Source organism: Melospiza georgiana, unplaced genomic scaffold (assembly GCF_028018845.1).
Source record: "Melospiza georgiana isolate bMelGeo1 unplaced genomic scaffold, bMelGeo1.pri scaffold_29, whole genome shotgun sequence".
NCBI lineage: Eukaryota > Metazoa > Chordata > Aves > Passeriformes > Passerellidae > Melospiza > Melospiza georgiana.
Genome location: NW_026652215.1, coordinates 8,145,112 through 8,215,010, shown reverse-complemented (window position 1 = coordinate 8,215,010; position 69,899 = coordinate 8,145,112). Strand labels below are relative to the sequence as shown.

Below are 69,899 nucleotides of genomic sequence, written 5' to 3'. Positions count from 1 at the left end.
GGGAACTTTGCAGCGCTGAGCCCGGATGCAGAGCCCTGATTCCTGCACACTGGCACAGCGATCCCCTGGCTCGCTGCTGTGCATTGTCCTTGCTGAGGGGCAAACACTGTCGGGGCACCTTCCCTTGGGGTAGGATTCCTACCTGAGCCCAGCACTGCACTGCACTTACATCTCCAGTGTTGCTTTCCTGTAAAAACAGGGGAAGGAAAATTCTGTGTGGCTCATGGTATTTTAGTGCCTAAAAATCACTAAGTCACCGATCTTAGAGGTGCTGTGCATCTGGAATTACTGGGATGCAACATAGAAAAGGGGAACATAGAAATAAATAGAGGAAAAGATCTTGGATTGTTTCTTTTATTTTCATTTCACTTCTGGAAAGCTGTTTCAGTTTTCCAGGAATCTTCTCCTGTCTGCTCTTCCCAAGAATCTCTCATGGAGAACAAGGTCAAGCTTCTGTCACAAGATTTGCCTCCGGGAAATTATGCCACTGGTGAAATTTTCATTGTGACTGTTTGTGCTGGCTTAGGGCAAATTTTGGGAGGAAATCTCCAGAAGGGGTCCGTCTAGAAAGCAAGTTCAAATGGCCCCTCCCCCTACTAGTTCAGGAAAAGACTTCCCTTGAGAAAAGTGAAAAAAAACCCAGTTTTTTTAACGAGTAAAGTATTCACAAACATGAAAAATGAATAATATTAAATCAAACCTCTGACAGTGGTGAAGAGATGGCAAATTCAGGAAGTCCTTTTTGTGGGTTGTAGTTGGCTCACTCGGTCTCTTCTAAGTCCCTCTGGCGCTGGAATGCAGCATCCCAGAGCTTGGTGGACCACAGGTGTGAGCTGCTGCCGGTGTTTGTCTGGGCTTTCAGTCCAGAACAGGTTTAAACAGTTCCAAGAAAAAGGAAAGCCACAGTCCAAGGAACTTCGCTTCCTAAGCTACCTAAAACCAAATTGCTAGACCTGGGCTGTGAAGGCATCGGGAAATTTCCAAATCTGGGCACTGGCGGTCCCAGCAAACACCAGAGCTGGATGATGCTGGTGCCAGAACCTGCAGATTTCCAAATTTTGGCTTTCTGTGCCAGCAAATCCCCGGACTTGGGCTGTGCCAGCACCAGGAAGTTTTCAGATCTGGGCGCTGGCACTGCCAGCCAACACCAGATCTGGGTGGTGTCATTGCCAACGACAGAAATCTGCCAGATGTGGGCTCTGCTGGCACTGAGAAATTTCCAAATCTGGGTTCTGGTTACATGAAACACAAGATGTGGGGGCAGTGCCAGACCTAGTAGCAGGAAGCTGCCACAGGTTTTGGATTTCTGTGCCAGCAAATTGCTGCACTTGGGCTGTGTCAGAATAGGGAAATTTCCAGATCTGGGCACTGGCAGTGGCAGCAAACACCAGGTCTGGGCACCTGTATTGGCATCAGGAAATTGCCAGATTTTGGCTTTCTGTGCCAGCAAATTGCTGGACTTGGGCTGTGCCAGCACTGGGAAATTTCCAGATCTGGGCACTTGCCCAGCAAACACCAGACCTGGGCGGTGCTGGTGGCAGTGCCGGGAAGCTGCTGGGTTCTGGCTTTCTTTCCAGAAAATTGCTGCATTTTTTTCAGCCAGGTTTTGCTGGCACTGAGAAATTGCCAGATTCTAATTTCCTGTGCCAGCAAACTGCTGGAATTAGGCTGTGCAGGCATCTGAAACATTCCCGATCTGGGTACTGGCAGTGTCACCAAACATGAGATCGGGTTGCTGTAGGTACCAGGTCTTTGCTTGGTTTTGACTTTCTTTGCCAGCAAGTTGCTACACTTGGGCTGTGCCAGAATAGGGAAATATCAAAATCTGGGAACTGGCAGTGCCAGCAAACACCACATTTCAGGAAGGACTGGATCTGGACCTGTTCCCTCCCTGCCCACCTCCCTCAACAAGGTGCCAGAGGGGCTGGAGAGCAGCCAGGCAGAAAGGGACCTGCAGGGACTGATGGACAGCAGGCTGGGCATGAGCCAGCAGTGTGCCCAGGTGGCCAAGGAGGCCAGTGGCTCCTGGCCTGGCTCAGGAATGGTGTGGCCAGCAGGAGCAGGGCAGGGATTCTTCCCCTGCACTCAGCACTGCTTGGGCAGCACCTCGATTGCTGTTTGTAGTTCTGGTGCCCCCAATTTAGGAAGGACATGGAAGGGCTGGAGCATGTCCAGAGAAGGGTAACAAGGCTGGAGAGGGGTCTGGAGCACAAGGGCTTTGAGGAGTGGCTGAGGGAGCTGCTGAGGTTGTTTATCCTGGAGGAGAGGAGGCTCAGGGGAGACAAGGTGGTGTCAGGGCACAGGTTGGACTTGATGATCTCCATGGCCTGTTCCACCCTTGCTGATTCTGGGATTCTCTGAAACCACCCTTGGAGCAGTTGCAGGAGGAGCCCTGGGCCTCCTCTTCAGAAGCTCCAGCAGCCCAGGTCCCTCAGCTTCTCCTGCCAGCCCCAAAGCCCCTCCTGTCAGTCCTGCAGAGCCTCTGCAGCTCCTCCTCACTGCCCAGAACAGGGAGCCCCAGAGCCAGACACAGCAGCCCAGATGTGCCCCCCTGGCCTGGGGTGCCGCTGGCAAGGGAGCAGCACCAGGCACTGCAGGAGCCTGCAGACAATTGATCTGAAGGCCAAACCTCCTTAGCTCCTTCTGAAAGAGCAGGAACAGTTCCTCATTCCAATGTGGTGGAATGCTGGGCACCACAGCTCCAGGTGAGGACTGGACACAAGTTTGCTCCCACTGAGTGCTGTGATGGGTTCTGCAGGAGCTCTGGGCTCCTGTGCTTGCCAGGCACAATGAGGAGAGAAGGAGCTAAGTGCACTGATGTGGGAAATGGATACCTAGAAATCTTTTAGGGCCTAGTAGAATGCCCACAGAGTATGAATCTGTATATAAACCTTGAGACAAGAAATGCTAACTTAAAAATGCCATGGAATAGGACAGATATTGTTGAGAGAGAAATGGAGCTAGATAAAAGTTTCTAAAGATGGCCTTGCAAATAAGACTTTGGAAAAACAGAGCTATGAAAGATGCATTGTAGTGGGACCCATGAGGGGCAGTTTTAATAATTGGCTTTAAGGCATCTACAACATGGCATGGCAAAAAGGCTGATAGACCAAGAAACGCTTATAATGTATTATAATTAGGAAGTAGTTGGCCTCTGATTGTGATGGCATGAATTATAACATCTGTATTGTCTCACCCTTCTCATGAGACTAAAAATGGAATAAAAGTTTTTAAAACACCTCTCAGTTGCCCCATCTCTAGGTCAAGAAAAGAGTATTATCCAACACACTGACACGCCTTTGCCTCGAGCATAACCCAGCCTAGACCAAACACACTGAAAGGTTTCCCCTTTGGCCCATGTCTCGAAACATCAGGTCTGCTGTTTGACAGCTCAGGTTGGTTTGGTGTCAAGGAGTTTCCCTCAGAAATACTGGGTTTGTCTTCCTCTGTGCCTTCCCCTCAGCAGCCTTGGGGATGCTCCTGTGTGAAGCCATCTGTCTCACACAGTTTCAGACAACTTCAAACAGGATATCGTGCAATAAGTCGTCTCCTCTAAAGGGTTCCAACAACCCCTTACCAGCAATAGGAAATTATTACTAAGAGATGAAAGTGGAAAACCCCCAACAGTTTATTAACAAACAGAATCCCCCCATGACACGCGTTACAAGAAGGAGCCGGGGTCTCTCTCGGAAGAACAGGAGCTGTCACGGAGCAGTTCCAGCAGCTGATGGAAGCTCGGGGGCTCGTCCGGCGTCGGCTTTCTCCCGTGGCAGAGCTCCATGGGGCGGGCAGGGCAGTGAAGCAGCTGGGCTGGAGCCCCTCGCTGCCTTTTCTCCCTGGCGTGGCTCAGCTCACAGACTCTCGGGCTGGGAGCGGGGCCGCTCCGCTCCTGCCGGCACCGTGTCCCTGGGCTTGGACAAACAGTTTCCTGCCAGGAGAGCCCTGCACGCTGCTCCACAGATCTTTCATAAAGGCCCAAACCAACTCCAAACACTCTGTCTGCAGCAGCTTTGCACAAAGGGCTGCAGCAATCCAGGACAGCTGCAGGTGAGTGTCGCAAGGCTCTTGTCTTGTTCCTGACAGCAGAATTCTTGATGATCTTGTGCAGTTTTCTTCAGATGTAAAATGAGAGCTGACAGACATTAGAAATATCAGGTCTAAAACAGAAATGAAGGCACACCCTGAGCACACATGGAGATGAGCAAGCACATACCTACTCTACACACTGTGTATGAAGTATGGGGGACAATTCAGAACAATGTTCTCACCTCGCTGGTAACTGCCAAGCAAACCTCACCAAGTCTGCAAAGCAGGACCTGTGAATGGGACCCAGCCAGGTGTTTGATGGTGAAGAGTCCCTTCTCCTTCAGCTCCCGGAAAGGCAGAAGATTGATTTTTCTCTCCACCAAGGCAGCACCCTCTGAAATGACCAGGCTGGCAGCTCAGTTGAACAATGGGAGGTGCTTTCAAGGAGTGCTTAATGAAATCATGGAATGCGTTGCCCCAGGATGCTGTGGCTGTCAAAAGCACACACAAACCCAAGAGGCAAAGAGAGGGGTTTCAGAGTGGCCATTTGAGAAGACAGCCTTTCTGAAATCTCTGGCACATGAGGCCCCTGTGTCACTGCTTCCTAGGAGCTGTGCGACCGAGCCATGCTGCTGTTTGCTGTCACCTCCCTGTACCTGTCCCTGAGACACAGTGCCACCGGGCTGTTATTGGGGCATTTTCCTTCTTTGCCAGCCCCAGCAGGCATTAATCAGGGAGAGTCTGCACTGCCACTCTGGAGCTGAGTTTCCACTCTAGGATCTCGGGCTCTCTGTCACCCCCTCCACTCCCCCTCACACATTCCCCAAAAAAGCAGCAGGATGTCTGCTGGGACCCCCTCAGCCTGCAGGAAGGACAAGTGGGTCCTGGCCTCTCCTGACCCACAGCACAGCTTTCTTTCATCCCAGCATGGAAATATAAAAACTGTATTATCACATCACACAAAGGGCCAGGAGCTTTTTATTTTGGCCGCAAGTGTCCACAGGGCATTGGGGAAGAGGATAAAAAGAGTGTTTTGCAGCAAGCAACCAGGCTACTCAGGCAGGATGGTAGGAAAAGTGTCTGGGAGCTGCTTTTTAGGAATTTGGTGGTTCTGCTGAAGCTTCTGACAGAGCTGATGGGCAGATCCCAGAGCTGTGGAGAGTTCCTGGGAAATTTGTCCTTGGATATGCCTACGAATGCTCTCCCAGTCATGAACTGCCATCTGTGTCCTGTCCACATGTTACTGCCTTGACTGTTGAGTGTCTGAGGTGCCTCTTGAGGCTGCTATGGACCTCCTTCACCAAGGAATGGATTGTGATACAACATCCCTTTCTGCTTATGTTTGGGCACTGACAGAGCCTGGACCACTCTGCCTCGAGCTTGGGCTCTGGCCAAGCAGGATTGCCAATGAGAGCAGCTCATGGTCCTCAGCTCTTCCCTGCTGCTGGGACACACAGACATGGCCATGGGGACAGAATGGAGCTGCCCCATCTGCCAGGGCACTAAGAAGGATGTGAATTTTTCTCTGCCCTGTCACCACCAGTTCTGCCTGGGCTGCATCCTGCAGTGGGCAAAGAGAAATCCAGCGTGCCAACTCTGCAGAAGAATGATAGAAGCTGTCATGTTTTCTGAGTAGGATGAACAGGACTACATACAATTTTCCACCAGCTCCCCCAAACAATTGCTAGAGTCCAGCAGGGAGAGAGCCTGGCCACCTTGCTGAAAGCAGCCCCCCTGACCCTGTGATGGCTGCTCCATCTTCCCCACAGGGAACACTGTCCTCAGCTGAGCAGGGGCTGCAGGACCAGAGCCTGTGGATGGGCTCCTGCCCAAGGAGTGGGCCGAATTTTTCAAATAACAATGTCATCTGCTGGACCAAAGGTGGCCCTGGCTGCACCAGAAGCTGGAGGGAATATGCCAGCACCAGAGATGGCTGGTTAAGGAATTCATAGAGCAGCATCCTGCACACCCTCTGTGCCTAGGGTCAAGTTGCCAAACTCTTGGTGCCAGTACTGCAGCTTCTCCTCTGTAGCAGTCTGAATTGCTGCTAGCATAGTCCAGGGTAAAGAAGCAAAAAGGACCTTTGCATAATCTCCACAGATGTTTTATTCAGCCATGCAGGGAGATGTTCAGCTCCCAGCACCCACACACAGAGGGTCTCACTTTGTTTCCACAGGGGCCCGGGGGCTGACCCTGATCTCGGGGCAGTACAAAGATAAGGGGGCCAATCAGGGAATAGGGAAGGTGTGGCTCAGGAACACAGGAACAGACATAGGAACAGGGGAAGGAGCCAATGGGGTCTAACAGCTTTTTGGGGGAAGCTTCTGGTATCTCCCTAGACAAGGGAATGCCCCCCCCAGGGTCTCCACAGTTCACCATGTTTTATATTATTAGGAAAGCTTCCCTGAAGGATCAACTGAATCAACACAAAATGACAAAAACCATCAAAAGCGCTCATAGGAAAATTGTTCAAAATGCAAACAATTCTGAGCTCCCAAAGTGCCAACAGATTTCTTGGAGTGTCTTAGATCTGGCAGGACGGATGCAGGGTTTTCTTAGCACAGTTTATCAGGAAACTGAGTCACACATACTGAACCTCTGGTCCATGGCCTGCTCACTGCCATCGTGCAGCAAGGAGGCCCAGAGGCTGCTGTGCTCTGGGCCTGTCAGGGATGAACACAGCGGCTCTGTGGCCAGTGCCAGCTCCAGCTCCAGCAGCTCACAAGAGGAGACTCCTTCCAGAAGCTCTGCTGGCTCCAGTGTGGCAGACCAGCAGAGCCCACTGGAAGCCACCCTCCATTGCAGCCATCCCCAGCTGCGCCCATCATCACTGCAGAGCAGGAGCTGCCCCAGAGGAGCCGCGGCAGGAGCTCATGGCAGTGGCAGGTCCCTGTGCCCAGGGCAGAGCCACAGAGCCTCTGCTCCTGGCTGGGACAGGGGCTGCTCACCCTGGTGTCCCACCGAGAGGAGGGATCCTGGGCCCCAAACTCTGCCCAACCCTGCCAAAGGCCACCCCGCCAGCAGTGCCAGCAAGGTTCCTGCAGCCATTCAGTCAAATCAGAGTAAACAAATGTTTCTTTAGCTGACACAGTCTCTGCACACAGCTTTTTCCCCCTTCTCCTGGTGCCTTTCCCTGACTCCAGCAAGAGCTGCAGGAAATGCTGTGTGAGCCATGATGATGGAAGAGCTACTGATAAAAACACAGCGGTGATGCTTTCAGAGAAGTCATGAATGGAAGACTGACCAACCTTCCAGCCAATGGCATGCCAGAAGTTTCCATTCTTTAAATAATTGATTGTAATTAAAGAGTAAAAAGAAAGATACGGAAACAAATTAAATCTCCCACAGCTGCTGGCTTTCCTCAGGCTCCATGGTCTATGTATTGCTAGACTCACTTCATTTAGGCAGAATATTAACTGCCCTGACTTGTTGGAGACTGACCACAAGGTCTCATCTGTGGTGGGCAGTCACTAAAAATAGCTCAACAGAGGCATCTTCAGCTGTCCAAGTGTAGCAGAAATACATATTCTCTGCTTCATGGTGTGTGGCAACAGCTGCTGGTGTGCATTTGTCAGCATTGCTTCATGGATTACTCCTGGGAAGGAATTGTGTGCACAGGCACAGTATGATGGCTTCAATCTCCTCTAATTACTCCAATTGGATGATGGCCAGAACTTTTAGGCAAAAAGCATAATGACAGAATAATTTACAATATTCTCCAAACTACTCCTGTGGTTTGGATTTTCTTACTGATTAGGTTCAGTGTCTGGCCTCAAAAAATCAGTCCAGAAAGAACAGGCAAACCTCAGCTTGCAAGTTAGAGTGCAAGTCTTTAATCTGCTGGTTTTGCAGCATGTACAAACAACTCTTCAACATATTTGCAAATAAATCTCTTAGTTTTTGCTATACCTATCCAGAACCTGACTCTCTCCTCATTTTATTTTGATTTGAGATCCAAGCATTATTTTTTTTCTGGACAGGAAAGCAAGAACCAGCTGCAAATACAGACTGCAAGTGTGAATCTATACTGCAGGAACTGAGCTGTAGCTTGGAATTAAAGGCAAGAAGTGATGCCATGGTAAATGTGAACATTTAGTGCTGACATAGGAGCCTTCTGCAATGCTCCACCAACCCATGATTCACATTGCTACAGACTCTCATTCTGGTGTTACAGAGTGTTGAAGAGCTGACTGTAAGTAAAAATATAGCCAGAATGTTAATTTTTGTTAATATAGCAGACAATGACTATCTAATAATTCACAGCTCATGGAAGTGAGTATTCAGATTTCCACTTAGTATGTGCTGGCAGTTTTAATTTGAAATCAACAGGTTTATCCAAATCAAGTTATCCATAGGAATTAATTTGCTCTATGATCTACCTAAAAATGCCTCATTGTCTGCTAAGTTTAGTAGAAATTTGCAAAGTCAACAGTCCACAGATTTTCATTTCTTGTTTAGTGGCTATTCTGCAGGAAAGCTTTTACAGACTAATCAGTTTGGATGTAATTAAAATGCCAGTACATTTCATCTAGCCATTTTGGTATTAGAACAAAACCATATGACTGCACAGCCTTTTAAAAACTATTTTAAAATAAATTTTCAAATCAACAGTCTGAGTAGGACTCAGAATAAAAACTCTACCAAACTTCAACTCCATTGGAAGATTCCCTTGTCACCCTGTGAATCAACTCTACATTCAGAAGATTAAAAGTCCCAATGATGGTGGTTTTGGTATGGTTAGGAATTGGGGAAGGGTCTTCTTCCTTCTCAGCTCCATGCTGCAGTGCCTTTGGGATGTGGCCTGCTGGCCGTTGTTTGTGCAGCCCTGGTGTTTCTCCATGGGGCAGAAAGTGCAATTGCATTTCCAGCCCAGAGCCCATGAGGAGTGGGGCGTGCAGAGCTGTGCCAGACCCAGGCCAGCAGCTGTGCCGCCAGAGGGTTTTGGTTCCTGCCCAGGGCAGCTGGTGCATCTCTGCCGTGAGTGCCTCCCCTTGCCAGGTGCCCATGGACAGCAGGTGCAGGGTTCTGCAAGGGGCATGGAGCAGGGTGGGGATGTCTGCTGGCAACAGAGTGCAGCGGAGAGCAAACAGTCCAGGATGGTCCTGGAGTGTGTGACAGAGAACTCCTGACACAGCTGGGGACTGAGCCAGTGAGGGAAGGCACTGCTGGGCCTGCTGTTTGTGAGGAGAGAAGGGCTGCTGGGTGACAGGAGGGCTGGAGGCGGCCTTGGGCTCAGTGATCACAAAATGCTTGTGTTTGATTCCCAGAGAAGGAACGAGATATGTTGGGGAAGTGTTGACCTGCAACAAATTGTGAATTTGTTAAGCTTTACCAGGCAGTGCTTAGTCATACCTTCCCTCACAGCAGTGGTTAATGTGTGCAAGTGGATGTCTTAGCCTTGAGAATAAAGACAGTGGGCCTGCTGAGGAGGTAGCTGCAATGCATTCAAGCAGAAGAAGGCTCTTAACCATGGAAGGAGAATTTGAGGAACGGGATGTTCACCCCATGACCACCAGAGACCCTCAAGAGACCCCTACTCTAAATGACAGTAATTTTGGGGAAGTGATTTAAACATGTCAAATACTTTGTGAGAATGTTTAGCCTGCGAGTTTGAGCAAAGTAATGAATAAAAGTAATGAAAGTAATGTCTTAGTTCCGTGGATACTAACACGTGGGTGTGCATGTTTCAGGACAGTGATTCCCATCGCACCCAGCACTGAAATAAAGTAATGCCCCTTTTCTCACACTGAGCTGGCAGTGTGGATTGGTCCCTGCTCGGTAACTTTCATTTTGGTCATTTCTATTGAAGCATAAAGAATGGTTGAAATGAAATCTTTTTCAGCTGTTTCCCTTTGGTTTACCTGTTTGAGGGTTAAAACTCTGTGCTGCAGGTGTGCTGGGTGTGTGCAGAGCAGTGCAGCCCCAGAAACCCCTTGGCTTGCCCACAGGTTGTCATGCCTTGTTGCCAGGTGTGCCCAGCTGTGGCAGGAGAAGGAGCCCGCAGCGCAGTGGGCACCGTGCCCTGCCCAGCCGGGGCTCTCTGGCACAGAGCAGCAGCAGCGCCAGCACCGTTCAACCCGCTCCTGCCTTGGCTTCCCCTGGAACACAGAAGCCTCTGGAAATCAGCACCGCCAGTGGCGTTCCCAGCTGGGAGCAGCTGCTGCTGGCGGGCAGATGCTGCCAGTTCGACTGCTGCAAAAGGGGAAGAAAGAGCAGAGGAAGAGATGTACATACACAGCAGCCATGGAAACATCCTGTAAACATGCAGATATATGGGGTGATTTGTTAGGAATTACTTCAGCTGCTATGCCAATAGTGCTTTCTCTCCTGGTTCTGTACAATGCTTTGGGCCATTTTCTTGGTCTGGTTTCCTTTTCTTGTGTCCCATCTGAGTGCTCAGCTGGGGTACAGGCTGTAGGTACTTGGGGCACTCTTGGAGTTCCTCTTGGATCCCTGAACAACAGGGTTTGGCCCATGGGGGGAGTTTGTGCTGCTTTGTGTCAGAGGAGAACTTCCGAGGCCATTTTGTGTTTGCTGTAGGAAAGGCTGGTGATTGCTTTGCATAAATTCACAGACTAACATGCTTTGTGATGCTTTGCTTTGTCATACTTTGCTTTGTGATATCAGGGCATGGTTGCCACGTCGTCGTGGTGACATCAGAAGGTTGCCTTGGTGCACGGAAGGCCTCAGTGCCAGAGCAGTCCTAGGGGTTGCTCAGATCAGGAGCATCCTCCTGATTGTGGCATTTGTCAGCGTGCAGCTGCACACTGACGGAGTCTTGGTTGGAGTAAACTTGAAGCACAGTGCTACCATGATTGAGCAACTTGCTGCTGCAGTTTGCACCATGTATGGCACTGTTTATTCCACCTATTTCATTACCAGCCTGGCAAGTAAGTAGAGGTTTCAACTCTATTTAGGCTAGGGTGTAACCTAACCTGACATGCTTTTGCCTGCCTTCTTGCTCTTTCTTAGTGACTGAGTTGATTTTGAAAGAGAAAGAGCATTAGGATGCCACTGGTTTGGTAAATCTCCTGTCAAGAGGTTCAGCTAAAAAGGGTGTGTCTGTAGCCACAGGGGCAGCATTTGCAGGGGAACCTGCAGGGCTCCGTTCCCTCCACGGGAGAGTCTATGGCAGCAGAGTCTGCCATTTCCTCAGGTTGCTGGGACAAGCAGGACAACTTCCAAAATGCAGCCTGGGAGGCCTTCTCAGAAGGCCTTCTAAAGACTTTGTAGTTCTCCCCAGAACTCAGGGAAAGCTTCTTTTATTCTAAATTTTGTAATGAAAGGATTTGACTGTCCGTTTTGACCCTTGACTGAGTGCTAAAAGAGTGATTCCCTTTGCAGTGAAGTGCAAGTGCCAAAGCAGTGAGTGTCTGCTCCTGAGCCTGGAGCTGCTGCTGTGCTCTTTCACAGCAGAACTGCCACATCTCAGGGGGATTTGGGGCAAGCTTTTCTGGGTGACTGTTTTCAGCAACTTAATGGGAATTAGTGCATGCAACTTCTTTTTTGAAAAAAGTACCTGAAAGACAAGAGAACAAAAGCTGCTTTATCTGTTGGACAGAACAGAAGTATTGAGTGTTGAAGAAGAATTTGCATTTTCTTGATCATGTTTGTATTCATTTACTGACTAGACAGGCCAAAGAGTAGGCACAACCAAGATTATTGTCCTGATCTCTTGCTGGCTGTGTGAAGGAACTATGTCATGTGGAGGGATGCTGATAAAGAAAACTACTCTCTGTTTGGGTTGACCTCTTCTGTGGGATTCAGCAGCCCAGGCAGTTTTCTCACAGCCCTTGTTCATTTTCCGTTGCCCACTCCAGGTCACCTGAAGCGTGTGTTCAGAGGTGCTGATCCTGAGGTGAGTGAGAAAGGAGCATTTCATGTTCCTGGTGCTTAGGAATTGTAGAGCAAGCTGTGAGCTTGGCCTGTGGCAGTAGAGTGTAGAGGGCCAGCTGGGTAGGCTGAAAGAAAATCCATTTCCATGTCTGCAGCAGCAATAACAAAGGCATCACTGGCTATTTCCTAATTTTCCATTTCAGAACTTTCAAGGAATGAAAAGCTCATTTTGCAGAGAGAATGTTGCTTCTTGATAGTAGTCAGGGCGGAATGTCTAATTCAGACTATTAGCAATTCTGTTGAATTAGCCCATTTAAATTTAGTTGCAGTGACTCAGAATCCCATTGTTACCAAAGTTTCTGATTTGTCCTTAGCAGAGCTGGTTGTAGAAATAGAGCTGAAGAGATTAAAATGCTGAATAGAAATAAGGGTATAAATTATAGGTAACTTTGTGTCCCTCACACTGCCATCTGTCCACAGATCACAGAACCAACAGCAGTCTCTCCCCTGGCTCCCTCTGCTCATGGAGAGGAGGCCGAAGAGGAGGCAAATGAGGTGGATGAGCGCCAGCCTCCAGCTGTGCTCACATCACAGCCTGAACATTCTGAGCCAGTAAGTGCCAGCTGTGTGTGCTGCTGTCTTCAGTGCAGGGCAGAGCTGCAAGTTTCTGACCAGTCAGCACTTGCTGTGTCTGGCTGAGGATGCTGAGTGCTGGAGTCCTGCCAGGACCCAGTGATTGCCCCCAGCCTGTGAGAGATGGACAATGGGCTTTGGTCTGTCATGTTTAGGGACCAGCTTCCTGGCATTTTGATAGGGGCCAGCCTGAAGCACAAAGGCTCCCTGTTCCCAGAGCAGGGAGCGTGTCAAAGACACTGTGCTCAGCCTTGTTGGATACACAGGGGACACTGTGGCGTGGAGAGACCTGTCCCCCTGCACAGACTGGCCAAGTTGTTGCAGGCACAAAAAAATGTTGATCTGACCCCACAAGTTGTTTGTGGTGCTTTGTCCCCACAAACTTCTTGGGTGTGCTTACTTGGGAGGATTTCAGAGACACACTGGGGATGTAGAGTTGCTGCCTGAAGTCAGGGATTTTGGTGCCTTTGTTGCCAGGTTGCTCTTTTGCCTCTTCAGGCAGAGCAGCCAGTAGCAAAGCAGATAGGTGCTCTGAGTCTGCCTGTTTCTTGGTCTTTGATAAGCTGCAAGGAGATGACTGTGTTGTCCATGAAGCTGTGGGGGACAATTCTTGTCTAGTGTGGCAAAAGAAACAAAGGGAGTAGTTCTGAACCATTCTTCTGAGGCAAAAACCAGACACTGCATGTGTCTGTTGATACCTTCTATTGTGTAGTTTGCTTTGAAAATTGCATTGGAGCCTAGAATGGGAGCAAAGCTGCAAGTCCTTGACTGCTGTTCTGTAATGCTAAAACCAGGGTGTACACCTTGCAATGGTGCCTGCAGTATCTGAAGTGCAATGGGCACCTTTGTGGCTGGGGAGCTGCGCGGGCCCAAAGGACGCAGGGCTGGCGGCCGTGAGCAGCTGAAGATGAGGCAGCGTGGGGCCAGGGGGCCAAGAAGGCCAAGGGCACAGTGGCTGTGCCAGCAGCAGTGGGGCAGCAGGAGCAGGGCAGGGAGCGTGGCCCTGTGCTGGGCAGCGCTGCGGCCACAGCTGGAGTGCTGTGTGCAGCTGTGGGCCCTGGGAAGCAGAAAGTCATGGAGGGGCTGCAGCGTGGGCACAGAGGGACAGGGGAGCTGGGCAAGGGGTGCAGCACAAGGCCAGGGAGGAGGTGCTGAGGGAGCTTTAGCCTGGAAAATGGGGGCTCATGAGGGACCTTCAGGCAGACTGCCATTGATCCCTGCCTTGGATCCATAGAGCCAATGCTCAGCACGAGGGCTGTTTCCCTGCCAAACATCCCTTCACTGCATCCAAGTGCTTTAGACACTGGAGTGGGTAACACTTTCATATTTTGTTTATTTGTTTGTTTGTTTGCTAGAAGGAGAAGCCTTGTGTAATTTCTCCTTCTCCAGAGAGCAAGGGAGCTTTTTCTCAATCTTTCCTGCCCTTTTCCAGCACTGGCAGAAACACATCACTTTTAGGTTAACGGCTCCCGTGTCTTTTGGCAGCCCAGGGAATCAGTGTGTGTTGTGTTTGGGAATTGAGCAGGAAATCAATGCCCTTGCATTCCAGCTGGTGCTCAGAGATTAGAGGAGCTGGAGGGGCTGGGCTGCATTTCTGACTCCAGCCACTTTAGCCCCATCAGTGTGGTCGAGTCCAAGAGAAGAACTTGCCTGAGCACAGATGCACAAAGAGTGCAGTTCCCAGTGCAATGCTCTGGGTCTGGTTGCATGCCATAGGGACCCACACGCTCCAGATTCCCCAAGAGTGTGGGTTACTGAAGCAACAGGAGAGCAAGTTCAGGATGGCTGCTGATCGGGGCACAGCTACCGAGTGCTGATGTGTGTAGTGACAGAAAGGACAGGATTGATTCATGGTGACCCCCACGTGGAGAATAATGTGCTTTGGCTCTATGATTTAGAAGGTTAAAGAAATGCTTTCTTAAGCTATGGTATATTACACTAGTACTATATTAAAACTATACTATAGAGATACTATACTAAAAAGCTGCTAAAGAAAAACTCGTGACTGTCTCCAGACAGTCACAACACAGCTTTTATGTAATTAGCTAATCAAGCTAAACAACTATCACTAAAATCTAATTAACAAATCACTTTCAGTAAAAAATCACTATAACACATTCTATGTGTACTAAACAACAAGAACAGCAAGTATAGATAATAATTGTTTTCTCTTCTTCTCTAAGTTTTTCATTACCTTCCCTTAAAAAAAACCTAGGAGAGAGAATTATATCTCTCTCTGTTCAAAGAATGTAAATACCACAGCACAGTAAAGAGAGATTATAAAAGTGAGATCTGTCTATCTGTCTATTTGAATCTTCCTGGCTCTGCTCCAAAGCAGTGGAAGATGCAAAGCTCACCTAAAGGCATCCCTTCAGGAGAGGAGTAGAGACAAGTTCCATTGACTGATCCTGAGCAGGCAGAGATGTTTCCCCCTCCAGAGATGGTTGTTTTTCCCCTCATGTTTTCCTGCTCCAGCCTTTTCTGACGTGAAGCCTTCTTTTTATCCTTTAAATTTTTGCATGTCTTAAGGGACTGGAACTATCCCATGCTGTAGCTGGGGTCTGGTGACTCTGGTCATACATGCCATGCCATACATGACACATGGTTTCCTTCACTGGCATCCCCAGGGCTGTGTGAGTGCATTCATTAATGGGGCCGTATGAGAAACTCTGTTAGTGCTGGTCAGAATTCTCCATTGACAAAAGAGGGAGAAGAAACACCTTGGTCCTCCTCCATATACTGAGATGGCCATAGAGGTTCTCTGACTTCCATCAGAGATCTTTGCATGCATCCTTATCTCCTGAATGACCCGGTTTTCTAACAAGAGTGTGGATGTCAGGAAGGAGGAATGCTGGTGCAGGCCTGAAGAGAAGGTGAACACCAGAAGTGTCTCTCACAAGGAGTGAGCTCACCCAGGAAGCCCCTGCAGAGCCAGGATGGAGCTGTGGGACAGGGCGGGGTGTCAGTCACTACTGAAAGACAAGCAGGACATGGCAGAAGCAGAGGGAGGCCCTCACCAGACCCTTGAGAAATGCCACCCCTTCCCTGTCAGCTGCCTGAGAGGCTGCTGGAGCTTCAGTCCCAGATGGCCCCTGATTGTAGGGCCAGGGTCACTTTGGAATCTGTGCCTCCCCTCGGGCAGAGAACGACCCAGGAGAGCAGCAGCACAGTGCTTTGGGAACGTGTGAGCCCAGCAGTCTGTGAGTCTTGGCCCACAAAGGGCGTATGGGAAGTTGAAACCCATCTTCTCTTGCTTTCTGTGCAGGTGCTTCTAGGGAAAGAGCAGGAGCACACTGCCTCATCTGAGATGCCATGCCAAACTCAGAGAGAGCTGTTCCCTGCCCGAGAGCAGGAAGAGCAGCTCAGGCAGCAGGTGGAAGAGCCACAGGAGAATGGCCAGGTGAGCCTGACTGGCCAGGGGACAGAGGGAAGGGCAGGGAGAGGGGCATAAACCAGAGCTCTTGGGACTGAGGAGGCCAGGAGTCCCACAGGCAATGGAAGCACAGAGCCTTGCAATCTGCAGAGATCAGCCCTGGGACAGGAGGTTTGCAATGGAGGCAGATGTGGGGAGGGAAGCAGAAAGAAGGGGCTGAATAAATGTGATTTTGAGGCTGCAAGAGGAAAAAAGCTGAGCCTGATGGCATCTCTCAGTCCCTTGCTCTGCTTTTGTGTGTACAGAACATCAAGGCAGAGCCACAAGCAGAGCTGCCCGAAGCTCAGAGTGACATCATGGCAGTGAAGAGAAAGAACAAGGAAGACATGGGAAGAATTCAAGAGGAGAATCTCCATCAGCAGAGGGGCGATCATCAAAACCAGGTGAATGAAAGAGTGGCAGCCACTCCACTCATGAAATGTCCTCTCTTTTGTTTATTAGAGAACATGAAGGAACAGCTGGATGCAGAGCTTCAGACAGCTCACAGTATGATCAAGGCAAGGCATAAGCAGCTGGAGGAAGAAATGAAAATCATCAGAGAGAAACTTAATCGCTTCCGTCAGTCTCTGCAAAACCAAGTGAGTGAAAGAGGGATGCAGCCACTGCAGTCACCAATCTGGTTGTTTCTGCCCTTCTTGCCTTTCCAGTGCAGAGCAGCAGGGAGTGGGGCCATGCCTCTGAGTGCCATGCTGCTGTAGTGTGTGTATCACAGTCACGCTGAAGGACATTTCCCAGTGTGCTGAATCTCAACGTCTGCCCTGGACAGTGAAACTTGTCCTTTGGCCATTTGGCCAGCAGTCATCCAAATTGATTCCTGCTGGCCTGTTCCTGCTCTCCTTTTTTCTTGAGGTGTTTTTACAGTGGAACTTGGTGACCCAGATGGAGGATTGAAACAAGCTGTTGTATCCCCTGTCAATCTATTCTTTGCCTTTCCTCACAGTCGATGACTCCTGGCTGACAGGGACAAGCTGTAGTGTCTGACTGCTTTGTTCTGTTTGACTTGAGGTGCAAGTGTTGACATCTCACCGGGCAGCCTGCGAAGACTTGCAGGGAATGTGTGGCAATGAAGAACCCCAAGTTAGGAGTGAGGCACAGGAACAGTGCCCACCAGAAATGCTCCAGGTCCAGCACATCATGGGCTCTGAACCTGCTGCTGCAGCAGCATCACCTCGAGGAAGCCCTTCTGTGAAACCTGGGAACTCAGGCTCGGGCACATCCCGGGAACAGGAGATTGAGGAGGAGTACCTGGAGCTGCTGGGTACGTCTGGGGTGTTTCTTATCTCAGGGACAGTGTGTTGTGTGCAGGTGTCAGCAGAGCTGTACCAAATGCTCCTCCTGAGCTCGGTGTCACAGGGCCATTTAGGACTCCCCAGAGGCAGTCCTGTGCTCCGAGGCAGCGAGAGAGCTCTGGGTGTTCCTGCTGCCTCTGAGGGCACCTGGGACTGGCTTGGGTTTGCAGAAGGCTGTGACCTAGCAAATGATCTAGGCAAGTCCTGTGTGCTAGTGGCCAAACTGAACAGAATTTTTAGCTTCCTAAATTCTCCTTAGACTCCTGATTTGCAACCAGTTATCACAGCAAAAAAACTTCACAGAAAAGGACTGACTTTGGAGTTTTGTCTTTTTGGTTGGGGATTTTTTTTGGGGGGTTGGGGTGGGATTGCTTTTCTGTTGTTCATTTTTGGTGGGGGTTTTTTGTTGTGTTTTTCTCCATCTTGAAGGAGCCCTTCTACCCCACGTTTTACTGATGTCATTTTTATGACTGTTACTGTTACCACTACTACATCTGCAGTTTATTTTCATGAGAATGCTATATTTTTGTCAATAAGAGAATGCTATCTTTGTGTCAATAAGAACTACTTTGAAAGAACATCAGGTTACAGGACAAATAGAGAGCACAAGGTATTTTCCATGTGCCACCAAAGAAAAAACAGAGACTTTGATAACAAACTTTATTTAATCTTCTAGTTTTATGCTTATCAAGATGGGTCCAGGAGACACATCCAAGTGGCGTGATCAGATAAAACTGTACTGCAGGCATTTCTCAGGAGAGAGCCTCCAGCCCAGCCATGGTATATCCCTCAGATCCATGGCACTTTTCCATACCTGATTCCCACTCTTTCCCATGACTGTTAGAATCCTACCCATTGGCCCAGGCCCTGCTCAGATCAGTCTCTAGGAAAACACATCAAGCCCTTTGTGATTCTGCAGCACAACCCAATGAATCTGCTTCTTGCCCGTAACAGCTGCCAGTGCTGTGCTCTCAGATAAGAGACCTGGTGGGGCTGAGACCAGAGCCCAGTAGATTCTGTGTCTGCCATCACCTGTTGGGACAAAAAGGGCACTGATCTGTGCCTCGGTGTGGCTGATCTCAAAGCCCATCCTGTTGTGTCCTGAATGGGGGTAACAGCTTGTCCGGGGCTCAGGCTCACTCTGGCTTCTTCCCATCAGTGCCTGTCAGTGCTCATGCTGGGGCTTTGCCAGCCTTGTTGTGGTCACTGCCCTGTCCCTGATGGCTGGAGTGACTGCAGAGGCTGGAGCCTTCCTTAGCTGGAAGAGGGGCATCTTTGAGCTCAGCCTGCTCACAAACAGGTCAGGGTCCTGATGCTGAAAGCCCCGTCAGGATCGGTTACAGCTGGAGCTGCTCTGGTTTACAAATGGGAAGGCATTCCTTTGGCAAACTGCTGAAAGGTGGGGAAGATGTCCTCCTCTCCTGGGATTGTATGTCCCTGTGCTTTGTTTCCTGTCAAGAGAACTCTTCAAAAGACTGTACAAATCAGTCTCTGTGCTGGCCACCTGTGCTGCAGGGCTGTCTGCCTGGTTGTGGTTGTTGTTACCCAGCCGACCACAAAGGGCTCAGAGCTCCAGGCGCTGGGGCTGCCTTTTGTATCTCCTGGAAGCTGGGATCTCTGCTTTAAAGTCAGCATCTTGCATTTTGTTTCCCTCAGGGAGAATGGTGAACACCACTGAAAATCCCCTGATGAAATACACGCATCTGAATTTTATTGGCAGCAGGTGAGTCCAACAGCAGTTACTCCTGCACAACCGTGGGCCAGGTGTTTTTGGGGTGGAATGTCTATCCAGCATGAAGTCAGGACAGCTGCAAAGATGATCACACACTGGGGATAGATTGTCCCATCTCTCAATGCTGCTCAGAATTTGTGAGTGGGCTCAGAAGGCTTTGTCAGAGATGCCTTGCTACCGAGGTCTTGCCTGCATCAAGGAACAGGACCTGGAAGGTCTCCTTGTCTCTCAAGTGTGGGACAGCTCTGTGTTAATTTCTTTAGCATTTTTTGTGTGTCTCAAAATCATACTGGCACACTAATGAAAAGAGAAGAAACTTGCTTGCCGGAAAGAGCAACCTATGCCCTATCAAAGCTGTGAGATAACAGTTGCCAGGAACAATTCTTTCCCCTGGATTGAAGAGGGAAACACTCTGTGGTCAGGATAGGAACCACACTGTTTAGACAGTGAAACCCAAGAGGAAAGACTTGACTCCCTTTAGAAATTGGACCCCAGTGCTTCAGGAACAGGCCCAGTGCCCATGCACTTGAGAGGAAAATGCATCATCTCCCTTCTGGCAGAGCCCTCCTGCATCCTGCAGGTTTTGACACTTCCAACAGAGATCTCCTGTGTGGGCTGGCTTTCACTGCAAGATCTAAACAGCTTCTGCTTTCTCTGCTTCTGTTTTTTTTTCTAGGACTTTTGGAGATGTTTATAGAGCACTCGACAGTGCCACAGGAGGAGAGGTAAATGTCAACAGCCCCTGCAGACTCTGCTGCACTCGAGGGCTTTCCCCTCTGGTGTGAGCTGTGGCTGGAGCTTTGGGCAGAGCTGTGCTGAAAAGGCACAAGAAGCACAGACTGGTGCCAGCCCACAGAACACATTTGGGACTTTGTCCTCCTCAGCTGCCGGAAGGAAGGCATGGAGGGCAGCGGTTCCTTTCAGAGAAGGACGCGCTCACTCGCTCTCCATTGCTAAAACAAAGGTGGTGCCTGCGAGCACCTCACTGCTCTTTGGGGCTACAGCTTCAGAGTCCTGAATTCTCATTTCTGGCTGCCAGCAAATCCATCTGAAAGTTACTGGTAGTTCCTTAGCCACCTGCAGTGCTGCACTTGGGAACTGCACGTAGGGAGAGATCTGCAAGGCGTCCTTGAAAGCCCTAAGCCCTGCCCATATCACAAGATTTATCCACAGAGTATTAAGGCATGGATTCCTTCTTCTGAGTCCCAAACAAAGCAGCAGAGAGTGTGGTCAGAGGTTTGTGGGTGATAACTGAGACACCGTTGTTACCAAGTGGTCAAGGCAAAATGTCAGTGGCCCCACGTGTCCTGTAACTGGCTCCCAAGGGAGCAGAGAAATGGGCTGTTGGAATGTCAGTTCCTAATTACTGCAGTGCCTAATCACAAGGCAGTTTGGCACAGCTCAGCTGTGTCATTGCAATATCACTTGCTCCACGTGCCTTGTGGTCTCGTGCCACCAACCCCTCAAGTTACTGATTTTCAATGTCATTTTAGGTGGCAATAAAAAAAATAAATCTTCAAGGAGTGAGGAGGAAGGAGCTAACCTTTAATGAAATAATGATCATGAAGACGTATAGGAGTCCCAATGTTGTGAATTATTTAGACAGGTGAGAGGTCATGATCTTATCCCATGGATGTGTGTTTACATAAAGCAAACATGAGAGGTTAAAAACCCACTTTGGTCAGTGGCAGCAAGTAAAGCTGTTAATTTTTATTTATTCATATTTCTCTACTCATCTCCAATGGATGAGAAGAGAGTGCATCTTGTCTGCATGAGTCTTCCCTGGCACACCTACTTTGATAATTACTCCAAAATTATTTAAAACCTGGATCAGCTGTATCTTCCTAACTCAATAGCCTCAAAGTTCACTGCCTCCACATTTATGTGGGATTGATTTTTTAAAGTTTCTTAAGTGCAGATGAACCATCCTAAAGTGGATTTCCCTTGGATCGTTGCCCCTCTTTGCCATTGCTATGCATGCCAGGAAGACTAGGTGCTTATTTCCAGAAACACCATGCCTGGAATGTTTTATATCTGGGCTCTTTCTAAACTGCACTTTTCATTTGCTGCCCATCTAAGACATCTCCTTTTTCACAGATGTGTCTTTCTCTATGAGACTGCACAGATTGCGAATAATGCACAGCCAAGAGGGAATGTCTATTCCTTTGATTCTGTCCTTGTCACAAAGGCATCTGGAAATAAGAAACCTGGAAGCAAAAAATCAACGTAGCCATGCATGTTCATCTCTACCCCCTTGTTTCCTCCTTTCAGCTACCTTCTGGGCAAGGAACTCTTGCTGGTTATAGAGTACATGGATGGAGGTGTCCTGAGCGACATCGTCAGCCAGACCTGCCTGTCTGAAGATGAGATGGCAGCCATCAGTCGGGAGGTCAGCAATCCCATCTGTGTTTCCAAGGGCTTGGGCAGGATTGTCTGGGAAACAGGGGCTCAGAACAGGAGAGGTTTCCTGTGCCGAGCTTTGTTTCTGTGTTGCTGCTATTCTATGGGCAAGTAAAAGCATCTCAAGTGAAAGGCCTGCCAGTGCCCCTGCACTCCCTGTACTCAGTGCCAGTACTCTTATCTCCTGCTGTTGTATTCTCGCTCTGTCTCTTGTATTTCTAGTTGCTGTTCTCCACCTTGCCTCTCTAAATGTTTGCCTGGAGTCTGTCTTCACTGCATTCCTTGCCTGTAAAAGCAAAGGTGCTGGTGGCAGGATTTGAAACAAACAGCAAAGAAAGAAGAGAGAGACTCGTTTCTCTCAGTGCTCAGATAAAAAGGATAGGAGTGCAGCCAGAATGCTCTTTCCTTCTGAGCACATGCGCTGCAGCAGGAGTCATCCTGGCTGGTTGGCAGGGGACAGCCTACAACAGCAGGTGCTGTTGCTCTTTCAAAAGCTGACGTGCCTTTCCTCAGAAAGGTCCTGCTCTGCAAGTGTTGGAGCAGCAAGCTCTTCCTCTCAGTGGCCATGACTGTTCTGCCATTACTCCCCATTCCCCTGGAGAGGGAATCTTTTAGATTCTTTGTTTCCTTTCTTGTGTGATGAAATCACATCACTCATTTTTGCGCTTCTGTTTCTGTTTTCTCGCTCAGTGCCTGCAAGGACTGGATTTTCTTCATGCAAACGATGTGATCCATCGAGATGTGAAGAGTGACAACATCCTTCTCAGAACGGACGGTTCTGTCAAACTGGGTCAGTATATTCTTGGTCAGGTGCAGCTTTCCAGGGATGTGGGTGTGGGGCTTCTTGGCGTGACTGCCAGCTCCCCAAAAATGGTGCTGGTGGCAGTGCAGGGACCCCTGCTGCGAGCTGAGGGCACAGTTGCAACGTGCACAGAGGTAGAAGGAGCCACAAGCAGTCAAGAGTGGCCTTGCTCTGTATGGGTCCCTTCCAGAGGGAGGGAGTTACAAGTCTAAAGTTTCCAAAGAACAAAAGCCACTGCTAGAGGCAGTGTAAAGCATGGGGGGATTTTTAAAGTCGCCAATGCCAGGAGATTCAAGAGAGCAATTTCAAACTTCTACTGGGGAATTCTTTTGCTTGCTTTCCTAATTGCACAGAATTCAGATAAAACCAGTATTTTGTTTTCTCCTCAGATGATTTTGGCCTCGCTACTCAGCTCACCCCTGAGCAGAGCAGACGGTGCTCGGTAACCGGGACTCCTTGGTGGATGGTGCCTGAAGTGGTGACAGGTCAACCATATGGCCCCAAAGTGGACATATGGTCTTTTGGAATTGTGGGAATTGAAATGATAGAACAAGAACCTCCTTACTTGGGCGAAAGTTCTGGCACGGTAAGGAGCAAATACTCACTGATCCCACTGTCTTTCTCACCTGTCCCATGTCCTGTGTGCCACTGGACAAAATCCCATTGCCATCTGCTGGAACTACTTCCACCAAGGTCCCCTCCTACAAATGTCCCTGCAACACATCAGCATCTGCTGGACTTTTGGTTGCATCAGTGGGGGAACTCAAGCCTTACCACATGCAAACAAACTCCAAACTCCATTCTCACTCAACACTTTCCTTTGGGTTAGTGGTTCCAGTTCTTTTGTCTGTGTAGATGGCCTTAATAACAGGGAAAAAGCATCTTAAAAGTGTTGTTATCTTTCCAGAAATGAAGGAAGCAAACCCAAACCCAACAAAGTTTCTAAAACCGTGGTTTTTAGAGAGGAACCTAACCCTGTGTGCAGTTTCTTCTCACTGGAAAACATGGGCATGAGGGTGTAATGCACAGAGTCTCTTCTGCTTCTTGTGCAGTGCTGCTGAAACACTCAGTGACCGTGTTTCTCTCCTAGCCCAAGCCACATTCTGCACGTCACCAAGCCAGAGCCTGGTGATGTGGAGAGCCTGCCAAAACCTCCTGTTTGTTTCCTGGCACTTTCTGGCATGGGCCTACCATTAATGCATTGACTTGAGCAGCCAAATGACTAGAGGGTGTCCATAGGGATGGAACCTCTCCTTCTTCTGACCTAGACAATTTTTCTTTGGCTGCAAAAATGGGAAGCTGAAATTTTCCGACTGCTGAGAGACAGAGCTGCAAGTGGCTCCTGTGTGCCCAAGCAGGCATTTTCATCCCAATACATTTGTGCAGGCATCTTAATGTGTCTGTGTTGAAGAGGAGATTGTAAATGTTTGTTTCACTACCTGGGTATTAACTGATGGATTTCCTTTCTTTTCTTCCAATTCCCATTGTTTTCAAGAACAGCACAAAAAGCTTGATGAGTTTTGTTCTAGGGCACGTGCGCTTAAAGGACCAACAAGCAGTGCAGAGATGCCTTTCATGTACTAACCCTTGAAATTAGTTAGTATAGCAAAGTCCCTCTTCCAAAAACCATCTCAAGCTGGCATGAATCCTCAGAGAAGCAAATGTCCTTTTGCTGATGTAGTTCCCACTAACTAGGTCAGGCAATGAACTCAGCTGCCAAGGCAAGATCTGCAGGATGGTGGAAAAGCTGTGGCTGCATCGGGGTTTGGGTTTTTGGTTGGTAAAGGAAAGTCATCTCTGGGTCTGTGCCAGGGCAGAAACTGCCACTGAAGAACAGAGGTTAAACAAAGGGATCTGGGAGAGCCTTAGAGATGTGAATGCAGGAGGTGGAGCCTGGTGTCTCCTTTCTCTCCAGGCTACATACCTGATAGCCACAGTAGGGACTCCACAGCTGCGGCAGCCCAAGCTCCTCTCGGCTTTGCTGCGTGACTTCCTGAGCTGCTGCCTGCAGACAGACGAGGAGCAGCGCTGGTCTGCCAAGGAGCTCCTGCAGGTAAAATGTGAAGGGGCTGCAGGTGAAACAGGTTCTGAGGGATGGGCTCCTCCTCCACTCAAGCCCAAGGCAGCAGATGAGCCCCCTTCCTCCTCACCTCCACTCTTGCTGCTCTTCAAATGAAAATGGTGAGGAATCCTAGACTGGGCTGGGCTGGCAGGGCCCTTTAAATGTCCTCTGGTGCAAGTGTCCTGCAATCAGCAGGGACATCTTTAAAGAGATCAGGTTGCTCAGAGCCCATTGCCACCGGAGCCGGAATGGTTGCAGGGATGGGGCACCTACAAGCTCTTGGGGCAAGCTGTGCCAGTGTGGCACCATGCTCTGAGTACACAAGTTCTTCCTTAGACCTACTCTGATTAGATGCCCTTAGTGTTTAAAAATATTTGTCCATATCCTATTGTAACTGGCCCTGTTAAAAAAGATGTCCCCCACTTTCTTCAAAGCCACTGTGAAGTCTTGGAAAGTGGCAATAAAGTCTCCCTGGGGCCTGTCCTTCACAAAACTGAATAACTCCAGCTCCCTCTGCATTTCCTGTGAGGAGAGGTGCTCTGTCCTCTGACTGTGTCTGTTGCCCTCTTTTGTGATTTGGTGGAGTATTCAGTTTTATCTAATGGCAAAAGAATTGAAGTAGAGCAATGCAGGGTACAGAGACATGAAATGGTGGTGGAGGAACCCAAGGAAGCCAGTCCCAGCCTGGGGGTCAGAGATTTAGCTGTGGGCAGGAGGGGCTGTGGGGGGCTCACTGTGAGCCTCTGAGGGGCCCTGGTTGGTGCCCCCCAGCCCACCCTCAGAGGTTTCTGCCATGCAAACAGGGACAGCTGGGAGGGACTTGTCCCAGCCCCATCTGCTGCCTGGCACGCTCAAGCAGATGGGAACTGTGCCACGGTTACTACCAGGTTGTGTGGCAGAGAGGGAACTGCAGGGCCCAGTGCCACTGGGCTGGCCTTGCTGAGAAGGAAGGTGCCATCCAGCACACGAGGGGCAGGGCATGGAAAGGCAGACAGTGCTTCCTGTCCCTGTGGGAATCAGCACAGTGCCTGTCTTTCAAAGGCAGGGCCCTATGTGAGTCATTGGAGTTTCCTGAAAGGAAGAAAACCCCATGACAGAAAGCACCATTTCTAGAGCGCTGGCAGGGCAAAAATCCCAGCATGATGAAGACATCACAATAAACAGATGAGTGGGATTCTGGGCCAGGTTTGCCTGTGATGGCAAGGTCTTGCACATTGGGGATGACTGGGGAGCAGATGGTCCCATTGCTCCTCTTTCTGGGTCTTTCCAGGAACTTGATGTATCCTGATTGAGTCCCTGAAGCAATGAGCTTGGAAAGTAATGGTTCACTGTTCTTTGTTTTTTTTGTTTTTTTTTTTTTTTTTTTTTTTTTTTTTCCGGTGGACAGCATCCATTTGTAACTTCAGCCAAGCCAGCATTCATCCTGGCACAAGTCATCAACTCAGTGAAGAAGACGAATAACCCTAACCCTAAACTCTAAACCTAAAACCTAACCCTAACCTTAAATGCTAACCCAAACCCTAACCCTATCCCTATCTCTATCCCTTACCCTTTCCCTTACCCTTTCCCTAACCCCAACCCTAAGCCTCAGCCAAAGCCTAAACCTAAACCCAAACCTGAACCTAAGTCTAAGCCTAAACCTAAGCCTAAGCCTAAACCTAAACCTAAGCCTAAGCCTAAGCCTAAGCCTAAACCTAACCCTAACCCTAGGAGACGAGAACATAGCAATCATGTCAAGAACTTATCTCTGTTACCAGTTTAGAGTAGGATTGTAGAGTAGGGTTGCTAAAGAGATTTGTAGCATAGAATTATAGATTAGAGTTGTAATTAATAAAGTTTCTGAAACATCAACTCACTTGGAAGATTCTCCTCCTTCTGACCCCTTCAGAAAATTCAACATTTTTTTTCTGAATTACCAATTGTTTTTTATTGGTACTAAGTCACACATATGGCTTTTTTTGTATGGTTTCATAAGTGAGGAGGGCTCTTCTTCATTCATCCTCTCCAGACCGCACTGCCTTTGGAATATGACCCACTGGCTGGTTATGGCACAGCTGTGGTATTTCTAGTTGAGGAAGAAAGGGCAATGGCATTTGAAGGCAAAACCAAAGGAAGAATGAGGCAGCCCAAACATCTTGTGCAGATGCAGGCCTTCAGCTGTGACTGGAGAGCAATGGGGTTCCTGCCACTTGGATTTGTATCCCTAAATGCAATAATCTCTTTGGCTGGAGGAGAGCCTTGCTCAAGTGAGAAAGCAGAAAGATCAGAGAGGGTGCTCGAGAAGGTCTCCTGTGGTGCAGAGCTGTCAGCACCTGTGAGGTGAGAGCGGGCCCGGCCTTGCCCGGGCTGGAGCCCCAGCAGAGCCCCGGCAGAGGCCGGAGCAGCCTGAGCCCCGGCAGAGGCAGGCTGGAAGGAGGCCCTTGGATCTGCAAGAGGCAGCAGCCGGGCCCTGGGTGCCTCTTGCTGGGAGCGGGCGAATCCTCTGCTCTCAGAGCCCAGGTGGCAGCTGGCTGCTGCCGAGAGGAAGTGCAGCCGTGCTGGGCACAGCCCGGCCTGGAGGCCATGGCCGTCTGGAGTGTGCCCAGGAGCAGAGAAAGGCCAAGGGCAGCCGTGGGCCGCTGGGCTGCCTGAGGATTCCTCCTCTTCTGCCGGCTGTCCTGCAACTCCTGGCAAAGGCCAGCAGTGTGTGCAGCACTCTGGGCACCGGGGCAGGGAGCCGGGCTGCTCGGCAGGCTGGAGCACAGGGCAGCTCCTTCAGGCCCAGCACTTGTGCCAGGGGAAGCGAGGCCAGCGTGAGGCAGGGACAGCTTGGCAGGGCCCATCTGCAGGAGCCAGCGCCTCACGCAGCTCTGGGAGGAAGCACCTGCAAACCTGCAGTTCAGCACTGAGCCAGAGCAAAGGTGAGATGCAGAGTGTTTGGCAGAAATATTCAGGCCCACCAGGCCAGCCTGCTTTGTGCTCTCTGTCGCACAGCAAGCGCTGTGCAGTGCAGCTCTGAGCTGCTGGGAGAGAGGCAGTCAGGGATGTGCCTGAGGTGAGTCAAGGGGATAGCTGAAAATGTAATGAGGAAAATTGAAAAGTGCAGATGGGTCGAGGGCCCAGCTGGGAATAGAATTGGGATAGTAGAAGATTGCATATTTTAGTTAAGATTTTAAAATGAGGTAAGAAGCTAAGTTAGTAATACAGGTAGCAGAAATCATGTGCCTTAGTTAAAGAGTACCAAATATATTAGGAACATAAAGCTAGGAGTGACAGGGATAGAGGAAGCAATTGTGAAGAAGCTGAGACCATAGAAAGACCTTGCCTTAAGAATAATTGAACAGTTAGGAGAGGCTTGGACCATGAGCAGCAGGTCAAAAGGTCTTGCCAACTGGCCATGGGAGGAGAGTTCACTATGAGGAAGACTGCTTTCTTCCTCCCATGCAACCACTCCCTCATTTCAAAATCCCACCAATCCAGTTAAGGGAATACAATTGTGCAGCTGCAATAGATATTCAGCTGATAAAAATGCGAAGCAGGCAGGTAATAATTATGTATTATGGGTCCTTAGAAACCCAAAGTAAAACCTTTTCTGTAGAAATAGAGAACAGGAGTCTGCAGCTCCTTGCACATGTCTTTGGAAACTAGTTCACATGTGTCCAGGGCTGCAATAAATACCCTTCTTTTCTACTATAATTAGTTGAAGAGTCATCTGTCCGTGCTTCAAGGGTTATGCTGGAGTAGCGGACAGATTTGGAAGAGAGCAGAAGAGATTCAGCAGGCAATTTTTGGAAGAGATGGAAGGCTCTTGTGACTGAAGGGAAAGCCATTTGGAATGGAGTAATGATCCCAAAGTCCATACAATTTTATCTTTGTGTCTGAATTTAAATCAGAATGATTATAGATAGCTTCATGCAATTTTTCTAAGAATTTATCAAAGTCTTCGTTCTTCTTTAGTGAATTTGTGTAGAAGACATGGGGTGTAACTTATCTGGAAGTGCAAGGACAGCATTATATGCTAGTTGTTGGCTCATCTGTAAGACTTGATCAATGCTCCTAGCCTGGGCAGTGGCAGTAGCCCAGGGCCCCTTGCCAAGTAACTGTTGTGCTGTTAAACCATACAGAGGATCACCCTGCACTCTAGGTCTTGCTGCTTCTTGAGCACACTTTTTCTCCCAGCTTTTATGAAACTTCACCTGCTGATGGGGTGGCATTATAAGTCTTATTAGGGTATGCATATCAGCTGGAATTAATATGTTAGATGTAAAAATATACTGCAGAAGTGACTGTGCACATTGGGATTTGCTGCTCTCAATTTTTCTAAAATCTTCCAATCAAAAGGTTCTCAAACTCTACTTGCAGCATTAGTTACTACAGGAAAAGCCTCTATATCATTGGAGAGAAAAGTCCCTTCTACAATAAGCTTCTGGAATAACTTTTTTCTACTTTAGTTGTTGAGCTGCTTCTATTTCAGGGTCACATTCCAACTCTAATTCCACATTCTTTAGAGCACGACAAGGAGGATTTCGTTTAACCGGCAAGAATGCTGGCTCAGAGACAAACTGAGAGGGTGGTAACCGCTTTCCTGGTTGTCTGTCTGAACCTACTATCATTGACATGTCCATTTTCTCAAAAGAATAGTCTGTTTTGGAGACAACTGAATCCTGTTGTGGTGTGCTGTAATGTCCCATTTTGGCCTTCCAGGTCATTCCCCCAGGTGTGCCTTGCCTCTCTCCTTTCCCCCTTGCCCCCATGCTGAGTGAGTACTGTCAATCAGGCTTAACATTCCAGCAAGGCGTCGTGTGGTTGGTCAAGTTCAAAGGATGCCCCTATGCCCAGAGGTCATTGGCCTTTCTGGGTGTCATCTTCCCCTGAGACCCTGCCCCTCTCACCTGGTTGGTGGCTCACCTGTACCTCCCCTCCCCCTGTCCCTGAGCTTAAAAAGGTGATCAGGGCATGCGGTCCTTGTTCTGTTGGAGCAGTTCCTCACGTTCAGACCTCTGTAACCATGGAATAAACCTCTGGACATTAAACCCTCCAGCAGAATCCTCTCCTTTTTCTCTTGACCATCGCCTGAAGCTATTCCTCCTGAGGTAAACGGGGTTCTTAACAAGCCTGGACTTGTTCAGTGCCCAGCTGCAACCACCAGCAAGCCAAGGTATCTCTGGGGTGATACACCGCAGTTGCTGCCTTTGGCCCAGCAGCGAGGGTCAGACTGGCCCATGCACAATCTAACTGGTAATATTGGGAGCCTTTTTCCAATAGAATCCTTTTTTTGAATTACCAATTTTTGCAAATTGTCCACTAAAGATTTTAAATCCTCTTCAATAGAAGCACTATTCATAATAACATCTCCTTCCTTATCCTTTTCACTAACAGCATATTTCGTTTCTGTGGTTCAGCTTTTTAACTCTGAGTACAACTGTCCTTTGGTCTGCAGGCTAACCCCCCCGAAGAGGCAGCAGCTTCCTCATTCTCGCTCTGAGCTGGAGGAGCAGTTGGTGTAATGCTCGATTCTGAGCTGAGGGGTTGTAGGCTGCGTGAGGGAATATCTAAGGTGGTAGAAAACTGTTGCTGAACTGAAGTTACTGGAAATGCCTGAGGCTGTTCTGACTTGGGGGCAAGGGCTGCACAAGCCACAGCAGCAGCTTTCCTCTCTGCCTTTAAGGCTTGCAACACCTCTATGATAATTTTCACCAAAATAGCATATTTAGACACCCCTTTTCCCTCACTCCCACTAGATGCAATGCTATCCCACAGCATTCGCCCCACAGCTTCCCATGTCAAAATCTCAAAAGAAACCTGTGCTCCTGCTATGAGATTATGGTCCCAATTCCAGTGCAGTAGTCCCTTCAAATTGGAAGCATCATACTTTTGTTCTCTCTTAGAGAGGATATGTTGGAGGAGTTTCTGAACACCTTCCCTTTCATATTCAGACCCCATCTCCTCCCCGGCCGCTCACCTTGATCAGAGTGAGATTCAAGTCATCTACGACCGGAGCTCCAGTAACCTTTCCCTCTCCCCAGGGCAGTGAGGATACTTTCAACCAGCTTCTCCGCTCCTCGAGGGTTGGCTCCGATCCTCTGCACAGCAGCCAAATTGCCAACCTCGAGTCCCTTTAGTGCTGTGACATTGGGCCTGCCCGTGTTCTCACTAGAAAGGCAGGGTGTGGAGGTTCAGGGATATCACACCATAACCAATATGATCCAGTGAAGCCAAATTTATTATCCCTAAAAAGACTATATTTATAATAAATCTCTACTGTCCATGCATCTCTAGCTAATACATGATTGGTTAATCCTAGCTGCTCACGCGTCTAAATTAGAATGTGGCTTGGATCACCTAATTTTTCATGCGTCTTGCTGTGGTCGTCTGGCCCAACCATGGCTCACTTTTTTCTTACTTTCCCAAGCTCGCTGACAAACCTTCTGAGTCTTAACAACTCTTCTTCTTGTATCTTCTTCAAGGATATACCGGCCCCATTTCTGAATATGTCCATTATTCATTGTTTGTGGATGTGTCCATTGTCCATTAGTACTAGCAGGCTGGATTGTGCATCAGCTGAATATGGCCATTGTCTAGCAAGAACTCCTCAATCTGCAAAAACTCTCAACAGTCCCCTATGCCCAGTCTAAAGCTGCACAAGGAGCCACTGCCCACAAGTGCTTGGCTGCGTCCATCTGGCCAATGGCTCGTGCCCACAGCAGCTTACTCTGCCAAGGCAGGGCTCTGAGGGTGCAGGTCAGCCTGTCAAGTAGGACCATGACACAGTGGGTGCACGGTGGGACTGTGGGAAGGGCCTGGGCACAGCAAGAGCTGCAAGTGCCCAAGGCCAGGGGCTTCTCCATGCAGCTTCCAGTGGGCTCAGCTGCTGAAGGGGCACTGGGTGTGGCCCTTTGTGACACAGGGCCCTTGATGATGCAAGACATGGTGGTGCCCAGAGACCATTGTGACATCAGAGAGCCCCACCGTGACTGAGGGTGTATAGAAGGGGCGCAGAGCCCTGGGGTGCCCAGTCCCGTGACAGCTACTCTCTTAGAAGGAAGCAGCTCCCGGGATCTGTCCGTGCTACAGGAGCTCTGAGATGGAAGAGAGCAAGACAAAGCTCAACTCCTTCCAGTCACCCAGCCCCCTGCCCAGCTGGGGGCAAGACCAGGCCCTCAGCGGGCACTTGGTGGGGGCAGTGGGTGCCTCAGCCTGGCCATGGTCAGACACTGAGGAGGAGGAGGAAGAGAAGAAACCTGAGAGAGATAACAAGTGGGGAGATGCTGGGGCCCGAGAGCTTGGCCTGAGAGAAGAGGCGACAAGCTGTGAATTCTCCCAGTCGGTGCCCGCAATGGCAGCCAAGGAAGCGTCCCCACGCAGAGCAAGGAGTGCCTACGAGTTGCAGCAGTGGAAGGCGGCTGTGAGGGTGCTGTGGGGAGATGGGGCACAGCAACAGCCCTACCAGGGGCAGCAAAGGGCAACAGTCCAGGAGCTGCCCCCAATGGAAAAGGAGGTGACTGAGCCAAAGCTGAGCCAGTGAGGGGAAGGAAGTGTGAACAGCCAGGAGAAGCAGGCACATTCTCCTGCCCCCAGAGAGGAGGTGCCATCAGCAGGGATACAGAGCCCAGTCCCTGCTCCAGACAGCCCCTGCTTCCCCCCAGCCCCTCACCCAGCCCACTGGGAGCCCAAATCCCCAGGGAGCAGCTGGAAGAGGCAGAGCAGGGCTCAGTGCTGGCAGAGAAGGAGAGTGAGGCGGGCACCTTAACTGGCAATGATGAAGACTAGGAATCCTACAGCCAGACTGAGCTTTGCCAAGAGTGCCAAGGTGGGGCGGAGCCAGAGCTGTCCCAAGGAGAGTTCAGCAGCTCCCAAGACCTCTACAGCTGAGAAAACTGCAGTGAACCAGAGCTCAGAGAACTCTGAGAGGATTCCACGGCAGAAGACAACAGCAGCACAGACCTGCCACAGGACTGCTGTGAAGGTAACAGCATCTTCAGCTTCAGGCCCATTCCCTTGTTGTGGGAGGAGGAGGAGGAGGATGACTGGGCTGAAGTCAACCTCTTGCAGCTGTCTGAAGGAGAAGGCAGGGCCCAAAGGCTGGCAGATCTTGTGGCAGATGGGCTGCCACTGTCTGTCCCCACAGTCACTGCTAAGGCCAGCCCTAAACAGCACACGTGGGACATGATTGGTGCCAGAGCGCTCAGCAGGGAATCCCAGAGTCATCGAGGTGGGAAGAGACCCTGACACTCACCCAGTGCCACCGGCACCCTGGCAGCACCATCATCACCGCAAAACCACGTCCCCAAGGGCCACCTGGAAGCAAAGGACCATTGGGAAACTGTGGGGCCTCATGGAATCCAGGGAACATGGAACAGCTCTGGCGGGCTTGGCCTCCCAGGGGCCACATGACAGCTCTGGCTGATCTTGGGAAGTCAAGGGCTGCCTCCGTGCTTTCCTTGCTGTGGAAAAGAACTGTCTCACTTTTCAGATGCCCATTGCCAAAACTGGTACTCTCCCTAAAAGATTTCCTCTATGCAAGGGTATCTTGCAAAACAAAACCTGCCAGCCCTGGCTGGCCTTGGCCTCTGGTGGTCACTTCTCATCTGCCCCTGAAACAGAGGGGCTCTGTTCCTTTATTCCTATGGAATAAACCAGCCTTCTTGTCCAGGGACCATGGCCAAAATTAGAATTTGGCCTCCCAAATTCCATATATCCAAGGATTGCTCCCACACAAAAGTAACCAGGACAGTCAGTTCAGGCTGGCCCTGTCCTCTGGTGATTTTCTTAGACAATGATCTGAATGTTTTCATTTGGAAACACCTTGGAGAGGGCCCAGAGGTGTCCCAATGAGGGGTTTGGAGGCCTTGGGCATATGAGCACTGTATAGGGACAAAGGAGCTCTGTGCTCAGTGAGGTGGAGACTGAGGACAGTGGAGCAGAGCCATGAGAGTGTTTAAAGGGAGATTTCAGGGATGGTGGATCCTTTTGACATAGTGGAAAACAGCCAGAGAAAGAAAGAATTAATGCCAAGGGCAGCTGGGGAGGCCCAGACTGGCACCAGGAGAAAGGAATTTCCCTGGCAGGGCAGGGCTGTAGTGCAGCACGTTCCCAGCAGGAGCCTGGAGCAGCCCAAGGCTTTGTGTGGGCTGGCAGAGCCAGGCAGGAAGCAGAGCTGGCAGCAAAGGAAGGGCCCAGCCAGGTGGGACAGCCGGGGGATGCCGACAGCCTGCAGGGACAGAGGTGCAGGGCAGGGACACCGTGGGACAGCCTGGGCTGCACAGGGCACAGGGATGGGCAGCAGCTGCAAGACAGCCCTGCCAGAGCCAACCTGGGCAGCACTTTGGCCATGGCTGCTGGGCCTGGGCCTGAGGCAGGAGCAGGAGACAAGTGACCCTTGCAGGGCTGGGGCCTCATTGCCTCCTTGTCCCTGCTCAGCAGCCTGGCAGGGGCCGCCCCATGCTCCTACCCTTGGCATTGCACATCCCCACATGCCAGTGCCCATCCTGGGAAGAGCCCTGAGCAAGGAGGGAGGGACAGGATCTGCCTGGCCAGGGGCTGGGGTTCCGGCCTTGGCACACATCCCTGGCACGCATCCCCACCATTTCCCTCACCCAACCCCTGGCAGTCAGAGCAGCTGAGGAATGGAGTCACATCCAGGGGTGTCCCCAAGGCTCAGGATTGGGGCCCAGTCAGTGAAATCTCTTTATTGCTGATCTGGATGTGGCCATCGAGGGCACTCTCAGTCAGTTCCCAGGTGAGCCCAAGCTGGGTGGGAGTGTGGCTGTGCTGAAGGACAGGAAGCTCTGCAGAGGGATCTGGACAGGCTGGAGACATCCATGGGCCCAGGAAAATTGGATGAGGTTCACCAAGGCCAAGGGCCAGGTCCTGCCCTGGGCTCACAACCAGGCTCCAAATCCCTGGCTGTTCCCTGCCCCGATCCCCATAGCCTGTCTTGTTTCCTTCATCCCTGCATTGCCAGGGACTCTCTGGGACAAGGGAGCTCTGCTCTGGGTGTGGAGGGAGGTCCAAGTGCCACCACTGGAGTGGGAACCACAACTCATCAGGTTTGTGTCCTTTGGGGGTCAGGAACTGGTGAGACTCAGAGGCACAGAAAGTTTCTCTTTATGGCCAAAAGACCACAGTTGAACAGGAAACAATTTAATAACAATCTCACTCTTCCCTGAGCTATGTGCAATGTCCCTGCAGCATCTGATGAGTCCACCATCCACAAGTGATTTCCATACTAAAATTATTTTTAGACAAATGTGGTTCTGTGATAGATATAAACACAATTAAGTTCTTGTATCAGGATGCTCATCCTGGACTGAGGACAGAGCAGCTCAAACAATTCCTGATTTTCGAATCTATGGATGGAAAAGGGAAGTCAGGCTGCTCTTGGTGTTGAAGAAATGCTGAAACCAGCCCGACTCATTTCATCTCCTCCTGCCCTGGCTGATCTCCCCTCTTTCTCCTTCCACCCATTGGCTTTTGTCTCCCCCCAGCCCCCCGGTAAAGAGCCTGACTCTGTGTTCTCCATCCCCTCCTGGCTGGCACTGCCAGGCTGGGATGAGGAGCCTCTCAGCCTTCCCTGCTCCGGGCTGGACCAGCCCAGCTCCCTCAGCCTCTGCTCACAGCCCAAGGGCTCCAGCTCCACCTTGGAGGCCCTTCCCAGACCCTGCTCCAGCTGCCAGACATCTTTCCTGCCCTTGGCAACCCAACCCAGGCCACAGTGACCTGGATAATCCCCGTCCTTGATGTCCTGGTCACACAGCCCTGGCCCCTTGTCCCCTGTCAGGCTCTGGGGTGGATCCTGTGGAACATCCTTTGGTGGAGGCTGTGGCTCCAGGTGGGCCGGGGGGATCCTGGGGGACAGGGACCCTGCTGGGCATGAACAGCATTGGAGTTGTTGGGAGAAACTGTGAGGGGGAGCTGGGGCAGAGTGACCAACCCAGTGACCTGACACAGCACTGCTGGGATGTCACACAGCCCCTCTGGGATGTCACAGGCTGTACTGTGATGTCACAGCCCATTCTCTTATGTCACAGAGCTGGACTCTGATGTCACAACCAAATCTCTGATGTCAGCATCTGCTCTGTGATGTCAGATCTCTGCCCAGTGATGTCACAGCTGGCTCTGTGATGTCACAGAGACAGTCTATGATGTCATAGATGCTCAATGACCTCACATATCCCACTCTGTGATGTCACAGCTCACTCTGTGACCTCATGTTACCAGATGATAAATTGTCTCCACCAGGTGAGCTGACACCTGGATCTTGTTCTCCAAACTCCAGGCCTGTGGAAACCACACAGTGCCCATTGTGTGAGAAGGGGAACTGGAAGTTCAGCAGCCTCAGTGTCCTGCCAACTCAGCCAGGCCCACGGTAACATTGGGGTCCACGAGCACCAGGGACCACCAGGGAGACCCCCAGGACAGAAGAACGCATGCAAAAGGGGAGGGGAAACGTGTTAATGATTTTGGGGAAATGATTATCATATGTATGTTTAGTCCAGGACAATCAATGAATGTATGTGCAAAATACAGAAAATAAAGAGAAACTTCCCTGTTCTCAGCATGCACAGCTTTGAGAGGAGCTCTCCCCCATGCATCCCCCTGAATAAAAAATTCTGCTTCTTAATGCTACATTGGTGTTAAGGAGTTTTCTGTTTTACAGAATTTTTGGTAACACTCCCACTGCCAAGGAAAGCTCTGTCTGCTGTTGTTCACAAACAGAGAAGGGCTGGTGGCAGATGTGGGGCTCAGAGGCTGCCTGGGGCACAGTGACCATGAAATAATGAAGTGTTCAATGTTCTGTGAAAGAAGGAGGGGCAGCAACAAAACTTCTGCACTGGAATTAGGAAGGGCAGACTTTGGCCTGATTAGGATGCAGATTTGGGGAGTACCAAATCAGGTCATGATTTTTTTAAGAGAAACATCCCTTAAAAACAAAGGGGTCCAGGAAGGATGGGCACATTTCAAGAAAGTAATCTTAAGGGGGAAGGAGCTGCCTGTCCCAGTGTGGCAAAAGAGAAGCTGGTAAGGAAAATGACTGGCGTGGCTGCCCATGGAGCTTTTGTGGGAAGTCAGGGGAAAAAAGAGTGAGCATCACCTTTAGATAGAAAGTCAGGCAACTTAGGAATTGTTTGAGGATGTTGTAAGGTCATGCAGAAAGAAAAGTTTTGATGTGAAAGCTAAATTAGAGTTTAACTAGGACACTTCCATGAAAAGTAATAGAAAATATTTCTATAAATAAATTAATAGCAAACAATGGGATAAGGAGAACCTCTACTCTTTATTGGATGCAGTGGAGAAGATAGTAACTAAAGATGAGGTAAAGGCTGAGCTACTTAACACCTTGTTTATCTCAATTTTCAATATTAGGACAGGTTGTCCTCAGGACAAGTGTTCTCCTGAGCTGGTAGATGGGCACAGGGAGCAGAACAGCCCCCCTGTAATCCAGGAGGAAGCAGTTGGTGACCTGCTGAGCCACTCAGATGCTCACAGGTATGGGGATTGGATGGGGTCCATCCCAGGGGGATGAGGGAGCTGTGGATGAGCTCCCCAGGCTGCTCTCCATCATTTACCATCAGTGCTGGCTCAGCAGGGAGGTCCCAGAGGACTGGAGGTGCCAGTGTGAGCCCATCCCCAAGCAGGGCTGGAAGGAGGAGCTGGGGAACTCCAGGCCTGTCAGGTTGACTTGGGTGCCCAGCAAGGTTATGGAACAGATCACCTTGAGTGCCATCACAGGATGGCTGAGGGACCAGAGACAGCCAGCATGGATTTAGGGGTGGCAGATCCTGCCTGATCAACCTGGTCTCCTTTTATGACCAGGTGACCCACCTGTGGATGAAGGAAAGGCTGTGTATGTGTCTGTCTGGACTCCACCAGAGCCTTTGACTTTGTCTCTGACAGCATTCCCTGGAAAAGCTGCAGCCCACGGCTTGGGCAGGTTCCCTCCTCACTGGCAGATTTAAGAGCTGGTTGGAGGCTGGGCCCAGAGAGTGGTGGGGATGGTTTGCACCCAGCTGGTGTCCAGGCACTGGTGGTGTCCCCCAGGGATCTGTGCTGGGCCCAGTCCTGTTTAATATCTTCACTGGTGATCTGGGTGAGGGGATCGAGTCCCCCATTCACAAATTGCAGATGGCACCAAGCTGGGTGTGAGTGTGGATCTGCTGGAGGGCAGGACAAGAAGACACAGCCTTAAACTGCACCAGGGGAGGTTCAGACTGGACAATAGGAAGAAGTTCTTCACAGAATGGATGAGTGGGCATTGGAAGGGGCTGGCCAGGGGGGGAGGTGGCAGAGTCACTGTCCCTCTCCAGTGGCACTTAGTGGCATGGTCTGGGTGACAAGGCAGTGTTAGGACATTGGTTGGACTTGATGATCCAAAAGTTTTTTCCAGCCTATTTGATTCTGTCACTCTGTGATGATTGGGACACTCTGGGGCCATTGTGACACTGCAGGGCCTTGTGGAACTAATTGGACCATGGTGACACTGTGCAGCCCCATAGAACCAGGGGTCCATTGTTGTGCTCCGGGGCCAAATGGACCCAGAGAGTGCACTGTGACACTGTGAGTCCTTGTGGGACCACAGAGGCCATTGTGACACTGCAGGGCCTCGAGTAACCAAGGGGTTTCACCATTTTGGCACTGCAAAACCAAGGGCACCATTGGGAGACTCCAGGGCCGAGAGGAGCCAAGGGGCCATTGTGACACTGTGGGGCCTCGTGGAACCAAGGGGACATTGTGACACTGTAGAATCCTGTGTAACCAAGGGGCCACTGTGACACGATGGGGACTCAAGGAATCTGGAATAATGTGACACTGTGTGGCCTCGTGGAAACAAGGAGTCTGTTGTGACGCTGAGGGGACTTCTGGAACCACAGAGACCATGGTGACAGTGTGGGACCTCTTGTGACCATGAGGCCATTGTGACATCCTGGGGCCCCATGAAACCAAGGGGCCACTGTGAAACTGTGGCACCAACGAGAACATTGTGACACTGTGAAGCCCCATGGAAACAAGTAGTCCATTGTCACATTTTGGGGCCCCACAGAACCAAGGAGACCATTTTTGCTCTGCATGGCCTCATGGAACAAAGGAGACCAGTGTGACAGTGCAGGGCCTGGTGTAACAAGGAGGCCATTGTGACAATGAGAGGCCCCATGGAACCAAGGACATCTTTGCAGATGACACCAAGCTGGATGTGAGTGTTGATTTTGTGGGAGCATAGGAGGGCTCTGCACAGGACCCTGGACAGGCTGGATCCAGAACCCAAATCCACCAATGTGAGATTTAGCAAATCCAAGTACCGAGTTCTGCACTTTGGACACAGCAACCCCTGCAGCACTACAGGCTGGGGACAGAGTGGCTGGACAGCAGCCAGGCAGAAAGGGACCTGCAGGGACTGATGGACAGCAGGCTTGACATGAGCCAGCAGAGTGCCCAGGTGGGCAAGAAGGCCAATGGCTCCTGGCCAGCAGGACCAGAGCTGATGTGCTCAGCACTGATCTGGCTCCAGCTCTGCACTTAGACATTGCTGCTGCAGCTCCAGAATAGGGAACACAAGGGGATCACTGCAGAAAACTTTGCTGGGAGATCCTTTAGCTCCTTTAAAGACACCAAGAGCACAGCCCCTCACTCACACAGTCTGTGGGCACAGGAAAGGTGCAGAGAACCAAAATGAGAAATGGCTCAAACAATGGTTTTACTTTGTGGACAATATTAAAAAACTAAAATACAGGGGGGAAAAGAACAAATCCAAAAGAACTATCAAAGATTATTTATATTACAAATTATTTATATTACAAATTATTCATATTACTTGGCCTGTCCCTGCTGCAGCCCCAGCACTGCCACCCCCAGGGCTGTGCCTGGCCCCGAGAGCACTCAGGCCCTGCAGCAACACCAGGGCCACCAGGGCAGCGGGGCAGGGCCACGGCAGCAGCACTGGCAACACCAAGTGCTGCTGCTGCTGGGCACAGCTGCTGGGCCAGCCCTGATCTGCCCCAGCTCTGCACACAGACATTGCTGCTGCAGCTCCAGAGAAGGCAACAAAAGGGCATCTCTGCAGAAAACTTTGCTGTGAGATCCTTTAGTTCATTTAAAGCCACCAAGAGTGCAGCTCCCCATTGAAATGGGCTGTGGCCACAGGGAAGGTGGAGAGAAACATAATGAGAAATGTCACATAGAATTACATTTATTTGTAGATAATATGAAAAAATTAAAACAAAGAAAAAGAACTTCCAAAATGAAAACAAACAAAAATATCAAAGATTATTTTTATTACATTTATTTGTAGAAATTGGCAAGCATTTCAACGTTTCTGAAAGCATCCAGTCATCATTGTCTGCACTGCAGCCTTGAGCTCCTGGTTCCTCAGGCTGTAGATGAGGGGGTTCAGGGCTGGAGGCACCACTGAGTACAGAACTGACACTGATATATCAAGTGATGGGGAGGAAATGGAGGGGGGCTTCAGGTGAGCAAATGTGCCAGTGCTGATAAACAAGGACACCACAGCCAGGTGAGGGAGGCACGTGGAAAAAGCTTTGTGCCGTCCCTGCTCAGAGGGGATCCTCAGCACAGCCCTGAAGATCTGCACGTAAGAGAAAACAATGAACACAAAACAGCCAAATGATAAACAAAGGCTAACTACAATGAGCCCAAGTTCCCTGAGGTTTGATTGTGAGCAGGAGAGCTTGAGGATCTGTGGGATTTCACAGAAGAATTGGCCCAGGGCATTGCCATGGCACAGGGGCAGGGAAAATGTATTGGATGTGTGCAGCAGAGCATTGAGAAAGGCACTGGCCCAGGCAGCTGCTGCCATGTGGGCACAAGCTCTGCTGCCCAGGAGGGTCCCGTAGTGCAGGGGTTTGCAGATGGACACGTAGCGGTCGTAGCACATGATGGTCAGGAGGGAAAGCTCTGCTCCCATAAAGAACATAAAGAAAAAGAGCTGAGCAGCACATCCTGTGTAGGAGACGTTCCTGATGTCCCAGAGGGAATTGTGCATGGCTTTGGGGACAGTGGTGCAGATGGAGCCCAGGTCGCTGAGGGCCAGGTTGAGCAGGAAGAAGAACATGGGCGTGTGCAGGTGGTGGCCGCAGGCTACGGCGCTGATGATGAGGCCGTTGCCCAGGAGGGCAGCCAGGGAGATGCCCAGCAAGAGGCAGAAGTGCAGGAGCTGCAGCTGCCGCGTGTCTGCCAATGCCAGCAGGAGGAAGTGGCTGATGGAGCTGCTGTTGGACATTTGCTGTGCCTTGGCATTTGGATCTTTAAAAAAGTAATCATGGAATAATTGGGTTTGGAGAGGATCCTAAATATCCCAGCACAGCTTGGGGGCACATTCCACACACTCCCTACCCAGGGCTCTGCTACCTGGAGCTGTCCCTGCCAGCAGCTGCTTCCCTGTGCCCAGGCTGGGCCCTGCCAGTCCTGCCAGAGCCCAGCCCAGCCCTGGGGGCTCAGCTCTGCCCTGCAGACCCCTCCCAGTACTGGCACTGCCCAGGGGCAGCTCTGGCTCTGCAGGCTCTGATGGCAACGTCAAAGCAACCCTGAGGAGGCTGGATAAACAAGACAAAATGCAGCTTCTAAGGGGCCCTGTGCTGATTTCTGTCACTGCCTGGTTTAGCAACATCTGAGAATTTTTTTTTTTCTCATCCTGGACTGCCAGATGAATATCTGTGTGCAATTTCCCATCAAGACAACCCAGAGCAGTACTTTAAAAAAGCAGGATTTTCCCTTTTATGCAGTCCCTGCCTCGCTCCGCTGCCTGCATAATGTATTTGGAAATGTTCTGCAGGTAAATGCCATGCTGGGAGCAGTCCTGAACAATGCAGCATCCTCCCCACAAAAGGAGAACACTTCCAAGCCTTACCAGCTGTCTCCTCCCACCCAGATCTTGTCCCCCAGTGCTGGGAGCAGCTGCCAGGGCTGGCTGAGAGCTGTCCCTGGCAGGCAGCAGAGTCTCTGCCCCAGCACAGCGCCCTGGGCTGCAGGACCCTGCTCTGCAGGACAGCCCTGGGCACCCCTGGCTGCTCTGCACAAGAGACAATCAGAGAATGTACTCACAGGGTCTGTAGGCATTGGGATGTTCCAGCTTTAGGAGATGGCTTCAGGAGCTACACCCGCATTGTCCTGCAGCCAGAGGTTCCTGTGCCAAGGGCTGGCAGTGATTGTGCCCCAGGCACTTCTCAGCACCTTCCCAGCCCTGACTGATTGAAGCTCTCTGTGCCTCTGTGCTGTGCCCAGGGTGGCTGCAGGCAGTGCCCCAGCCCTGCTGGGCTGGTAGAAGAGCTGCTAATCAAGAGAAATGTGCTTTTGAAGCTTTTCTTGATTACCAGGAGCTGCCTCTGTCCAGGAGCCCAGCCCAGCTCATCAGCACAGACACAACATAAGGACTTTAATGAGCCTCTGGGACTTTGTGCCCAGGCCCTGAACATCAGTCCCTGAGAGGGAGCTGAAGAAACCTCTCCAGAACTCCAAGTCAGAATCATACTCCAAACTTTCTTGGACTTTTAATGGGTCCCAGAGAGAGACATGACTGAGAAAGTGTCCCCAGGCCCCAGGCAGAGCAGAGAACTGGAGGCAGTGATGACAGGTGGGGACATAGAGAAGCCAAATCTTGGTGCCCTGGGGCACAGCAGGGTCTGTGCCACCAAGGGCTGTGAGGAGACACCTTGTCCTGAGGCACTGGGGCCTCCTGGCACAGCCCCAGCCAGGCTGGGCACTGTCACCCCCTTGTCCTGCCCTCAGCATCCCCCCCTAGCCCACATCCCAGTGGCCTCAAGGATCTGCTGGAAGGAGTCCCTGGGGAGCTTGGTCAGCAATGGCCCTGGGGCCTCCTTAATGCTCCCTGCAGGGACTGCAGGTTTTTCAAAGGACTTTGGGTTTTGCTTTTGCCTTGAAGTCTCTGAGAGGTTTATGCAATCCTGGCCTGCAATTATCTGCTGTAATTAGTCCCTGGAGAGGCTTTGTCAGTAACAACACTCATTGTGGCTCATTAATGCTTCAAGGTACTTCAGTTGTTTGAAGGTACTTGGTGTTTCCCTTTAGATACAGACTCTGTGAGAGGTTTGTGCACTCAAGGCCTCAGATTTCTGCTTTAACGAATCCCTTGAGAGCTTTGTACTGACACTCAGTGGGGCTCATTAATGCCTTGAGAAACTCAAGGTTTTTAAGATACTTTATGGATTTAAGAATACTTTTAGGTACTTTTAAGAATTTTCCTTCCCACGCTGAGTCTCTGAGAGGTTTTTGTGCCATCCTGGTCTCCAATTCTCTCCTCCAAGGGGTCCATGAGGAGCTTGTTTTGGGTATCTTCTCCCTTTCTGTTTTACAACAAAGATGGAACAGAAATAATTTTGTAAGACTTTCTAAAAGCATCCAAAAAAGCATGGAACAATTAACAATACAGCAACAATCAGTAAGAAAATTAATAGTCCTGTTTTAGCTAGACATCATACAACTCTTTAGTCCCTTGGATTGGAAGAGTTTATTGACCCAGTCTTTGTTTTCTACTTAAAGCTTCTTGAACCCTTCCTTCAGTACCTTAATTCTCTTGTGGATTGACTCGCTGTGGATGGAGAGGTTCATGCAACACATGTCCTCAGAGTCTACACGGCCATGCCCCATGTGCCCACAGTAAAAACTCTGTCAATGTTCTGCAAGGTGGCATGTCTGATGGTCTCTATGTCTGAGAGTGGGCAACTCAATGTGAGGGAGGCAGCATTGTTCTGCTTACTTAACAGGCACCCAAGATGGTCTAATTGTCCTAAAGCTTTAGCTGCAGCCACCCAAGGTAGTCCATATTGAGGGTGCTACCATCCGATACCTGGATTAAAGCTTGCAAAGCCATCTCTTTGATATCATCCAATACTTCTCTGGCGATACCTGCTGCTTGATCATCTGGTAGGCTGTGTTGTCCTTCTCCAGCTAGATGGTTGATTGTCAATTCAGATCTTGCCTCATTATTAGCATTGTGTGCTAAACACTTCCATCCCCCTTCCCACAGGGTGTATTCTGTAGGTGACAGCAACGTGGTCATAATACATTTTAAATCATAGGGGGTTAAGACATGTGCTGTAGACATGGCCCTAATTAGGCCATTAAAAGACAGTAAGTCCTTCCTATGGTCTTTAGCTGCCCTACACAGATCCTTGATTTCCCCGTAAACCAATGGCTGATACCTGGGATTCTGCCCCCTTCTTTTATAACATACGGGGGCAATGAGGAATTTTGAGACTATATGCCAGTCTTCTTACTTTCCCAGGGATCTTCTGGGGTTGAGGGGCAAGTTGGCTCTGAGGAGTCCAAACTGTCTTCTGGGGAGGAAGAATGACTTGGAGGAGAAACATTTGGATTAGAAATAGTGTGGCAGCTGGGCTTAGTACCTTGAACATAGGGTTATATTGTTGCCGGAGGATGATGCAAAAGGCGTCAGGTGTTGGGGAGGAAGGGCCTTGACCTAGGATGGCAGACTTCCAGGCTGGCCTTCTGGAGGCATGGCCCAGGGTAGTGGGGGAATGATTGACCGTGGAGGCATAACCTGTGGTTGTGGGGGTGGAGTCTGGAGGTTCATTCAGGGTGGAAGAGAAGGTTGTAGTAGCAGGAAGTGGAGCAGCCAAGATGGAGGGAGGACGGTCAGGGTGAGGGACATCTGGAAAATTTTTAATGATCCACTTCATGATTGATTTTAATTTGTTCTTTGAAGATATTTGGTCATGATCAGTGAGAATTAACTTAAAGCATCCATATACGCACCTTTCTACTTTGGACATCCGGCTACCCATTTTTCTCTTTCTCCGCCTTAGGTGGAACAGCCACTGGAACAGCCTAAATCAGTTATGGGATGTGGATGCGTATTGTAAAAACACAGGAGCAAAATGGGCATTAATTGTCCTGTATTTCCCCAAACCCACCTGCAATCCTATGCAGGTGAAACTGTCATTGTCCCTGTGGATCCTGGCTGAGGTCACTCGAAGCAATGATGAATCTGCCAGCCTGGCACAATCCAAAATCCCGGGGAGCACTGGCCTATCCATCAGGTAACCCCAGCTGACATGACTGAATGTCAGGGTCCCTGTTTGTGCACCAAATGTCACAATGAGGGTGGCTCTGACAAACCTTTCTGGTTCCCCAACTTCAGGGCAAGGGTGGTGAAAATGAAAAGGAGCAGATGCTGGGGAAGATGAAACAGGAAAGCCTTATAAATATGATTATGGGGCAAAAGATTTTGAGAATAGACAAACTGTAAGTGAGATTGAAATGAAAGCAAGCTTTTAGAGACCAAGCCTTAGTTACTGAACAACTGGAAAACAATGGTATGTCCGGCTAAAGGTAATCTTCTTTTGATGAAACAATTCCCTCTGCTTGCAGACAGGTCCAAGGGTCAGAGCAGACCCTACTAGCTTGGCAGAAGGGGTCCAAAGAGTAGTTTTTAGGGTTTAAAATATAACACAGTATGGCAATGTAAAGTTTCTTATAGGCTGTATGTAAATGCCATAAGATTTGTATCTTGTACTAGAGTGGTTAGTGAAAATTAGAATATGTGTCACAGAAGAAGATTTATTGTGTTGTAACGGGAACTCCTCTCCTCTTTTGGACACCCATTTTGGGCACCTCTTTTGAGCTCCTCTTTTGGGCCTGCTCCGAGCAGTGTCTGGCAGCTCCAAACAAGGCTCCTGCACCCACACCTGTTGGGATCTCTAGCTGGTCAGATTGACCCTGAGAAAAGTTCAAAAGTTTCTTTTCCCAGCCCAGCGCTTGAAGAAGGAGTCAGGGCTCTTCATTTCTCCATCTTAAGGTTGTTTATTTTATGTTATCTGTAAAAACTTTTCTCCTGCCCTGCCGAGGTCAGCTCAGCAAGACAGTCCGAGGCATTCTGCCTGCCCCCGGGGCAGTGTTATGTCTTTATACTAAAAACTACATGTACAATGTTTACAATTACTTTCCAAAACCTATCACCTATGTTAGACAGTGAGCTTCTACTCTAAAGCAATCTCTAAGTGCCAACACCACAGCAGAAGATGGAGGCCAAGAAGAAGAAGGAGAAAGGCTGGATACACCCAGTTCCCTCCATCCTGCCTCCTGAACCCCCATACCAAAAATTCTAAAGTCTACTTTTCTCCCCTGTGCTAACTTCACTGATATTCTACTTAACCTCTTGTGCCCTGCTGACCTTCATACAATGTTGGTAATTTGCTCCATGGGTCATAATCAAAACCACAGGCATTTGGGCTCTGTGCCAGGGTCTCTGAGACCCCTGGCAGGGGTCTTGGTGCTCAGGACAGCCAGAGGGATGTCCTGGGTCCTGACACACACCCTTTGCAATAAACCACAAGTTCAAGACCTGGCTTCAGAGATCTATCATCTCCATCCATCCCAACCGTCATACCCCCCGAAGCTCCTACAAGCAGGATCAATGGAGTTACCAAAAAAAATTTTAGTAACAGGGTGAAAAACAATAAACATGGAGAAGTCGAGCACAGCACGAGGGGTGTGGGATCCAAAGATCTGAGATAAAGGCGAAGCAACAATGTATACACTTGGGGGTAGAACACTCTAGAACAAAAACCAAAGAGGGGAAACAAGTAACAAATAGGGGAGGAGAACTTGGACAACTTAGCATAACAACACTAAAGGTATATGAGGGAACTCTCAAGCTCACCCTAGGTTAAACAAATGATTCCCAGGGCTTCAAACTTGCGCCCAGGTCTTCTGGGGTAAAATCTGGCTGACTCTGAGTTACAGCCAGGCTAACTCCCACACCGCTGCTTTGCCCTGGCCCCTTGGGACCATGTGGCCAAATAGAGCCACAATGATGTCCTTGGTTCCACGAGGCTCTGCAGTGTCACAATGGTCCCTTGGATCCATGGTGCTCTGCAGTGCCACAATGGCTCCTTCGTTTCACAAGGCTAACAAATGTCACTTTGGTCCCCATGCAAAGGAAACCACAGAGCCCCCATGTTTCAGGAGATGATGAACAGCAACCACCAGAGGCCAAGGCAAGCCTGACCTGGCTGTCCAGGCAGGTTTGCTTGGAACAACCCTTGGATATTTGAAATTATGGATGTGGAGTCCTAATTTAAAACATCTGTGCATGGAGAAGAGGGATGGGTTTTTTCATAAAAAGAAAAGCACAGAGCTCTTTCCAATGTTTGGAAAACAGGTGAGTGGTGCCCCTCAGGAGTCAAAGACCAGCCAGACTTGTCTGGCCTGGCAACTTTTGTCTGGCAACAATCCTTGGATACACAGAAATTTGGAAGTGGAATCCAAATTTGGCCATGCATGCCTGGAAAAAATGGACAGTTCTTTTCCATAAAAAGAAGAGCCCAGAGCCCCAGTGTTTCAGGGGCAGATGGGAGCAGCCTTCCACATTCCAAGGTCTGCCAGACCTGTCAGGTGACCCCTGAGAGACCAAGGCAGCCACACATATTTCATGTTCCCTTGCTTCCTCAGGGCCCTGCAGTGTCACAATGGCTCCTTGCTTCCATGAGGCCCTAAGGTGTCATAATGGCCCCTTGGCTACACAAGTCCTTAAAGGATCTTAATGGTCTCCATGGTTCCACAAGCCCAAGGCCCCACAGTGCCATAATGGACTTTGGGTGTCCAATGGCCCTTTGGTTCCATTGGGGCCCAGTAGTGCAACAATGATTCCCTTGTTTCCACAACTTCCCATGGTGTCACAATGGCCCCTTGCCTCCTTGAGGTCCTGCAGGGTCACAATGGTCTCCATGATTCCATGGGGCCTTGTAATGCCACAATGCTCTGCATTGATCCACAGTGCCCTGCAGGATCACAATAGCCCTTTGGCTCCACGAGGCCCTGAAATCAGCAATGGCCTCTTGGTTCCACAAAGCCCTGCTGCTTCACACTGGTCCCTTGGGACCATGGGGCCCAACAGAGCCACAAAGATATTCTTGGTTCCACAAGGCCCCATAGTGTCACAGTGCCCCCTTGGATCCGTGGTACCCTGCAGGGTCACAATGTTCCTCTTGGTTCCTTAAGGCCCAACAGTGTAACAGGTTCCAAAAGGGCTTGCAGTGTCACCATGGCCCATTGGATCCACAATGCTCCGCAGTGTCACAATGGTCTCCATAGCAAGGAAACAAGTGAGCCCCAGTGGTGCAGGGGCAGTCACCAGAGAGGAAGTCACCAGAGACCATGTCTAGCCAGACTTGTGTCACCCTGATTTTTAAGATTTTCTAAGTCTTCTGATGTTGACATTCTTGTAGCAAACTTTCTCAACCACTTTCTGTAAATAACTCATTATTTTGCATTCCTTTATGGAGGAGGAGAGAGTTGAAGGGCTGTTGTTTTGACCAGTGTCTTTGGAGAGGTGGCACTGTCACCTTCCAATCCGCTGTCACTTTTGTAAAACTATAAATGTTGGCGTCAGAAAATAAAATATCCCTTTTTCCTTCACCTTGAGAACGGTGATGTGTGCTTCTGTTCTTTTGTGTTCTACAGTGAGATCTGGTGACCACCTAAGTGTACTGCAGCCCAGGCTGAGACAGAGTGCAGATTGTTGGTGAGGTTGTATTGTTCCCCCTCTTTGGTGCTTTGCCTGCTGTTCTTGGGGTAATGGCAACCGCTGTGGGTTTCAAGGAGGATTCCCTAATTTTGGATGTCTGGACAGGGGTCCTGGAGTGGAAACAGGTTTCTGTTTCCTGGGATGATTTTGAGAGATTGTTTCTGTGGGCCCGAGAGCGAGAGCTCTTTTCGGACCCTGCGAAGGTGTTCTCCAGGGAGGCGCGGATTCTCATGGGGGTCTGCCTCATGCAGGCCCTCTTTGATGATTGCACTGTAGAAGTGGGATCGCTGCTGATGCAGTGGAAGAAGTGTGAGGAGCTTTGGCAGGGGTCTGGTTCTTGCACCTCTCAGATTTCCCAGGGATGCGCTCCTGTCTCGGACGTGGACGAGGAAGAGTTTGAGTTTCTGTGTGATGTAGAGCCCTCCCCCTGGACCTAGGATGGTGTTTTGGGGAACAGGTCCAACTGGGGGATGGCTCTGTGGATTTGGCAGGTCATCCTTGCCTCGCCCTGTGCGGGCGGCAGGGCGGAGGGCGTGCTGTCCTCTCTTTGTGCCTTCCCGGCCTTTGAGGATCAGCCTCTGCCTCGGATTGAGTCTGATTCGGTGACAACTCTTTGTCCAAACTGCGGTGTTTCCACGACGTTCCCCCTGAGCATGGCAGGAGCAGGTCCAACCGCCTTCGAGTTGGGCTCATTGGTGGGGAGGGTGGCTTAACCCATCTCTGAGTCTGTGCAGTCTGCCAGGGATGCGCAGTCAGTGGAAGCCGTGGGGGTGTGGGGCCATGGACAGTGTTCCGTCTGGCCCCACTCTGGTGCGCAGGCAGCCCGCCCCACTCCACTCGGCCGGGGGAGTGCCCACTGTGGAGTCTTGCGGTTCAGGATGGACTCTCATAGGGGCTGTGCCAAGCTCCCTTGTGCTGCTCTGCAGTGATGTGGCTCCGCGGGTCCCGCCTCTTACGGCATCCCCCTCCTCCCCCATGTTGGGGGCTGGGGACCCCGCGCTGGTCTCATCCCAGTCCACACTGGGTTTGCAGGCCGTGCTGGCACCTGTGCCTGCCAAGGCACCCCCTGCTGCATCTGCGTTGCGACAGGGTGCTGAGGTATTTACCTTTAGTGCGAATGCTGACACGGCCAGCGGGAGGCTGGTGGGTTCCCGGGGCCGTGGCGCCTCCTCGTTGAATTTGTGGATGTTTCCCTCATGCCAGGTGACTGTGTGTCTGAGGAACCCTGTGTGTTTCTGGCGAGAAGTCAATACTAAAACTGATGAGATGTCTGAGCCTGCCTCCTCACGGCATCCGCAGGGTTGCAGAGTGGGGTCGTCTGGCTCTGCCAGTGCTGCAGGGGGTGCAGGGGTGAGTGGTGTTGACCTGCCTCCCAGTCGATCATCTACCCTTGTCCCTCTGGGGCCCAAGGACCGGGACACAGCAGGTGCTGTGGCTTTGCAAGGGGCTTCCCAGGCTTTCCTTGTTCTCAGGGGTGTTATTCATAACACCCATCAACCCCTTTCGTATAAGCTGGAGGGGGAAGTCCGTGATGCGGTTGCTCAGCATGGTTTGGGGTCTGCTGAGGTTATGCAGACTCTCCGGAGGGTTGCTATGGACGTGCTGATGCCTCATGACCTCAATCGTGTGGCGTCCTGTCTTTTTGACCCTGTGCAGTTTGATGTTTTTGAGACCAAGTGGGCTCATTTGGCAGCCGATGCGTTGGTGCAAAATGTTGTGCTGGGGCCACAGGACCCCAGGCATGTGGATGTCGCTGACATGCTGTTGGGAACAGGGATTTATGAAAATACTCAGGGGCAGAGTGGATTCGATCCCCTTGTGCTTGACTAGTGCCACACACTGGGCATGGCAGCGATTGTTCAGACCCTGGAAATGGCTGTTCCGAGGCAGCAATTTGCGACCATTGTCCAGGGGGATGATTTGATGAGCCTTTCATTGCATTTGTGGCAAGGCTGGCTGCCTCTGTGGAGAGGCAGGTGCCTGATCCTGTGGCAAGGAGGATTGTGATTGCAAACCTTGCGAGGTGTAATTACAATGATGCTTGTAGGAGGGTCATAGCGGCTGTGCCTGGTTTTCCTGCTGTCTCCAAGAGGCCTGTGCGGACATCATCCCCTCGGGTTGGAAGTTGGCTGCTGTGGCTGCTGCTGTGCAGCCACTCTGGGCGGCACCGCAGGGCAGGCGGCCACAGCAGGGGACTGCACAGGCTGGCAAGAAGCAGGGGAAGAAGGCACAGAAGGTCAAATTCCCCATGTTCTTGTGTGGTCAGTGTGGTAGGCCAAATCACATGTCCATTATCTGCAAGGCGAATGTTCATGTTAATGGCCAGGCTTTACCGGACTCGGGAAACGTGAAGCGGAGCGTGCAGCAGGGACATGCCCAGACACAAGCTTCTCTCCATACCCAGGAGCCAATGGAGGTCTCCTTTGCCAGCTTGCAGCCAGCACCCACGGATCAGCAGGTGTGGATGTCTGCACCACAGCAACAGTTGTCTTAAAATCTTGTAACATACACAAGGCTCTCCTGGATGCCTTTGATCCCTTGGGTGGGGGCATGAGTGCTCTCCTTATGGGGAGGTCTAGTGCCACCCTTCAGGGCATCATTGTGCACCTGGGGCTCATTGATACAGATTTCACAGGGCAGATTTGTGCCATGGTCTCCACACCCACCCCCTCCCATCATGATCCCAAAAGGGACACGACTTGCTCAACTTGTGCCTTTTAAGTCCTCTGTTCGCAGGACAGCTGACCAGTTGTGTGGAGCTGGTGGCTTTGGATCCACTGGGCTGCCTCAAGTTCACTGGACTGCGGTCCTGACCAAGGACCATTCCGAGATGCTGTGTACCCTGTCCATTCCTGGTGTGACGCCGTCGGAGATCCACCTCTGCAGGCTTATTGACAGCGGTGCTGACATCCTGGTTCTCCCACTTGCTGCCTGGCCCTCGGAGTGGCCCCTGGATCCGGTGGAGACATCTGTTGTGGGCCTGGGAGGGACGGCACAATGTTACGTGAGCCTGCAGCCCGTGCTGCTCATGAACCCAGAGGGACAGACAGCCTGGGTTAGGCCTCATATTACTTCAACTCCTCCCAGCCTCTGGGGGAGGGATGTTCTGTCTGTCTAGGGGGTGCGCATCGAGACAGATTTTTGATGTGGGCCACTGCGATGAAGGACGCAGAGTGTCCTGCGCCTCCTATAAGGTGGCTGCTGGACAAGCCTGTCTGGGAGAAGCAGTGGCCCCTCCCTCAAAATAAATTGGTCGCTCTTCAGAATCTGGTGCAGGAACAGTTGGACCAGGGTCATCTGGAGCCTTCTACCATTCCCTGGAACACTCCGTTCTTCTGCATCAAAAGGAAATCTGGGAAATGGAGGTTTTTGCAAGACCTCCGTAAGGTTAATGCCGTGATGGAAAGCATGGGAACATTGCAGGCGGGCATGCCATCACCTACCATGCTTACTGCAGACTGGCCAGTCCTCATTGTGGATCTGAAGGATTGTTTCTTTACGATTTCTTTGCATCCTGATGACAGATCAAAGTTTGCCTTCTCAGTGCCAGCGATTAACAAGGCTGAACCTGCACAGAGATATCAATGGAGGACATTGCCCCAGGGCATGCACAATTCTCCTGCATATGCCAGTGGTATGTGGCCTGTGCCTTGTGTGGAGTTGGCAAGCAGATGTACTTCTGTATCATTATATGGACAACATTTTGGTGGCTGTGTCCACTCAGGATGAGCTGCTGAGGATTCAGCCTTGGTTGCTCAATGCTTTGCATGCTCATGGACTGCAGGTGGTTCCAGAAAAGGTTCAAAAACAACCACCTTGGAAGAACTTGGAGGTCAAAATTCTGGAATGGACAATCTGTCACCAGGAGGTGCAATTTGTGCATTCTGTGAAGACAATGAATGATGCTCAGAAATTGGTAGGTGTCATCACTTGGTTACGTCCGTACTTGGGGCTAACCGATGCACAGCTGTCTCCTCTGTCTGATTTGTTGAGAGGAGACTCTGATCTAAAGTCACCTCGCACACTGACCCCTGAGGCACTTAAGGCGTTGGCGGTGGTTCAGCAAGCTGTTTCAATGCTTGCCAAGGTTATCGCATTGATCCCTCCGTAGATGTCACTGTGTTCATCACCACTCCAGATTCGTATCCCACAGGCGTCATTGGCCAATGGAGTGACAAATGGTCGGATTCCTTGCATGTTGGAATGGGTTTTCCTGTCCCATCAGCCGCAGAAGACGGCAACTGCATTGTTTGAGCTGATTGCTCGCTTGATAATCAAATGCCGGCAATGGTGTTTGCAATTGATGGGTGTGGATCCTGCAAAGATCATACTTCCGGTGCAATGGGAGGATTTTGACTGGAGCTTTGCAAACAGTGTGTCCCTGCAGAGTGCTCTGGAAAATTTTTCAGGGCAGGTCATTTATCATCTGCCCAGTCATAGGCTACTGCATATGGCGAAATCCACACAAATTTCTTTGCAGCCCAAGAATAGTCAGGAGTCTGTGCAAGGACCCGCCGTCTTCACTGACAGTTCAGGGAGAACAGGAAAAGCCATTGCTACCTGGAGGGACGGATCTGAGTGGCAGGTTCTGGAAGGCCATGAGGATGGGTCAGCCCAATTGGTTGAACTGAATGCTGCTGTCATGGCATTTGAAAAATTTTCCCAGGAACCTTTAAATCTGGTCAAGGATTCCGCCTATGTGGCTGATATCGCATAGCGGTTGGGTCATTCGGTTTTGAAGGAGGTGAGTAATCCTGCCTTGTTTCATTTACTGAAGACCTTGTGGTGTGCCATTCAGGCCCGAGTTCATCCATTCTATGTTCTGCATGTGAGGAGTCACACCGATTTGCCAGATTTTATAGTGGAAGGTAACGCGAGGGCTGACAAGTTGGCTAACCCAGCGTGGGTAGCGCCTCAGCCTGATACACTTGCACAGGCCAAGGCATCGCATAGGTTTTTCCACCAAAATGCACATACCCTGCAGAAGCAGTTTCAGCTGACGCCAACTGAGGCTCGTGACATTGTTGAGTCATGTGATGACTGCCATGCACTTGCTCCGCCTCTACCAGCAGGGGTAAATCCCAGAGGCCTTAGGGCCTTGCAGCTTTGGCAGACCGATGTCACCCAGGTTGCCAAGTTTGGCTGGCTCAAGTATGTGCATGTCACTGTTGACACGTTCTCCTCTGCGATGTGGGCTTCTGCTCACACTGGGGAGAAGGCCCGTGATGTCCTTGCCCACTGGAGGCAGGCCTTTGCCGTTCTGGGCATACCTTCTGCTGTGAAAACCGACAATGGTCCTGCTTACGCATTGCAAAAAGTGCGGCAGTTCCTGCAGTTGTGGGGTGTCTCGCACAAGTTTGGTATCCCTCATTCTCCGACTGGTCAAGCTATTGTAGAACGCGCTCATGGTACTCTGAAGCAGGTTCTTCAAAAACAAAAATGGGGAATGCAGGGTGAAACCCCGCACAATCGGTTGGCAAAAGCTTTGTGTACAATCAATCATCTCACTGTGCCACAGAACTCAAATAACCCTGTCATTTTGAATCACCATCTCTCATTGCAGGCGGCAGACGAGGCACATCAGCCTCGAGCGAAGGTTTGGGTGCGGAATTTAGTCACCAAACATTGGGAAGGCCCCTATGACCTTATCACTTCGGGGCGCGGGTATGCTTGCGTGTCCACAGATACTGGGGTACGCTGGGTACCTTCCAAATGTGTTCATCCTGGTCTGCGACCGCAGAGACAGAATCCAGCTGATGAGCAAGATGGAAACCGTGACCAACCTGAAAGGCATCAAGCGGGGGAATCACTGAGTGATGATTCGGATGTAGACGCTGAGAGTGATCACTCTGATGATTCCTCTGCAAGTGGACACTGAACGTTGTTCATATTTTTCCTTTTCACATTCTTCATTTTTTCCTTTTTTCTTTTTTAAATGGAAAAGAGTGGGATGTCGCCCTGGTTCTGGAATTTTCTAAGCCTTCTGATGTTGACATTCTTGTAGTGAACTTTCCCACACACTTTCTGTAAACAACTCATTGTTTTTCATTCCTTTATGGAGGAGGAGAGCGTTGATGGACTGTTGGTTTGACCTGTGGCATTGCAGAGGTGTCACTGTCACCTTCCAATCCACTGTCACTCTTGTAAAACTATAAATAGTGGAGTCAGAGAATAAAACTTCCCTTTTTTCCTTTCACCTGAAAGCGGTGGTGTGCTTGTGTTCTTTCGTGTCGGTCGGCGACAGCCCTTCCCCTGCCCTTACTGTGGGATGGGTTTCAAGCAAAACTCCAACCTCATCACCCACCAGTGCATCCACACTGGTGAGAGGCCTATGAGTGTCCCGAGTGTCAGAAGAGGTTTCAGAGCAGTTCAGATTTCCTCAGGCACCAGCAGATTCACACAGAGGAGAGGCCCTTCTGCTATCCCAACTGTGGGATGGGCTTCAAGAAGAACTCCAACCTCGTCAGGCACCAGCTCATCCACACTGCGGAGAGGCCCTACGAGTGTGGGGAATGTGGGATGAGCTTTAGCCAGAGCTCCAACCTGATCTGCCACAAGAGGACCCACAACATGGGACAGCCCTATGAGTGTAGGGAGTGTGGAAAGAGCTTCAGGCAGAAGTCTCACTTGAACCACCACCAGAGGATCCACACTGGGGAAAAGGCCATACAAGTGTGGGGAATGTGAGATGACTTTCAGTTGGAGGTCCCAGCTGATTGTCCACCAAATGATGCACATTGGGGAGAGGCCGTACGAGTGTCCTGAGGGTAGGAAGAGGTTTCAGACCAGCTCCCATCTTCTCCAGCACCAGCAGATTCACATCGAGGAGACACCTTTCCACTGCCCCAACTGTGGGAAGGCCTTCTGTCGCAGACATTTCTTCACAGAAATCCTTTCTTTCGGATTTCTGTGTCTTCTGGAGGCCAGAGGCCTCAGAAGACAAGGTAAACAATTATTATCAGCTGCTCTGCAATGTAACAGGGGTTTTCTTGATTGGCTCATTTTCTATGTTTATAATTAAGGGCCAATCACCAGTGCAAGCTAGGGGACTGAGTCCTTGGGCAAAACTTTGTTATAGATTCTTTCTATTGATTCCTAGCTAGCCTAGCTGCTCTGCAAATCTCTCTCTATATTCTATTTAGCATAGTTATAATGTATTCTATATAATATATAATAAATCAAGCCTTCTGATTCAAGAAACAAGATTCACCGTCTCTCACCAGCAGCAACCCACTCAGGCGCTGTAATAGCCTTCAAGCACAACTCCACCCTCATCACCCACCAGCACATCCACACTGGGGCGAGGCCCTACGAGTGTCTCCATTGTTGAAGAGCTTCTCCAGCAGCTCTAACTTGACCAGACACAAATGGAGGCACCGGTAAGGGAAGTCCTGCAAATGCCCCGACTGCAGGAAGAGCTTTGTGCACTGCTCAAACTTCATCTCCCATGTGAGGACCCATGTTGGTCAGAGCCTTGATGATCCACATTCCCTGTGATCCATGTTGGGAAGACACATGGCTGGTTATCCTTTTCATTTGGCCCTGATTTTCTTGTGAATGATCTTCTTTCCTTAAAACCACATGAAATAGGCATAAAAAGAATGAAATTGATCAGAGATGTTTTAAGTCTCACCATTTTACAGGTATTTCAGGGGGAATTTATGGTTTGGGGACATATTCTGGAAGATTTGTGGGTTCTTCTCTGGTAGAAGCTTTGTCCATCTTCATGGCACAGGATGGCTCTTTCCTCCTCAGAGTATCCTGGGTTGGGTATGGACCCCCTCACCCTGTGGAATCTCTTGGGCTTTTCCTCCCTGTTGGATTCTTTTAGGTAGTGTTCTCCATCTCTTTGCATTCCAAGATCCAAGAGGGATCAATCTGTTGGCTCAAAATCATTCAGTCCCACTGAAACAACTAAATCTTACCCTAAAAAGGCTCACTTGCACCTTAGCATGCCTTGTTCCCACCTCAGAAAAATTCAGTCCATGCTGAAATTACTCGATTCCACAGCCTCCAGGGTGAGATGGGATTAGAAGGAGATGGGGAGCAGTGATATCCAAATTTGAGGGTATGGGATCAGGTTTGTGTGGGGCTGAGGGCTTGGGATGTATTTTGATAGTAAATAAAACTTTCAGAACTACTGATTTCTGTCCCATTCATTTTCCATCAGTTCCAGTTCTGATTTTCAAGTGCCACCTTCTCAGCTGATTGTGTTTGTTTTCTCCTTTCTCTCCTGCCTCTCTTTACCTGCTCTGTTTCTCTCTCAGTGTCGCCCTTGACCCAGGGCAGCTCCCACCAAAGACTCTGCCCTGATTTAATTCCCAGTCCAGGAGCTACAACAACCATGGGGGAAGTTATGAAGACTGGCAGTGAAATGTCACTGTAGGATCTTGCTCCACTTGGCTTTTGTCTCCTTTTAAGGCCTTTGTGTCTCAGGGCAGGAACATCTCTTTCTGGCTGGGAACTGGAATTCCAGGCCCTGGCAGTGTGTACCATGGATCCCAGAGGGGCATTCCTGAGGTTCCCAGACTGCTGCTCCTGCCATGCCTCCCAAGGAGCTGTGCAGGGCCAGGGGACAAGGTCCAGCAGCTCTGTTGGTTCTACAGTGCCACAAGGGCCCCTGGTTCCATGAGTTTCCCTACTGCCAACAGCAGTTCCTTGGTTCCCATGCTGCCCTGCTGTGTCACCATGGATGTTTGGTGCCATGAAATTCTGCAGTGTCACAATGGCCTCCCTTGCTCCATGAGCTTCCACAGTGTCACAATCAACTCCTTGGATGGGCAGTGTCACCATGGACCATTGGCTCCAGGCATCCCTGCTGGGTCACCATGGACTTCTTGGTTCCATGAGGTTCTGAAGATGTCTCCATGGACTTTTTGGTTCCATGAGGTTCTGGAGGTGTCTCCATGGTCTCCTTGGACCCACAGTGTCACAATGAACCACTGGATCCATTTGGCCCTGCTGTGTCACCATGGCCCCTTGCTTCCATGGCACCCCAGGGTCACAATTGACTCCTTGCTTCCACATCACCCCCTCGGTGCCAAAATGGCCCCTTCATTCCATGAGGAACACAAACGTTTTGTAGAAACATTGAGCAAATCCTGCTCAACACACCTGGGAACATCTGTTTGCATTCAAGAGAGAGGCTAAAGGTGAGGATGGCACCAGCAGCTTCCATCTGCAACAGAGATCCAGGGAAAGGGCACAGAGAATTTAGCTGCAGGACTCAGAGAATTCTGCTTCCAGAGATCGTTTCTGCTCACACTGTCCGTTGAGAAAGGTGACACTATTCCAGGCAGCCTGGACTGAGCAGGTGGTTCCTAAGTGGGGTTTTTTCTTTAGGAAACCAGCTCAGGCTTTGCCATTCTTTCCTTCTCAACAGGAAAACTTTTCTCCTAGGCCTGTGTGCAGGTAGAGCCCTTAGGAGAGCAGGTGGGACATGGTGCAATGGGCTGGGACATGAAGCTGCAGAGCTAAGGGACAAGGTTCTGCTGCAGGGAACAGGGATGTCAGTGCCAGGTGGGTAATGTCAGACATGGTGAGGCTGAGGGGTGAGGAGCAGCTTGTCCAAACAGGGTCAGCCCTCAAGGGGTTCATTCTTCTCCATGCCCAGACCTCCTAAAGAGACATTGAGCATCAAGATCACCTGGGGAATGCTTCTGTCAGTTTTTCTCTGGACTGGAAAATAAAAAAATTCTCACTCGATTAAAAAAAGTAATGAAGTGCTCTCTTAAATCTCCATTCTTAAAAGATCTCCAAACTGACTCCTATCACCTGTACAGGTCCTGAAATCCTGTAGACAATAGCAGGAAGAGAAAGAGCACCCGAGGGCTTTCTGCATTTTAAAGATCCTCATGGTGAATTTGGTGCTGAGTCCAGGACCCTCAGGCACTGAGAGAAGGTTGAAGAAGCTGCTCAAGAAATCAGCAGCAAAACTCCAAGGCCCTTGGAGCATCACTGGGCCCTACTGAGGGCAAGGAGTGCCAAAGGCTCCCCAGGGACTGCTGAGAGCAGAGCCTTGAGGCCAGGATTACAGGCAGTCAAAGGCTCTGAGCAGGGAACTGCAATGCTGAGCAAGGCCTGGGCTGGCTGGGGGAAGCAGAAAGGCCAAGCCCTGAGCCCAGCCTGGGACAGCAGGGCCTGTCCCTCACGGGGGGCTTGGGGCTGTTTGTGGGGCAGTGGGATGTGAGGGGCGGGAAGGACAAATGTCATAAACCTGTGTGACACTCCAGATCCTCATGGAACCAAAGGGCCAGTGGGACACAGTGGGAATTTGTGGAACCAAGGGGATCATTGTGGCATACTGGGGCCCATGGAACCAAGGGGCCCGTGGGACACTGTGGGGCCTTATGGAAACAAGAGGCCATTGTGAACCTGCAGGGCTAGAACACCCCAGAACACTGAAATGCTGGGGGTAGCCAAAGGTTCATTGACTTGAGTTTGGTGCACAGGAGGAACACCAACCCAATATTCTCAATATGGCAAGATGCAAAGAATATTCTTGGTAGGAAGGGACCCTCAAGGATCATCAAGTCCAGCTCTTAAGTGAATGGCCCACACAGGGATTGAACCCACAACCTCAGTGATACCAGCACCATGCTCTAACCAACTGAGCTAAGAGGTCAAAATGACACAAAATTTTACTGACAAAATATAGGCAAACAAGAAACTTTGGCAAAGGATTTAATACAAGATCCACTTCAACATAAAACTCTTATTAAAGCATTAACTTCATTAACTTAGCCCATTTAACCTAAAAACCTTCAACCCTTTAGATGTTTAGTTACCCAAAAATGTTCCAGGTAAGTAGGATTAGAAGGAGAACAAATAGAGAACAACAGAAAGACCGAAGATCCATAGAAAGACACACATATGGGTACCAACTACTCAGCTTCCAACATCACCAGCAGAGGAACCCCAGGAGAAGGCAGGATCCAGACCCTGGGCTAGCCTCATGCTCCAGCTTTTAACCCCCTGGGCCTTCATGGCACCACCCCTGTGGTGGGACTGCAAGTTGGTTTTCCAATCAGAGCCAGGGTAGGCGCAGGCTTTTGGTGTGTGATTGATTGACAGCTTGGCCAATCAGAGCTGGGTTGGCACCGCCCCTGCTGTGTGATTGAGAGCAATGCCAGGCCAGGGCTGGGGCTCTATCCTGCCACAAACCAAGGCCTGACCCAGCCCTGGCCCCACACGGGCATTCCGAGCATCTCAAGGTGTCTCAGGACATCGATCTCATCCAGCCTCTGAAAGCGACGATGGTGACACTACGGAACCTCATGGAACTGTGGCTCAGTTGTGACAATGGAGATCCAAGGAAACTATGGTGAGACTACAGAACCTCCTGGAATCAAGGAGACCATTGTGCAACTCAGGGGCCCCTATAGAAGCAAGGGTCAATGATGAGACAGTGGGGCACATAGAAACAAGGAGCCATTGTGACACAGCAGGGTTGCATGGAGCCCAGGGACCACTGTGATTCTGTTGGGGCTCATCAAACCAAGAAGCCATTGTGACATTGCAAGACCTCATGGAATCAAAGATTACACTGTGACAGTGTGGGCACCAATGAAGTCAATGGAACATGGAGCAGGTCTGCCTGGTTTGGACTCCTGGGGGCTGTCTGGCAGATCCCACTGAATTTGACATTTCGAGGGCCACTTCCCATCTGACTGTGAAGCACTGGGGCTCTGTGCTTTTATTCCTAGGGAAAAGAACTGTCTTTCTTGTCTAGATGCCCATGGCAAAATTGGAATTCTGTGTCTAAAATTCTCTATATCCAAGGGTTACTCCCAGACAAAATCTGCCCCTGCACCACTGGGGCTCACCTGTTTCCTTCCTATGGAGACCATTGTGACACTGCGGGGCATGGTGGAACCAATGGTCCATGGTGACACTGCAGGCCCTTGTGGAACCTGTTATACTGTAGGAACTTGTGGAATCAAGGGCAACATTGTGACACTGGAGGGTACCATGGATCCAAGGAGCACTGTGACACTGTGGGGCCTTGTGGAACCAAGAACATCTTTGTGGCTCTATTGGGCTGCATGGTCCCAAGGAGCCAATGTGAAGCAGTGGGACTTTGTGGAACCAAGAGGCCATTGTTGCATTTCAGGGCCTTGTGGAGGCAAAAAGCCATCGTGATCTTGCAAGGCACTGTGGATCCATGGAGAGCATTGTGACATTGTAAGGCCCCATGGAATCATGGAGACATTTGTGACCCTGCAGGGTCTCATGGAAGGAAGAGGCCATTGCGACACTATGGGAACTTGTGGAACCAAGGGAATCATTGTTGCACTACAGGGCCTCACTGGAACCAAGGGACCATTGGACACAGCGAGGCTTCATGGAAACAATAGAGCATTATGACTCTGTGGAGCCTTGTGGAACTATGGAGACCATTAAGATCCTTAAGGTCTTGTGTAACCAAGGGACCATTATGACACCTCAGGGCATCATGGAAGCAGAGAACCATTGTGGCACTGCAAGGCCTCATGGAAGCAAGAAGCCACTGCAGGGCCCTGTGGAACCAAGGGAACATGAAATATGTATAGCTGCCTTGGTCTCCCAGGGTTCATCTGACAGGTTTGGCTGACCTTGGAATGTGGAAGGCCACTCCCATCTGCCCCTGAAACACCGTAGCTCTGGGCTTTTCTTTTTATGGAAAAGAATTGTTCATTTTTTCCAGGCATCCATGGCCAAAATTTGGATTCCACCTCCAAACTTTTGTGTATCCAATGATTGCTCCCAGACAAATGTTGCCAGGACAGACAAGTCTGGCTGGTCTTTGACTCCTGAGGGGCAGCACTTACTTATTTTCCAAACACTGGAAAGGGCTCTGTGCTTTTCTTTTTATGAAAAAAAAACCCATCCCTTTTTTCCAGGCACAAATGTCTGAAATTAGGACTCCACATTCAGAATTTCAAATATCCAAGGGTTGCTCCAAGCAAACCTACCAGGACAGACAGGTCAGGCTTGCCTTGGCCTCTGGTGGTTGCTGCTCATCAGCTCCTGAAACATGTGGCTCTGTGCTTTCCTTCCTATGGAGACCAATGTGACACTTGGGAGCCTTGTGAAAAGAAGGTGCCATTGTGACACTGCAGAGCGCCATGGATCCATGGGACCTTTGTGACACTGTGGAGCCTTGTGGAACTAAGGACATCATTGTGACTCTGTTGGGCCACATGGTCCCAAGGCACCGGAGCAAAGCAGCAGTGTGGGAGTTAGCCTGGCTGTAACTCAGAGTCAGCCAGATTTTACCCCGGATAAACGCGGTGTGAGTTTCAAGCCCTAGGAATAATTTGTAAAACTTAGGCTGAGCTTGAGAGTTCCCCCATAAGCCTTTAGTGTTGTTGTGCTAAGTTGTCCAAGTTCTCCTCCCCTATTGATTACTTGTTTGTCCTATATGGTTATTGTTCTAGAGTGTTCTACCCTTAAGTGTATATATTGTTGCTTCACTTTTATGTCAGGTCTTTGAATCCCACCCCTCATACTGTTCTCGACTTCTGCATGTTAATTGTTTTTCACCCTGTTACTAAAGTTCTTTTTGGGCAACTCCATTGATCCTGCTTGTTGCAGCATTGGGAGGTAGGACGGTTGGAACAGATGGAGATGAGAGATCTCTGAAGCCAGGTCTTGGAACTTGTGGTTTATTTCAAAGGATGTGGGTACAGGGGCCTTGTTTGGAACTGCCAGCCACAGCTTGGAGCAGGCCCGAGAGAAGAGCTTGAAAGAGGCACCCAAAATGGATGCCCAAATGAGGAGGGGAGTTCCCGTTTAATACAATAAATCTTCTTCTGTGCTGCATATTTGTTATGGTTTGACCCTGGCACAATGCCAGTGCCCCATGAGAATACACTCTCCCTGGTGTCTGCTGTGAGATGTGATGTGACCAGGAATAAGAACAACAGGCTCTTGCTTAAAAGAAAGAAAAAAGTTTAATAACTAGACTACAAGTGGAAGAAAGAACACACAAGGAAAATGAAACCCTTACAACAGCATTCTCCTCCTCCCCCCACCAAATTCCCAATACCATCCATCTTCCAAAATCACCAACTCTTAGTCTGGCACCACCCTCCAGAACACCCAATTCTCAGTTCATCCAAAAGGGAGGAGTCCTTCTTGTAGCCATAGTGTCTTCTTCCTTTCCATGTTCAGTGCTCTCACGAGCGAACTGGGAACCAAGCTGTCTCGAGGGTTGTCTTTTAAGGATGCATCGTCTCATTCCAAAAGGCACAGTCTCTCCTTTCGGGACATCTGTCTCCCCCATATTTTAGCACCCCCTGGGGCTGAGGAGTATCCACACTGCACTCCTCCTGGTTCTGAGGCCCAGGCTTCCCCTCGAATACAGTCTCTGCATTGCACGGAAACAGTCCATAGCTATACAAAAAGCGTCCAGCACATGCTACTCCATCACCCTTTCCACCCCCTGGGGTTCTTTCTCTCTCTCTCCTGCTCACACATTCCTCTCCTTTACTCAGTTCCTTCTTCATCCTCTAAATTCATATCTTCTCCAGGGGAAGGTTAATGCTCTGCTAAGTTTTCATTATCCCCAAAAAGGTTAAAAGCCCTTACACTCGGCTGAACACCTTGCGGGAGTTCCCCCCTCCAGTCCTTCTCTGCAGCCGTGCGGCCCTGCTGCAGGCACATGTTTATGGAATTTCAAGGTAACACGCACAGGCTGTCTTCTCTCTCTCTGTCTCCCAGGGTGGGTGGTGGTGGGGGGGGCAGGCAGAATATCTCTTGTGCTCCTCCATTCCTTCCATTCCTCCACCCTTGGGCCCCTCAGGGTCAGGCCTACCTCCCCCAGGCCGCATAGCTCTCCCCTCCCCCACCCAGCAGCAGACAGCTGGGCAGGGAGAGCTCTGACCTCTTTCACCGCAGGAACCCAAGAGACCTCCCAGGTGGGCCGCTCTGGTTTTTAACCCCTGTGTTTTCTCAGAGGCGGATCTAATTTTCAGTGGTTGTACCAAGTGCCAATCTTAAAATCTGAGCATCCATTGGTGGTTTGATGGTAGTGACCACAGCATCTCAGAAATCTCATTTCCGGTCCAAGCACCACAATATTCTAATTTCAATAACCAATCCAGTACAAGATACAAATCTTATACCATTTACATACAGCCTATAAGAATCATTACATCACTATACTGGGTTACATTTTAAACCCTAAAACCTACTCTTTGCACCCCTTCTGCCAAGCTAACCTTGCTCTGACCCTTGGACCTGTCTACAAGCAGAGGGTATTGTTTCATCAAAAGAAGATTACTTTCAGCTGGCCATACCATTGTTTTCCATTTGTTCAGTAACTAAGGCTTGGTGTCTCAAAGCTTGCTTTCATTTCAATCTCACTTATAGTTTCCATATTCTCAAAATCTTTTGCCAGGCAATCATATTTATAAGGCTTTCCTGTTTCATCTTCCACAGCATCTGCTCCTTTTATTTTCACCACCCTTGCCCTGAAGTTGGGGAACCAGAAAGGTTTGTCACAACCTCCTTGCGACTTTTGGCGCCCGAACAGGGACCCTGACATTGAATCATGTCAGCTGGGGTTAGCTGGTGGATAGGCCAGTGTTCCCTGGGATTTTGGATTGTGCCAGGCTGGCAGATTCATCATTGCTTCGAGGGACCTTGGCCAGGATCTGCAGGGACAATAACGGTTTTACCTGCATAGGATTGCAGGTGGGTTTGGGGAAATACAAGATATTTATTGCCCATTTTGCCACTGTGTTTTTACAGTATGAAGCCACATCCTGTAATTGATTTGCGGTGTTCGGTGGCTGTTCCCCCTAAGGCGAAGAAAGACAAAAATGGGCAGTCAGATGTCCAAAGTAGAAAGAAGCATATATGGATGCTTTGTTAATTCTCACTGATCATGACAAAATATTTTCAAATAACAAATTGAAATCAATTGTGAGGTGGGTCATTAAAATTTTTCCAGATGCCCCTGCTGAAAAAATCTATACTACTGAATTTTGGGACTCAGTGGGAGTTAAATTGTACAACCTTTCGATCTAAAGCAACTCCATTGCACCCCACATACTCCCCATCTTCCACACCATCCTTGAGACCCTTCACCAGCAAGCAGTGTGTCGAAAACTCAATCCATTGGTCACTCCTAACTCAGGACCTCCTCTCAAACCTGCCGTTCCTGGACCTTCCACGATGCTCCAAGATGGCAATGGACACGCCCTCTTGGAGCAATGTGACCTGGAGACTCAAATGGAAGGAGCCTGAATGTGGCCTGATCATTCTCTCGCCATCTTGGCTCCTCCACTTCCTGCTACCACAGCCTTGTCTTCTGCCCTGAACTAACCTCCAGACCCTACCGCCTCAACTGTGGGTCATGCCTCCACTGCCAGATATTGCACCTTCACCCTGGGCCATGCCTCCTGAACTCCACTCTAAAAGTCCACCATCTAGTTAAGGAAGTAGACTGGCAAATAGTCTGGAAACTCCTTGTTGTACCCATATGTTATGAAGGAAGGGGGCAAAATCCCAGGTCTCAGCCACTGGTTCATAGGGAATTCAAGGATCTGTGTAGGGCAGCTAAAGACCATAGGAAGGACTTACCTTCTTTTAATGGCCTAATGAGGACCAAGTTTACAGCACATGTCTAAACCTCCTATGATTTAAAATATTTTATGACCATGTTGTTATCACCTACAGAATGCACCCTGTGGGAAGGGGAGTGGAAGGGTTTAATAAATCAATTAATAGCAGACTATGCTAATAATGCGGCAAGGGAGGAATTGACAATCAACCATTTAGCTGGAGAAGGAAAACACAGCCTACCAGATGATCAAGCAGAAGGCAGCCCCGGAGAAGTATTGGATGATATCAAAGAGATGGCTTTGAAAGCTTTAATCCAGGAATTGGATGGTAGCACCCCAATTTGGACTACCTTGGGTGGCTGCAGCTAAAGCTTTAGGACAGTTAGACCATCTTGAGTGCCTGTTCAGTAAGCAAACCAATGCTACCTCCCTCACATTGAGTGGCCTGCTCCCAGACATAGAGACCGTCAGACATGCCACCTTGCAGAACAGCGATAGAGTTTTTACTCTGAGCACATGGGCATGGCTGTGTAGACTCTGAGGGATGTGTTGCATGAACCTCTCCAGCCACAGTGAGTCAATCCACAAGAGCATTAAGGTACTGAAGGAAGGGTTCAAGAAGCTTCAAGTGGAAAACAAAGACTGGGTCAATAAACTCTTCCAATCCTGAGGACTAAAGGGTTGGATGATGTCAAGCTAAAACAGGGCTATTAATTCTCTTAGTGATTGTTGTTGAATTGTTAATTGTCCCATGTTTGTTTGGATGCTTTTAGAAAGTCTTACAAAATTCTTTCAGTTCCTTCTTTGTTGTAAAACAGAAAGGAGCAAGATACCCAACACAGGCTCTTCATGAACTCCTTGGAGGAGAGCATTGGAGGCCAGGATGGCACAAAAACCACTCAGATTCAGTGTGGGAAGGAAAACCTTTTAAAGTACCTAAAAGTACTCTGAAATACATAAAGTACCTTAAAAACCTTGAGTATATCAAGGCATTAATGAGCCCCACTGAATGTCAATCCAAAGCTCTCAAGGGACTCATTAAAGCAGATAATTGGGGCCATGATTGCACAAACCTCTCCCAGAGTCTGTATCAAAAGGGAAACACCAAGTACCTTAAAATAACTGAAGCACCTTGAAGCATTAATGAGCCCCACAGAGTGTTATAACTGACAAAGCCTCTCCAGGGACTAATTAAAGTAGATAATTGGAGGCCATGATTGCAGAAACCTCTCAGAGACTCCAAGGCAAAAGCCAAACCCAAAGTCCTTTTAAAAACCTGCAGTCCCTGCAGGGAGCATTAAGGAGCCCCCAGGGCCATTCCTGAGCAAGGCTCCCCAGGGACTCCTTCCAGCAGATCCTTGAGGCCTCTGGGATGTGGGCTATGGGGGGATGCTGAGGGCAGGACAAGGGGCTGACAGTGCCCAGCCTGGCTGGGGCTGTGCCTCAGGCTTCAGTGCCTAAGGACAAGGTGTCTCCTCCCAGCCTTTGGTGGCACAGACCCTGCTGTGGCCCAGGGCACCAAGGCTTGGCTTCTCTTTGTCCCCACCTGTCATCACTGCCTTCAGTTCTCTGCTCTGTCTGGGGCCTGGGGACACTTTGTCAGTCGTGTCCCTCAGTGGGACCCATTACAAGTCCAAGAAAGTTTGGAGTGTGATTCTGACTTGGAGTTCTTTGAGAAGTTTCTTCAGCTCCCTCTCAGGGACTGATGTTCAGGGCCTCAGCACAAAGCCCCAGAGGCTCATTAAAATCCTTGTGCTGTGTCTGTGCTGCTGAGTTAGGCTGGGCTCCTGGCACAGAGGCAGCTCCTGGTAACCAAGAAGAGCTTCAAAAGCACAATTCTCTTGATGAGCAGCTCTTCTGCCAGCCCAGCAGGGCAGGGGCACTGCCTGCAGCCACCCTGGGCACTGCAGAGAGGCACAGAGAGCTTCAATCAGTCAGGGTTGGGAAGGTGCTGAGAAGTGCCTGGGGCAGAATCACTGCCAGCCCTTGGCACAGGAACCTCTGGCTGCAGGACAATGCAGCTGCAGCTCCTGGAGTGATCTCCTCAAGCTGGAACATCCCAATGCCTACAGACTCTGTGAGTACAACTCTGAGTATATCTGCTGTGGTGTAGATGAAATGCTCATGGAGCTCTGACATGCTGAGGGGTTTGGTTCAGTCATACAATATTTCCAATACAAGGATTTTGATAAAAATGAAGACATTTCTGAAGACTTTTCATTCAGTTTCCTATTATTGGAGAATGACAGGAAGAGAGGGTTAAATATTCAAGGTAGTATGTATTATTACTTATTAATTTAGTCAAGTGCCTAAGACATCTGAAGTGTTACTTTTAGTGATCAATAGGTTCACAGGAGATCCCTAATGTGTTTGCAGCCCCTCTACCCATGGACAGCACCAGCATCTTTACACTTTACTGGACCCATCAGGCTCAGTCTGAGTTGTCCTTTCTCCAAGCTGAAAACAGAACCTGCCCCCAGACAGTGCCTTGCAAACAGGCAGGGTTCTGTCAGGCTAAAGGAGAGTGCACAGAGATTTGGGGTCTGTGAGTGCTGGCAGGGAGAGATCAGGCACAGGGAAACACTTGCAGGAAGAAAATCTCCAGGAAGCAGAAAGAAGATTAGGCAATGAGAGAAAACAAACCCCAGCAATGCTGTGGCCAGGAGAGTTTAGAGATGCCCACAGGATCCCCTCCAGTGCAGCCCCTCCCTCTGAACAAGCCCCCTCCCTCCTTTGCCCCAGCCAAGCCTCTGCCCTCAGGGCCGGGGCTCCAAGGCATGCAGCCCTCCTGTGCAGGCAGAGCTGGAGCAGAGCTGTGGGGCAGCTCTGCAGCCCTGGGCCCAGTTCCCTCTGCAGAGCACAGGGCTGGGAGCAGCTGCCTGGCCCTGGGGGCTCTGGCAGGGGGCACAGCTGGCTCAGGGTGACACTGTCCCCAGTGCCCGGCTCTGGGCAATGCTGTCAGTGCAGCCAGGGAAGGAGCTGCATCTCCCTTCATCCAATGCCATCATAAGGACACTTGGAAGTCTCCCTGAGATTTCAGTCCAAGCCGGGAGCTTCAATCCAGGGTTCAAACCTGTTCTTGATCATCTCTTGAGTTATAAGATTGATGGGGAAAGGCAGTGGTGTTCTGACACTGAAAATGCTGCTGGGTTGGTGAAGTAAGCAATGTGAGTCCTTGGCTAAAAATGTGGAGCTGGGCTGTGGTGGATCCATCTGCTCTCAGCAATACCTGGTGGCATTTTTGATGAAAACATGGGAAGTTTGAAATCCACCTGAGCAAGGTTAAAGCCAACAGAAAATCTGAACAGGTCAGCATGCCAGACCATCTCCCCTCACTCTCCTCGCGTCACTTTGCCTCACAGAACTTGCTGTTCTTCCTGATTGCAGAAAGAATGCTGAGGATTTCTGATATGCAAGATTACCAGGAGAGACATGGGGGGAGCTCAAAAAGAAAACCTCAGAACACTTAAATACTGAAGCAATTTTGTGTGTGTTACAGAGAATGGTATATGGGAAATGGCTTGGATTTTGGTTACAGGTATCTCCTCTAACTCTTCACTGTCCTTTTCTCCATGAAAAGGATCCCAAATGTCCAACAGCAGCTCCATCAGCCACTTCCTCCTGCTGGCATTGGCAGACACGCGGCAGCTGCAGCTCCTGCACTTCTGCCTCTTGCTGGGCATCTCCCTGGCTGCCCTCCTGGTCAACGGCCTCATCATCAGCGCCATAGCCTGCAGCCACCACCTGCACACGCCCATGTTCTTCTTCCTGCTCAACCTGGCCCTCAGTGACCTGGGCTCCATCTGCACCACTGTCCCCAAAGCCATGCACAATTGCCTCTGGGACACCAGGAACATCTCCTACACTGGATGTGCTGCACAGCTGTTTTCCTTTATGTTCTTCATCTCAGCAGAATATTTCCTGCTGACCATCATGTGCTACGACAGCTACGTGTCCATCTGCAAACCCCTGCACTACGGGACCCTCCTGGGCAGCAGAGCTTGTGCCCACATGGCAGCAGCTGCCTGGGCCAGTGCCTTCTTCTATTCACTTCTGCACACATCCAATACATTTTCCCTTCCCCTGTGCCATGGCAATGCCCTGGGCCAGTTCTTCTGTGAAATCTCCCAGATCCTCAAGCTCTCTTGCTCAAATTCCTACATTAGGGAACTTGGCCCTCTTATGGGTAGTGCTTTTCTGTTTTATGGTTGTTTTGTGTTCATTGTTTTCTCCTATGTGCAGATTTTCAGGGCTGTGCTGAGGATCCCCTCTCAGCAGGGACAGCACAAAGCCTTTTCCACCTGCCTCCCTCACCTGGCTGTGCTCTCTCTGTTCCTCAGTACTGGAGTATTTGCTCACCTTAAGCCCCCCTCCATGTCCTCCCCATCCCTGGATCTGACAGTGTCAGTTCTGTACTCAGTGGTGCCTCCTGCCCTGAACCCCCTCATCTACAGCCTGAGCAACCAGGAACTCAAGGCTGCAGTCTGGAGACTGACGACTGGATGCTTTCAGAAACATTAAACTGATAGCCAATTTCTGCCAATCACTTGTAATAAAAATAATGTTTGATACTTCCTGTTGGTTTAATTTTGGAGGTTCTTTTTCTTTGTTTTACTTTTTTCATATTGTCCAGAAAAGAAATGTCATTGTTTTTGCCATTTTTCATCCTGTTTCTCTCCAAATTCCCTGTTGCCACAGACTGTGTCAAAGAGGGGCTGCGCTCTCAGTGGCTTTAAAGGAAATAAAGGATTTCCCAGAAAATTTTTCTGCAGAAATGCCCTTTTGTTGCCTTCTCTGGAGCTGCAGAAGCAATGTCTGTGTGCAGAGCTGGGCACAGATCAGTGCTGGCCCAGCAGCTGTGCCCAGGAGCAGCAGCAGCAGCACTTGGTGTTGCCAGTGCTGCTGCTGTGGCCCTGTCCCGCTGCCCTGGTGGCCCTGGTGTTGCTGCAGGGCCTGAGTGCTCTCGGGACCTGGCACAGCCCTGGGGGTGGCAGTGCCAGGGCTGCAGCAGGGACAGGCCATGAGCACTGCTGGGGCAGCGCTGACGCCTCAGACCAGGGCCTGGGGGCTCCAGGCTCCTTGCCCAGGCTCTCTCAAGAACACACCCAGGCCAATGCTCAACACAGAAACCCCCGTGAGCAGCCTCAGGCTGTTGGTGTGGGGACATGCTCAAGAGGCACAAATGCCATCAGCCCCTGAGCCAGCAAGGGCTGGGGGGACACCAAGGAAACCACTCAGCTTTGTCCTGGCCTCTGCAGTCAGCCAGAAAGTTTGTTCCCATCAGCTGGGAGTTTCCTGTGCCAGTGCAGACGCTGTTGCTCAGAGCCAGGGCTGCCTGGCAGCCACCCCCAAACTGCCCTGAGCATTTCCTTGGCTTCATCTTGGCTTTCTTTACTCTTCCTACTACAAATCTCTTCCTGTAACACAGGCTTGTTCCCTGCCCTGCAAACAGCCAATCCCTGTTTGCCCTTCCCTCTCTGGCCCCACTCCCCATTGCAGTTCCTGACTTGGCACCATGGGAACGTCCCTTGGGCAGCAGGATCATCCTACAAATGCTGCAGGAATTTTCTGCAGGCTCCTGCAGTGCCTCCTGCTGCTCCCTTGCCAGAGGCACCCCAGGCCAGGGGGGCACATCTGGG

General features: G+C 50.2%; 3 protein-coding genes across 3 annotated transcripts in view; 1 reads left to right on the top strand and 2 right to left on the bottom strand.

The window, feature by feature from the left end:
- The window catches only part of LOC131096421 (serine/threonine-protein kinase pim-1-like), a 2,928-nt gene extending 2,844 nt beyond the window's left edge, over positions 1-84 (bottom strand). Inside the window, exon 1 of the mRNA XM_058044758.1 lies at positions 1-84. This exon is cut by the window's left edge and continues 99 nt beyond it. Within this exon, the coding sequence (XP_057900741.1) occupies positions 1-84 (84 nt within the window).
- Positions 85-9,495: 9,411 nt separating this feature from the next.
- LOC131096420 (uncharacterized) lies at positions 9,496-25,925 on the top strand. Its single transcript, XM_058044757.1, has 12 exons — positions 9,496-9,574; positions 10,710-10,916; positions 11,847-11,884; positions 12,343-12,474; positions 15,761-15,895; positions 16,174-16,506; positions 20,443-20,555; positions 21,221-21,338; positions 22,040-22,139; positions 22,541-22,737; positions 24,067-24,204; positions 25,601-25,925. Exons 1-12 carry the CDS (start codon positions 9,496-9,498, stop codon positions 25,691-25,693), a joined length of 1,683 nt encoding a protein of 560 aa, XP_057900740.1. The 3' UTR covers positions 25,694-25,925.
- Positions 25,926-39,493: 13,568 nt separating this feature from the next.
- LOC131096499 (olfactory receptor 14A16-like) lies at positions 39,494-40,444 on the bottom strand. Its single transcript, XM_058044841.1, has one exon. It carries the CDS (start codon positions 40,424-40,426, stop codon positions 39,494-39,496), a length of 933 nt encoding a protein of 310 aa, XP_057900824.1. The 5' UTR covers positions 40,427-40,444.
- Between the last annotated feature and the right edge of the window lie 29,455 nt (positions 40,445-69,899).

Excerpts from the sequence above, each read along its gene's own strand:
- LOC131096499 (XM_058044841.1), bottom strand. The coding sequence starts at position 40,426 with ATGTCCAACAGCAGCTCCATCAGCCACTTCCTCCTGCTGGCATTGGCA.
- LOC131096420 (XM_058044757.1), top strand. The coding sequence starts at position 9,496 with ATGGAAGGAGAATTTGAGGAACGGGATGTTCACCCCATGACCACCAGA. Across the intron at positions 15,896-16,173 it reads AGCCACAGGAGAATGGCCAG|AACATCAAGGCAGAGCCACA; the intron begins GTGAGCCTGACT and ends TTGTGTGTACAG. Across the intron at positions 22,738-24,066 it reads TGGGCGAAAGTTCTGGCACG|GCTACATACCTGATAGCCAC; the intron begins GTAAGGAGCAAA and ends CTTTCTCTCCAG.